This window comes from Cariama cristata, unplaced genomic scaffold, assembly GCF_000690535.1.
Source record: "Cariama cristata isolate BGI_N322 unplaced genomic scaffold, ASM69053v1 scaffold10807, whole genome shotgun sequence".
In the NCBI taxonomy this organism is placed as follows: Eukaryota; Metazoa; Chordata; class Aves; order Cariamiformes; family Cariamidae; genus Cariama; species Cariama cristata.
Window position 1 is genome coordinate 1 of NW_009626082.1, and position 52,769 is coordinate 52,769.

Consider the following 52,769-nt stretch of genomic DNA (forward strand, 5'->3'; position numbering starts at 1 on the left):
AGTCCAACTAGCAATAAGAAGGTGTTACACTGAAATGGTGGTGAAGAAAGCTGAACGTGATACATGTTTTTAATTCTAAATATTTTGAGGAGGAGGAAGGGCATGGATCAGGAGGCTTCCCTGACAAGTGTTAGAAAATATTTAGAAATAATTTGGGTGTTTTCAATGCAAAAAATTTCATCTCTTTGCTTTTAAAAATACATGAAAGAGATCTGGAAAACAGGACTTTTCCGTCCATTACGCTCTCTGCCACTCATATTTCATACCTTTGTACTGATGATTCAGTCCTTCTCCAACCCATTTCTCTATCAAAGCAGTGTTTTCAAAGTGTAACAAGAAGAAACTTCATGATCCTTAAAGCCCACATATCTCAAAGAATACCAAAGTTCACTACATTATTAAGATCAATATATTCCACGTGTAGATAAGAGCTGAACTATTGTTCCTGTAACAATTCAGCATATAACCTGAAAAAGATCACTTTGCTTTATTCCATTTTTTAAATTATGATTCCCTGAATGAAAAAAAGCACTGTAAAATGTATAATTTTCTGGGGTTTTTTATGCTGAAAATGTTTTATATTAGGTGAGATGTGCTCAGTCTTGGCTATAGCAGCGTTTTACTAACATCTGAAATACCTAGGTACAGGATGTGTAATTTCATTAGTAAAAAGTCAACACTTTTCCAATTCAGTATTTCTAATTCTTCTTGAGTTGTTTGCTTGTTTTTTGGTATAATATGGAGATGATATATTTATTAGGTTTTTTTAAGAGCTGTGTTCAAAATTAAATGGGATGTGCTTTAGAGAATATTTTTGTTTGTGAGGAAAAGATATCAAAGACTAGAAAATATTATCACTCATTTAAGGAGCCATCCTCACAGTGCCTAGCTGTGTTTTACAACACAATCAAATATCACACTGTAATTTCTAAAATAATCTTTCTTCAATGAAATTGAAGGAATTAACAAAGGCAGGTATTAGACACTTGATTTACAAATTAAATATGGATGCCCAGAGAAACATAAACTTCCTGTCCAAAAAAAAAAAAATAGCATGATTTACCTTTCCTGGATAACTTTTAATGACCTTCTCTGCCTTTTCTGGAGCAGTTGTGATGAACTTCAGCCTTGTATCTGATGTGATGACTCTTGGGAGGCTTATTAATGCTAGAGAACGTATTTTCTGCTTCATAGAGAGATGATGGATTTCTAAGACATGGAGAAATTTTCAGGACCGCAGAAACACTTCTATGAAGACATTCAGAAAGTCTCATGTACAATGCTCAGTGTATTGAGAGGTGCTATGCCTAAATGTTCAGCCAACACATTTGATCACGCCCATGACATTATTTGGAGCAGCTTGGAAGTTTTCAAAACACACCACATTCATTTTCAGAAAAAATGAACGCCGGAGGTAAATCTGACCATACTTCTTAAACCAGATTATTTAAAATTCAACACGGTGTTCTTATTTTATTAAAACCAGAGATGGCAAAATATACAAATATATTCATTCAGAGAACAGAATAAAGAAATAAGATTTTAAAAAATTACCTCTCTAAATTTCTCAAGCTTTTTTCTTACACAGGAGAGAATGGGATGAGTGAGTATAACTGTTCCCATTCATTAGGCGAGAATGCACTCATTTGCTCAGAGTCACAAAGTGGGAAGAGCTGCTTGTGCTTTACACGCCGCTTGTGCTCAAGCCACCATACGCTTCCTTCCATCAGGGAACTCTCCTTTTCCCTTACTCCTCACTTTACCATCCAGAAACTCTTCTCCCTTCTCCCTTTGACATTGCTTTCAACCTTTTTGTACTGAATAATATTAATAAAAGGTGGACGGAGAAGGAGGAAGAGTTTATATTTACTTACAGCCTAAGTTTAGAAACCAAATTTTTAACACCTAAGTCAAGGGACCCCTCTTCCAAGCTCCCCATAAAGCCAGAGGACAGAGAGAAAGGTGCAGCCCAAAGTCAGTTCAGAGCACGGTGCTAACTGAAGCACTCCAGCTGCTCTTCTCGTAACACTCATCCGCCTCTGAAAGCGAACATGCCTCTCATCACAGGCTAATGCTGGGTGTGGTGTGAATAGGACCTATGTTACATATTTATAAATAATTTCTTTCCTAGCCTGCTTCTTCAAGCATCTAACTTTTTTTTTTTTTCCATTTTCTCGTATGAAATCAGAATATTTTGTCTAATTACTTTTTCTAATAAAGAAGTTTTAACTGGGAAATTTAAAAGACCATTGTAAGCTACAGATTTTCTTCCAGGAAGACCAAGCCAACATATTATAGAATTAGTAAGTAGAATTTGGACCCAGAGCCAACAAGAACTGTACTGTTTGTTGATTTACCTTTTGATTTCTATTTAAATTGAAATTATTCTTACAAAAGGGAGAGAGAGCTACAGTGCATAGGCTAGGTAAACACGTTCAACAGGCCTGAAAAATGAGAAGAGCATAAATAGAACAACTTCTATACATCTGTACTGTAATATAAAACTATAACAACTTCAAAGACCTTCCTCAGTGACATGCAGTACAAGTAGTATCAAGAGGATCTAGCACTGCATAGCTGCTTAACAATCGCAGTCTTGCTAGCGTGTGGTCCTGCTTTTGAATCCTGGTGGTCTTGGCTTATGATCTATTTTGAACTACCTGTGGTTGGAGTAGTATGTTTGTCATTCAAGGGACCTGTGAGATCTACATAAAAAACCCCATGAAAAACGCAGGATTATATTTCATGTATTTACAGGTTTCTAATTTCAGTTAGTGAAGGTAGACCAGAAAATATTCTCTGAAAAACTCTCAGTTGATCTGAAAGTTTCGTGCGAATGTTTTGCAGGCTGTGATTTTGAAACGTAGTAAGTTTTTGAATGCAGATACAGTGGTACCTCTGTCACCCACAAAAAAGGAAACACTTCAGAAACTTTTTTCTTGAAGACTGGTGATCTAAAACTGTACAGAATACAAATCTGAAGTCCCTGTAGGGTAAATGAAAGTGTGGAGCTAATATTTTGCTGATAAAACCAGAAAAATTTGGTCAATACTATTTGACTTGAAAAGCAACCACGAATCAATTTTCACTAACCACTAACAATGACATTAATACTTTGAAATACAAGTACTTTCAATAGGAAAATTATTCCATATAACTATGGAGTTGCAACTATAGCCGCCTCATTTGCACATTGCAATGGATTAGCTGGTGTGTCTCAAGATTGTATTATTACCCTCTGCTGGATAGGATGAAGGTAAGGCCTGCTTGAGCATGCCGTAAGCATTAAACGTGGCTGGTGTGCCTATCAGAGCTTCAATCAGAGACACACAGAGGGAAGCCGGACTTCAAAATTTCTATACCTGTTCTTCTAAATTCTCATTTCAAGGATTAATCACAAAAAAGGCTCGTGGTTTTAAATAACTGGATGTCTGTTCCCTGTTCATAATTTCAGTTTTAAATCACAGGTATAATCCATCCATCAGTGTAGTAATAATCACTTCAGGACTTTTTGCACAGAGAGTTTGCAGATCTGATCCTCACTGGTGTACAGGCCCTCAGTTTTCAGTAGATCCAACTGCTAGTAAACAACTTAATATTTGGGGATGGGGGGATTTTCACATATTTCCAATTAGCTGTTTTGTAGAAAATATTCAGTGGTGTAATAATGACAGATCCATTCCTCCAAGTACTCCATATTTCATAGGCCCTATTGAATATAAAGCCAAGAATCCAGCAGGGCCATGGGGGAAAGAGGCAGACACTTTCCTGTAGACTTTTATCCAGGATCATTGTGAAAGGTCTTGAGCCATGAAGTTCTAGTTACTTCCCTGGAACTTCTTCCCCACAGCTGATGCAGAAGTTTTTTCCTGATATTCATTCTGAATATAATTTTATATATGATTTGCTATAAGAGAAGCCACTCAGACAGGAAGGTCTTTTCAGTGGTGACCTTGAAATAAAATCCCACATTGATTTGCACAATGGGAAGAGTTTTCTGAGTGACAGAACAGAAGGATAGCATGCTTTTCTGAACAAAAATTCCGAATCCCTAAAACTGCTTTCCAACAAGTTCCCAGGCTATACCAAGCTATACAACATATAAATCCAACAATATTTTTTTTCATTATCTCAATTATTAGTCTCAGAATTGCTAAATACTTTACCTGGGTAGTGTTCAAAATGCGGAACAGATAGCTGAAAACAAGACTTGTTTCTTCGTGACTTAATAACATGAGGTAGCCTATTGTCCAGGTGATTCCGAGCACTACCACTATAGAGATAGTGCCAATCATCTTTTTCATAAATGAATCCTTTTTATTCCTAGAAACACACTCAAAAAAGTTATTAAATCTTTCTCTGCACCATTTAATATCTTTTTGAGCTTTAAATGTTCTATTTATTAGGGCTATATTGCAAAGATGTGTTATTCAGGTGAGTTGAGAACATACACCTCCCTACATATGTTTGACATATCATCCAGAGAAGAAATCTGGATAACCAAGTTTATCAGAATAATCTGTGTTTGGAGTATGTAACTTGGATGTATCTTTCTTTAACAAAAAGTGAGGTTTACCAAGGCAAAAAGAAGCATCGAAAATTAGTGTTAGCTATTATAAGATTTTTTAGAATGCTTATAATTTCAATCCAAATGTGCTTAATTTTCAATATAAGAATAAGGTGCCAGTGAAGTTTGGATATCCAACATCTCTCAAGCCTGAGGGGAGTCAGAGATAAGGTACTTTGTTTGCTCCAACCATGGAAAGTGTACATAAAAGGAATGAAGAAATGGTACAAAGTTTTGTTGAACAGATCAGTTCTGTGGGATTAATAAAAATTAAAGCAATCTCCTTTTAAATAATACAATGTACACTGCAGAGTTTGTGACACACAGCCTCTAACAATACATGGAGTGTTGATGTAAAACTGAGCAAGCAAATCTGCTTCAAAGCTGTTAGAGAACTGGCCTGATGTTCAGATGTACTGAGAAATTAATAATTCTCATTTGGCTGGTCTCGGCTCTGCTCTCACATGAATTTAAATCACTGAAGTCAAGTTGAGTGACACTGCAACCAAAAAAAGGGGGGCAAAGGCCTGAAATGTGTTCATTGATATGCACTTGAACAAAATAGGAGGCATTGCAACAATGAAATTAATTTTCTGACTGTTTTAAGCATATATTTCTTTAAAAGAAAAGGTTTTGTCAAAAATCAGACAAGAGGGTCTGAGCTGGTGATAAGAGACTGAGGCATACATTTACTGAAAGATCTGAGGAGTCCTATGCCATCTCACCTAATCAAATTCTCGTTCTTCTTCCATATCACAGAGACACCGATCTTGATGAAGACGATGATATTAAACAGGACTATGAGTGCTGACAAGAGGAATGACCACAACATGGACATTTGCACACTGATATTCTGATTTTGATCCAGTGCTGCAGGCCAGCAACTTTTAAAGAGAGGCCATTTCAAAAGATTTGTTAGACACATTATTCATAATACCAAACCAAAACAAAATAATAGTCCACTTTTCATCCTGCAAGACCTCCTAGGGCTTTCTAGGTCTTGTTAACATATCTCTGAAAAGCAACCATTCCTTGAGAACTGAGGGCTTTTTCAATCATGCTTCTCTTTCTCTGGGGAATGCAAAATGATTTGTCGAACGAACCACATTAAGAGAAATATAATAAGGAGCAATATAGCTAACCAAGTAGATATCTGGCCACCAGATGCAAGTTTATCATTACAGTGTATATTATATTAGAGCTAAAGAGTAATAGGGGAGACCTAATGGACAAAGTTTGAAAGAAAAACAGGGGCAACTTCAGGAGGACAAGGTTATCCTGCAATAATCTTTCGCCCTTTTTTTTCTTTGCCAAATAATCTCAACTTAGAAGTCAACACTCCCAAAATGAGTAACATTAAGATGGCCACCATGTGGAAGGAGGTTTTTGTTTACATTTCCAAAAGAAGTCTACCTTTGCTCTGTATCATCCACTATCACCCAGGTACATTGTAAGCCTAATAGCCTGCTTTGGTATGTGGGCACTCACATGAATACCGATACCAAAACCATAGGCTAAATAGGGAGATAGTTATTTTGGCCAGAAAGATTTTAAATAGATGGGAGGATTAAGTTTAGGTACTGAAATGCAGTTATGCACTTAAATGAAGGTCTGGAATTTCAGTTAGTTTAACAGTGTCTACAGCTTCCATTTAAAGTCACAGGGGATCTTGCAGAAGGATTCAAGGCAGATGTGGATCCAGTACCCTAAATCCTTAGTGAGGAGAAATTGCAATTCCTTATAGTGAGTGTTTAGCTTGAGTGAACAGTTTTTTTCTTTTAAGTACTTAGATATACAAAACAGTATATCAACAATAAAACTAGAATTGTATTAATAGTAAGCCATCACGAAAGGTGTGGGATAACAAATACTGTAATAATGCGTGAGCTTGACAATTCTTCCCGTCGGTAGTTCAAAGCTTTTCCTTCTCTGTAAGTAGCTCCAAGGGTTATTGCAACTACTACAGTGGGGATTCCTAAGTAATAGGAGAGATATTAGCAATTTATTGTTGGGTTGCAGAAGTGAACCTCCCTTCCACACAAATGGCTTCTTGCCTCCTAAAATCCGTGGATTTTAAGAGCTGTGTTTCATCTGCCTTGCACTAAGCTAAGTGGGTTTTCTATAGCTTAGAGAAAAGGCAGGACTGAGGATTGTGAGCACTATTTTTCTGAGGACAGCTCGTCTCCATGACTTGCTGATTTTTTGCTGTTAAAGGGCTTCAGCACAGCTTCCAGAGACGCCAATGGTGGCAGAAACTCCTTCCTGTGCTGTAGCTGACTCCCTCATCACAGCTGTGCAATCCTACCCTCTTGTCAGCAGTGCAAAACTAATTTAAGAAAATTCTGACCAAGCACCATTACATTTCATACCAGCCTGACGCAGAGCGTAACTTTTGCCCTCCGAGAAGCATGGCAGGGTGGGCTTGCTTCCTCCATGCCTTTGCTTCACTTCTGTCTTCCATGTCTCGGGCCCACCTGTTCGCTAGGCAGCACAGCTCATGGGAAGGGGCCTCCCGCACAAGTTCTTATCCGAGAAATAAACATCCTCCTGACAGTCTGTTCCTCCTTCTGCGCTAATAGCGATCTTCCAGACTGCCAAGTATTTGCTGTGCTCTCAAAGTAGATCTGAAAATCAGTGAGTCAGAATTGTGCTATTTTGGACATGTGTAACCAGTCACAGGACACAGAGGAGAACCTAATGCTATGCTATCATGCAAATATACATGGAGCACAGAGACGCGTAGCCAGACAGCTTTTGCTGAATGTTTTCTGGCTTGCACATGCAGTCCAAATTCTAAAAGTTTTAGAGGAATTGCCTCTACCTCCACCCGAATGCAAAACATAATAATGAAACAATCAGGATCTAAAACTGCTTGGTAGATGCCATCAGAAACAACACACCATACAAGCTGAATGCACGATGTGGAAAAGGCAGGTATTCCTGTACACTGTATTAGAAGAATTTCTTGAAGGAGACTGAGATTTTTACTTTACCTAATGGGCATCTGTCTGCATTCTTCAGTCCTCCAAGTAGTTCCCTTTCAGCTTGCAGTGTTGCTGCTAACAGCTGTACTGACTTAAGAATGTGCTCTTTGCCTATTAATAAATAATATGGAATAAATAATGTTAGTCACTCCTTGCTTTTGGATGTATGCAAGGCTCTGGCTGAGGTCAGGAGGAATCTCAGAAGAATTTGAGTCCGTATGTGCAATCACCATATCAGAAAGATTTTTTACTCAGTTGACAGAAAGAGATTATTGAATGCCTTGATTACTGTGAAAATTTCTCCTGCACACGACAGACCTATGTTGCTGTGCCAGTGAACGAGCTCTCCGTTTCAGTGCCATGTCAGGACAATGAAAACAAGCTCAGTTTATACCAGTAGTGTGAGCAGTAACAGGAGATTATTTATTAAATCACATTGCACTAAACCAGAGAGACACTGGTTATAATTGCGCTCTACTGATCTCCTATCTTTACAACTCTCCCTGACTGTACTATGTACTGATACTTTGGTAAGAGTTTCCATATATATGACTTTAAATCTTACCCCATCCAATTACTGATGTAATTACGAGGAAGTGTCCAGGCAGGGGCTTCGTGGCTCTAAGCAGCGGTAAGTACAACTGGGCAGAATTGAGAGCAGTCGACATAAATGTTGCCAACACAAAATAGTGCTGCAGGACAGCCGTGGCTGTACACCAGGAGTCTACGGGAGGATCTACCATGTCAGATGTGAGCAAGGTGTTACTGGCAGTATCGCAAAGCAACTATTGCTAGTAGTAGCTGGTGGTATCGCTGCTGTCATTCCTGGCATTTTGGTTTTCAATTCCAGAGATGAAGATGATGTTAAAAAGGAGCATAGAGAAACAGAGACTCACTAACATCCATGTTAGACGACTTTCAAGTTTTCCTATGGGTAGCAATACATTGAGGAGAATAAAGTAGAGCAAAATAAGAAAAATTGTAAAATATTTCCTCATTTCCATTGACATTAAAAGAAGACTAGAGTGTGCAGTCATTAATACAGAGAGAAAACAAAGCAATAACTTGTTTGCTGAATTCTACACCATCATCACTCTCAGACAACTTACCAAATCCATCAGTTTTTGTTTGATTTCAACTAGAACAGAGAACCCTCGGCACCTTTTAGGACTGGGCCTTTTCTAACAGCAGTTGGGATTAATTTTCTTTTTTCCACTCTGCTCTTTTTAGAATCATTTCCTTCAGTGTTAAGAGGTGAAATAACATAAGACAAGTATTTCTAAACACTCTTCAAAGTACAAAAGAATAATAAACCTCCACTTCCAAACGCTGTTTTATAGATGCATTTCAAAGGCAGGATCTGGAAGCTCCTACAATCTTAAATACATTGACCTTGATGGAATTGCTCCACATCTATGTTAGAGTAAGCAGGATGAGAAACATGCATTCATCTACGATAACTACAATTCTGTTGGCATGACTTTGCTCCTTGTTCAAGGGGGAATCACATGACACCATTGATCACGGACACGTCCATCAAGGAAGTTTGCTGCAATTATATTTGAATTAAGGCATGCACAATAAAACTGTAGCACGAGCAGTATACATAACCTACACTGCTGTATAATCACAGTGCTTTGAAATCATCTGTTCTCTACAGACATTTTATAAACAGAAGGCAATAGAGTATAGAAACTATCCAATAGGCAACAGAAAGCAGAATAACATTTAAACAGGATAGCAAGAAGAGAACCTGAGGAACAACATGTAAGTCTAAGTGATAAGGCAGTGGGCTGAAATGACTAGCCTTAAATGAAGACACCAACATAACAGGCGCATTCATAACTGGCTAGAAGAAAGATAACTGATTAGACATTGTAATACCAGGGTACAGGGCATACAGGAAAATAAAAAGGAGGTCATGCTGGTGGTGGAATACTGTTATGCATTTTTAAAGCCTAGCATTAAGTGAGAGTAATGAACTAAACACCTCAACATGTAGCAGGGACCAGTGTAGCAGTAACACAGCGCTGGGTGTATGTTGTCAGTTGCCTGGCGAGGGTAGTAACAGAGACGTCAGCGAGGCAGTCGGGGACATGAAAGGCAACAGAAATGGCTGACCGTCCTTACCCCATGTGGATGGGACAAATGTCACTCTGGGACATTACCCAGATATTAGACATGGTGATGCGAGCCCATGGTAAAAGGATCAGCCCTTGACTTGGTCCTCAGTAGCACATGCTGCCTGCTTTGTTATCTTAGAGCTGGTGAGGTGCCCTGTCAAAGCGATGGAAAAGCGGCCATGCCCAGCGTTTCCTGTGAAAGGCTTGGCCTTTTACCATACTGAGCTCTTCCATACTGTATCATTTCTTTTCAAAGCTCACATTTTTGAAGGTGGATTTATTGAATAATAATCATATATGTATCTCCTTACATTAAAGATTAACATTAACAGAAAAGTTAAAGTTTCATCTAGGTGAGTGGCATGGCTGAGACATCTCGTGTCTTCACTTTAACCAGTAAGCCACGCTTACTTCCCAGGCTATGCTATGTGATTATCTCAGCTTTTTGAATATTATTTGCTGATCAATAATATTGCAATATGGTCTAAACCAGCTACTCTCTTTGTTTTCCTCAAACTATGTACAGAGCAAAACATTGCAACTTAGCATGAAATACTTGCAGTTTTACATCTTCACTCTTACCTAGTGAATATTTGAAACAAAATGGTAATGACCAGACCAGCCATGGACAATCCAATGCCAATGTAAGAAATATACTCCAAAGGCTTCGCATATTTATATTTGATCTGAAAGGCCTAGAAAACAAATTGTATCAGTTATAAGTTGAGAAGAAATAAATTTCTTTCTAAAATTTGTGTTAAAAATTGCACATAGAAGCAAAAATGTTTTGGTAAAGTTAAGACTGTTGCTAGCCACTGCCAAAATTTTCAGATCACACAAAATTATTCTGGACCTCAAAACTAGAGAAGCTTGTGAAGAACTCCAGAAAGAGACTTAACAATGTCAATGAAATATTTAGCAAAATAGCAGATTAAATTATTCATAGAAAAATGCAAGGTGACACAGACTGGAAAAAGTAGCTTTAACTTTTCGTACTGATGTGCATTCTGAATTTTGGCTTCTGAGGATAAGATCTAAGGTAAGATGTTACGAAGAATTACAAATCAAACCCAGTCTTTGTTTGTATAGTGACAATAAAGCAGCAAGTAAATGTAAATGTATTCAGTGAAACAGAAAATACTGTTGTCTTTGCATAAACGGATGGGAGTCTTCTCTAGAATATAGTCATTTCATGCAATAAAGACATGCATAAGATAAAAGGAAATACAGAAACAAGTAAATATTACAAATACAGAAATGCTCTTCTGTGAAGACAGAGTGAAAAGAAACTCTGGAATCCTGGCACTGCTGAAGTCAGTGACTACAGATCCATGATTTTATCCAGGGAGTGTTTTGTTTAGAGAAGATGAAACAAATACTGAAAGAATAATAAATGTCAGAGACAGACAGTCATTCCTAAACAGTCTTGTTAGTACAAGAGGGCAATATATAAAACTTCATGGCAACAGGCTTAGTATTTACAGAGCAATTTCTTTTTATGAACATATAAGCAAAGGAAGTAGTTAATGCTGAGTACTTTGAGTTATTTACCGGGCACAAGGCAGTGCCACAGCTAGCCCAGATCCCAGGCTACTCTACTGTTCATCTTGGGGCACTTTAGGCTTTAAACATGACACTCATGTAACAACCAGCCGCAGCAATGGAGGTGCAGAGCCGGAGGCTGCCACAGCTGAGCAAGGGGAATGAATCACGCCAGCCCTTCCCTGCTGCTGGGGTGCACAGGCAGGTGGGTGCACCCACAATTTCTGGCAGAGGAAGCCACTATTTGCCAATATGTTTGGCTTTCCAGCAGCCTGGGGACAACTTACACGTCCCAATTTGCCAGCTCTGTCGCAGGTCATAAAAAAGTACCTCGGGACATCTTAAACTCCTGTGCCTTCAAGCTTAGCATGCTTACGCCCTTACATTGGCATGCTGGTCTTACAACTGAAAACGACCAAACAAATGAAAAAAACCTCCAAGCTCTTCCCATTCAAGAAAGGACAAGGCCCTGTCATCAGGACAGCAAAATTAGTAGTGTGGTTACACCTGCATCTGAAGAACTGGTCTCTTCCTTTTGCACAGCCAGCGGTGCTCCAGTCATTGGCAGCATAGTCCCAAAAGACACAGGCATGATCACGCAGCTGCAGTTTGGATGCGTTGTACTATGGATTGGGATTGCAAGGAGAAAAACTGGCTACAGAAACATAAACAGATATGCAACAGCGAACGGCGTGTACTGACAATTATCATCTGAAAGGGGAGCTGACAGGTACTAAGGGATTTACGGGATTTCCCGTAAACCCTATGAACAATATCAATAACAGCATGAGTTGGCATTTTGAACTTACTTTGTGTGCCTTTCTCAGTCAAGATTGCCAATAAAATTACCCATTTCTGTGAATTATTCAGGTAATTACAGTTCAGATGCACATTGACTCGGCATTAAACAACTGCCAAATGAATTCTGCGTAAGCCAAACAACAGCTTTCAGATATTAGTAGCATGAAATTACTGCCAACCGGAGCTGACTCCATACAGTAAGAGGAAGCAAACAACGATAAATGCCATGACCCATCCCCTCCCCTCCTGCAGCACGGCGATGCTCGTGCAGTCATACATCAAACTGCATGCAATCATATGTCAAACTGCATGCAGTCATTTTCCGACAACATACTTTTGTAGGGCACTACAATTAGAACTGCTTTTTACCAAGCAATGAGCAGCTTGAAGTGCAAATAAGTAGTGAAAGCAACTATTCACAGTACTAGGTACTTCAACTAAACACGAGGAAATAAAAGTAGGAGTAAAAAACTCAATTACAAGTTTGTTTCAGTGATTTCCTTAGAAATGACAGTGTTTCCCAGATCACTTAACTGTATGGATCCATGATGATGATTACTGATCTATGATATGCATGTATTTGAGCTTAAAACCTTCGTTAAATATTGTAAGAAGCAGCCACCTACTGTTTTCTGGAGAAACCATGCTAAGCATCATCCTAGAACTGCTAATCTGGAAGAAGAGCCTGGCCCCATCATTCTCCACACCTTGCCGTGAGGTAGCTGTAGACAGTAGCAGGACCTCCCCTTTGTCTTGAGGTCATTGAGCTTCTGAGTCTATAAACTTCTGTACACCTTTCACTATTCCTTAAATAACCAGAACAGGATTTTTTGAAAAGCCATCAGAGGAACTTGAGAAATGTCATCTGGAATAATTGTGCTTCTCAACACAGTGTTCATAATGTGCACCGAGAACATTATCCTCACTTCAGTACATTGTATATAGTGTCAGCTTGGAATAAACATAGAAAAAACAAAGAAAATATTCTGGTGCTGGAGATGCTAATAAGAATTGCTAGAAGCACTGGTTGGGTCCACTGTGAGTCAGTTAGCACTTAATGGACACAGCATAAATGTCTATAGTATCTTAAGAGTCTAAACACAAATAAAGATGAGGCATTAGCTGTATGTTATATGAAGGTATAGCTAGGTAACAATAAGACTTAAAGAGATGGAAAAATCTGCTGATCATCTTGTCAATGTCCTTTGTAGGCTATGGAGACCAACTAAACAGTGTATCAAGTCATCCCTTTTCTAATCCAGTCAATGAATAGCTTCAATAACTGAATTGTTCTCAAATTGTTTATGTTGGGAAGCTATCAAAATCAGGATTAATCAATCATGCAGCTTTGAAGTGTTTATAAAGCTTGGAATGGTAGGAAGGAAACGTGAATGTGTTGCATAGGGAGGAATGAAATTTGCATTTAAAATTACTGGAGATGATATTTGACTTGAAAACATCTGCATGTGCAGCACCTTGAACAAACACGACATCGTAAACACCTATTTTCACTATTCTTACTTCTGACTTTTAGCATGACCTTAGATTCAGAGTAAATATTTGTATTTAAAAGGAATAAAATCCTTTTAAACCTGACCTCTGGATCACGAGCATGAACCCCTTCTCCTCCCATTTCCTAGCCTTCAGCTCCGCAGCCCGAGGTGCCCCAGGCTCAGCAGATGGCAGCACGACATCGCCGCTCCCCAAGTGCTGGTGGCAGCAGAATAACCTTCTGTGGCAGCCTTATGTTGTAGCTTCTTAGCATTAGAAATAGCTACTGCTAATATTATACATTTAGAGAAGATTTGACATTTGAACCATTTAGTGAAGGCTATGTACTGGGAAAACATAACATTGAGCTCAAGGGTTTCCCATCAAAGGATCCAGGCAGGTGAAGCATTGGGTTGAAGGTACAATAGTCAAGCAAAAATGCATGATGAAAGGGACTTCTCTTATTTAAAGGGATTGTAGCTGGTTTCTTTTTTTTTTCTTTTTTTTTCAATTTGGACTAGCGATAAGGAAATGAAATGCAGAAGGAGAAGATGAGATGCAGTCACTGCCTGTAATGTGCCTAGTCATGTTCAGCTCTGCATGTTTTGTAGCTATTGCAGAGCTAAGCCTTAAAGCAAGGCTTAGGGGCTTATGGATTTTATCAGGAAGAGTTTGTCATTCATACAAGAGAGTTTGAATTTGAATTCTTGAGGGACAGCAGTGTTTCATCTGTGCTCAGCTGATCAGAGGACTGAATGGAAAGGCTTCGCTCTTAATCTTTCCTAATGTGTCGGTGTCAGCATCACTTCATTCCCTCATGCCAGTCTTCTCCAAATCCTTTCCACTTTCTGGACAGTTTGGTATCCTGGGTTGGCATCGCCTCCATTCAGAGGTGTTTGCTGTGAACTGGGAACCTGACTGAGGAAATTGCAGGCCAATCAAGAAATATGAAATGGAATGGTGTGTTCAGGCAAAACCAAGCAAAATAAAACAATTACAGTTGGAAATTCAGGCCCTTTGCAAAGCAGGCACATGCCAAGAACTCCACTGAAAAAGGCTTTGGTCGTTCATTTTGCTTTCTGCAAGGTTTTAAATGTAACACACATATATATTTATTTCCTCCCTCAATTTCTTATCATATTATTTTTTCTTGGGGTGATGCAGAATCTCAGGCACTGTTTAAATAGCAATTTAAGATTACTTGTGATGCTAGGGAGTCCAGATTTTCATTACAATTCAGAATTTTGGGGGGCTCTAAAGTAGGAGTTCTCCCTTCTCTGGAGAACGTCCAGCTTGCTATTGAAGTGTTACCTGTAATTTTGTAAAAGCAGAAAGATAAGCATTTAGTACAGAAGCACTCACTCACATGCACGTGACCTCATTGGGAATTAACTCTTCTGTGGGTGTGACACCCTGTCCAGTGTTATTTTCTGCTTGCGTGTAAAATATTTGTCTTTCAGTTTTACAAGTGACCATCTATTATTTAACTAGTTATTGTTCTTTTTAGACCATGCGTTTTATATATACAATCTTGTCAGAGCGGCTGACATTATTCATGCGAAATTCAGATAGGTTTTGTTATGCTAGAGCTGCAGAAACACAAACGGGAGGCACAGGCATAAGCGCTGAGCTATTAGAAAGACTTTTTATCATGTCCTGAGAAACATAGTTTATATGTCATGAAAGAAATGCAAAGGGCACGTGAAGCAGCCATGCAACACTTACTACTCTACAAGGTTGCTGAAAGCTGAGGCAGTTCGTGGAACCACAGTTGATGGAAAGTGTCCTGAATCCTAATGCTAAATAGTAGGATATAAATAGATTATTTTTCTATCAAAAGGCTGTTCAGGAGCAGATATTAACTGACTCTCAGCCCAGTCTCAAACAGGCAGGGATACAACTTGGCATGCATACTTTAAATTCTCTGCATTTGGGGTAGAAAGCTGTGTGGAAAGGCTTGTGCTCCTGCTGGAGCTGTGCTGTTCTGGCTTCCAACACTGACCTGTCATCTGGTCTGATAATCCAGCACCTTTCACAAACCTTACATTTACTTTTGGGAAGTAGAAGTTGAAAGGAAAGAAACACATACCATCCACAGAATTGGGTTCACATTTTTCTTTGGAGTTGCGATATTTACCCACTATAATCTGTTCAAAAGTAAGGCGTTTTGTAGTGCTTTCAGAAATGTTCACCATGCAAGTACTGGCTTCACAGAAATTAACTGCGCAAAAGCTAGGAAAAAAACATATATCCAGATCAAATATTTTTAGTACAAGGATCAATTTTCAAAAATAAAATAGTATTGAGACAATAGAAGCTCATTGAATCTTTCGCCCTAAAGGAAATAAAAGCAGTTGGGTAAATCTTGTCTACACCCAAGCTGTTGAGCTGCTGCAAGTGATATTTATGAAGTCACTGAAGCCCTAAAACCCCATACTTTTTGCCATCTCTCCTATTTTCACTGCCTTGGTCCTAGAAAATTTGTAAAAGGTTATAAAGCTTCACTTCCAGAATCTTGTTACCCAGGCAGAAATCAGATTTGGTAACCTAATGCCACAGAATACAGCAGGGGACAAAAATACACATCTGCTCCAAATGGGGTTTGGACAATTAATGGGGGATGGTCTTTTGGTGACTGAACCATGATGGGTCAGATGCAGCCTCTGGCGCAGGAAACCTGCGCTGCCTGCTGGAATGGGACAGGGTGGCCACCCCAAACCCATGCCTTGTCTAAGCACCTGGTCCTGGCGACGTCTAAAGGCGGGATGATGGGCTCAGTGGACCCGTGGCCTGACCCAGTATGGCAGCCTATTGCATTCTCATGTCATACCTTACCACTATAACTTAACACAAATTTACCTTGCAATGCTGCAAACGCTTGAAAAAAATAACAGCAGCACACAGGCAGAAAATTTTTGCTTGATCTTAGGACTTCCAACATCCTGGTTTTGCTGACTTTTGCTAATTCGGACTACATTTCAGCTGACTGTGTCCCATTAGCAGGGCTGACTGAAAGAAGCATACTTACGGTCAGGGTCCTGAGGGGGGCTCAGGAGACCTGAAGTGTTCTCCATGTTCTGGCACAGCTTCCTTGCCAAGTCACGTAACTTTCTGAGAGTCTTGTTTTCTATAGGGTCTGAGTTTCCCAAGACACAATGATATTTTCCTTCTATAGAAATGGTTATCAGCAAAAAAGGACACGTGACTCTGCAAAGACTAGGCCTGCCTTATAGCACCGTACCTGACCCTTGCTTGCCGGGAGATGATTAGCAGGGTGAGGTGTCTCAACAATGTGAGGTGGCAGGAACCTCTGGAAGGCATCTAGGCCAAACAGAGGCCCCACATCCTCACTGGGAAACATGTTGCGGTGATACGCTGTCTTTCTAACCAAAACATTTCTCTTCATGCACAGTCTCAGCCTCTCAAACTGCAATTTATGACTGCTGCCCCTTGCTTTACCTTCTGGTGCTACCGAGAAGAGTTTGGATTCGATGGTCTTTGCGACTCCCACTCCCCCGTTGGCTGGGGGCTGCTATTAGCTCTGCCCTCAGCCTCCTCTTCAGCCCCATGAACAAGCCCAGCTCCCTCAAATGCTCCCTGCAGGCCACCTGCCCTAGGCCCCTCACCATCCTCACCCCGTCCTGCTGGACCCTCTCCAGCTTCTCCAAGTCTTTTTAGCCTGGGGTTCAGGTGGCAAAACTAAGCATGTATTTCCCAGTGGTGCTTCACCAGTGCCAGGGAAGGGAGGGTAATAGTGACCATCAACCTGTCTCCCTCCACATAGCACAGCTGCTCTGCCTTGTTTGCAATGAACACATGCTGTTGGCTCATGCTGAACTTGGCATACACCATCACTCCCAGGTACTTTCCAGCAGGGCTGCTCCTCAGCCAGCGAATTCCTGGTCTGTACCAATGTCCCTGGCACAGAGATCAGCACTTGTCCTTGTTGGACACTGTCAGGTTTCTGTTGGCATGATCCTTAGGTTTCTCAAGGTTCTTCTGCATTGAAGCTCTGCCATTAACTGTGTCAACAATACCTCTGCTCTGCCCCAAGTGTCGCCTGCAGATTTGCTGAGAGGGCATGCTGTGTCATCTGCAGGTCTTTGACGAAGACATTAAATGATACTGGTCCTAGCATTGACCAGCAGGTTACTCTATTTTTACAATATTCCAATTAAGTTATTGATCACTACCCTTTGAGCTTGGCTGTTAATTTTCAATCCAGCTGAACGTTCATTCACCCGACTCATACATCTTCACCTACCAAACAAGAATGCTGGGGGAGATGGTGTCAAGGCGTCTCTAAAATCAAGGTGTATTTCATCGGTTGCTCTTGTGTTGTCCACATAGCCAATTATTTCATATAGAAGGCAGTCAGGTTGGTCAGACATGATTTGCCCTTTCTGAATCCATGCTGTTCCTGATTATCTTCTTGTCTTTCACGTGCATGGAAATAGACTTCAAGAGTATGTGCTCTCTAATACTTCTAGGGTCTGAGGTAAACCTGGCTGGTTTATGGTTCCTCCAGACCTCCTTGTTGGACCTGTCCTGTCTAGACCCATGGATTTGAGTAATTTCATGGTGATCCTGCCTCCCTTCTGACAAATGAAAACCAGGAATAAGTTGCTACATTCATCATGAATACATATGCATTCATACATGACTACCTATTCCGGCTTTGTTTTTTATTTTCTAGTTATTCAGGCCTTGATCTGAAAGTGTTTTGGGCTGGTTTATATACATATCTATACTACTTGGTTTTGGACTTAAAAAAGAGAGTCCATCTGAAATAAAATTCTTTAGTTCTTTTTTCCTCACTGATGCAAATCTCAAATTATTGCAAATATTCTGACTTAAGTAGAATTGCTTCAGATTTTTTTTTAAAAAAACCCAAACAAATAAACCACAAATAGGAAGAAAACCAGGCCCTTTGTCATCATCTGTGGAGGAAAGTAACCATGACGTAATGCACAGAAGGAATGAAATATGAGCCAAGTGGAAATTTTCCATCACCATTGGAACAAAAGTATTTGGTTTACAAAAGCTGACTACCCTATATGCCCTGCTCTCTCCTGCTGGCAATAAACCAGATCACCTTCTCTATACCCACAACACCCCACTGCACTTCCTTCCAGCTTCCCCAACACCTTTAGCGGTATGTTCCCACGCTCTTCATGGCGCATCATACCTCAGCCCTCCCACCTCTGTGTCCTACATCCATCTTTAGATTCCCAATACGTAAAATATAGGTCTTTATTCTGTTAGCTGGTGGAGAGGAGACAAATGTAACAGGTAGACCCATCCAATCTGTCGTTGTCTGTTGGATGTGCTACCCATCCTATCGTAAGGGAAATGACCTGGGAGACCTGAAGTTTCCATCTACCTAGCAGTCTTCACTAAGAATATTTTCCTGGATAACCTGCAGATCTTTCAATATCCTTCTGACCAAACGTGAGTTCATTTGACAAAGGTGCAGCTGACACGTGACGGTGTATCCATGTGTTACAGTGGCCAGAGTGTGTGTTGTTGGCATGGAAAGTGTGAGCTGGGGATCTTACCAGCTCTGGAGATACTGCGGCTTGGTGAGCCAGCACCCTCCCAGCATCAGCTGGGAGCACCCGTTCTGGTTACAGCAGTGCAGAGATGCTGTGCTGCTGCAGAGGGGACTGACATGGGAGTCAACCAGGCCAGTGCTATGCCAGGTGTAGGAAATTTAACTCATACAAAACCAGTGCCGGTGTCAGCAGGAGTTGAGGACAGGCGTTGTCCTGCAGGGTGCTGAGCTGGATGATATCCCCTAAACACTGGCAAATCCACACACAGCAGTACTGACCACTGAGGTCTGAATCAGATTTTCAACTTACTGCGATCTTCAAACAGAGGAATTCAAACAAAGGCCAAATTGGCTAGAAACGGGCCACAGACAGTTGAAACTTGTAATGTCTTCCCCAGATATATTACTCATTTGAAAGAGCAACAGAAGTGGATGAAGGATATGGCCTCACCTAGCAAGAACAGCCACGTCACTGCTTGCGGATCTGACCCAGCTGAGCGGGTCTCAGGGAGGGGGGAAGATCAGGGGCCTCTCAAAGCAGAGAGGTTCCCAGAAATGACACTGTCTGCCCATGCTGCCTGGCTTGTACTGACCTGTCTCACAAAGAGATCCCACCCACTCCTCTGGGCACACGCAGGCACCATCCCGGTAGGCACCACCATTGAGGCAGAAGCACGGAGGTACCATGGATTCTGCAGTGTCTGTGTAAATAAAGAATATATAGATACTCATTAATACATATGTAAAAACACATATCTATCTAATTTGATGAAGGAAAGAAACAAACATGATTTATTTGAAGCTTCAACTAAAAAATATATATGACCCACAGTCTCGCCCACATACTCAGTCACTGGTCCCTCCTTGCCCCTAAAACCAATGGCATGAATATGAGGTCAAAGCTTTCAAATATGAATTTGCATTCCCACAACGATGTAGGTGGAAGGAGTTTTGTGCAGCCGCTGGATGAGCAGGAGTGATGGTGTGGCCTCCAGGCTGCCAAAAGCTCAAGCTCTTGAACCCATGAAAAGCCCAAATTACTTCTGCAGTATTTCACAGGAGGAAGAAGACAAAACAGGGCTGCAGATTCCCAGTGCTGAGGGACCCGGAATGGTAACAAGGATGTGGATAGTCACACATCCAAGAATGAGACAGAGATATTCTGATTTAAGACATGTATTATAGGATAAAGCAGATAAAAACCCATGTCCCAATCTCAGCCATAGCATCTATCCACACTCCAGGACGGGTCCTGATTTTTATTCTGTGTTTTGGCAGAAATAGTGGATTTTGTTCAAAGTAGTCATTGCACAGGCTGCCACAGCTTCAGAGAGCAAAAAAGCACAGTATAAGCAATAGCAGAGGAACTGCAGATCTTAGAAATTTCTGAATATCCCATGGTATTTGCTGTGTTCAGCAAGCTCTGAAAATGTTGAGATTTTTTAAAAAAGAGACTGTCAAATCTTGAATGGTTAAGAGGTATTCTGCAGCAGAAATTGCAACAGGGAAGGGATTGATGGACCTCGGACTCTGAAAGATGAGCCCAAGACCTGTGGGATCTCTATAGACCAAGGCTTCCTCACGGTCAATCTCACCCAGTCACCAAGTGAAGGATGGAGTTGTAATCCTTTCCCATAAGGTTCATGGTGGAAATTGTGCACTTGCACACTGGGTGCAGTATATGCCTTGAAATAACGCAGAAAACTGGAGCTGAGGACTGCTATTTGATCTGACATTTTAGTGCCTGTGTTTTGAGACACTGACAGATAGAGTAAAGCCAGAAAATTCAAAAGTAAACAGTGCTGGCAAGAACACATGTGCTATTGTGTATTTCTGATGTTCTCACTGAACTAAAAAGATTGCCCAACTTCTTACTCTTTAATGTGATTCATATAACTGGAAGATTATTGCAAACTATAGGGGATGTGCCGCGTGGCAGGGGTAATTCTGTTCTTGGCACGCATCACCCGGCTTTTGCTCATGTTGTTGCTATTTAGCATTTGTGTTTCAGGCTGTCTCAGCTACATTACGGCCAGATGTCTATGATGATAGTGGAATAACATCTATGTATCACTAGGTAATGTCTCCGCTAGCCATCAGCTTTTCGAAACACATTGTCTCTCCGTTGGAAATCTTACAGAAAGTAAAGGAAAACTCCTCCAGCAATTGAGATCTGGGTGGCCCAAGCTAAGCAGCTGCAGAGCACGGCTGTATCTGGGGGAGCTGGGTGCCTGGTTGGGCAGATGTTGCCCCATTGCCCAGCAGCTGCTAGCCACATGCATGTGGCAGATGGGGCCGTGTGGCAGAGGGGTGACACCGGGGCTCAGCCACTTGCTTTGGGCTGGGAGCCTGGGAACCCACAAAATACTGGGGAACCTGCAGCACAGCTCCAAGCCTCTGTCTTGGCAAACGCATGCCTGGAACAGCCAGGCAGAAGGTGTCACAGCAAGGTAATCTGACACAGAGGATCCCAAAACCAGGGAGGGAGTGGTGCTGCCCTGCAAATGCATAGACGGTGGGCTGCAGGGCAGGGGAGCCGCTGGGGCAGGCTTGGGTGGGAGCAGTGGTGGCCGTGCTTCCACAGCCAGCCCAGGGGGTCAGGGTCTGGCTTTGGCACTGTTAGGCACAGGCTGCAGAAGGAATGTAAGGAAAGGGAAAGGTGAAAAGGAAGACAGAGCTGACATTCCTTTGAAAGCACTAAAACAGAAAAGCGTGAAGCTGTGGGGTAGCAAGTGCCATGTTTATCCCTGGAGGTGCAGACACAGCTGCCACGCAGCCCGTGCAGCAAAGAGCAGGCACCGGCAAACAGCACCGGCCTTACCTTTGCCTTCCTCTGAGAACATCGTGATGCTCGTGGGATCTGTTAATGCTAGTCCAAACTGTGGCTCTATTTAGAGCTTCCTGGTAACCTTTCTTAGCCTACTGTTCAAGGTCTCATGTACCATTATAAAGCTTTTGTTTTTTTTGATGGAGGGAAATCTGTGTCTTTCTCAAGTATGAATTCCTGAGCTGACTAATGCAGTCATGTCTATCCCACATGCCGTAAAACTCATCAGGCTCTAGTAATTGTGGCATTGGCTTAAAATCATGGGGTTCTTCTGGTTTTAAGATTAGAAAGCATCCTCTTTTTATTTGTCTTTGGCTTTTAAGTTTTGCAGACATTAATCATCTCAAGAATCACATTGATTTTGCTGTGTGTTTTTTTAAACTAAAACTAAAAGATTCTTGCATAATACTATGTCATCGTGAACTGTTGGGCTTTTTTTAATCAAACATGGTGGGAAATTGTTAATGCTAATACTTGCAGTTAAAGTTTGAATAAAGAAGAAACACTACCACTACACACAACAAGCAATGCATCAGATGGGCATGGAGGTATTCTCCATCCCTGAAGTAGCTGCAGTTTAAATCCAGTTCCTAGCAGCTTGTTTGCCTGCAGTTGTGTAAATCCTAGGCATTAGCAGAGGGATCCCCAAGTTGCACTGAGAGCTAACTCCCATCTCATCTAGGTTTAGCTCCATCAAGGCAAACAAAGCACTGAGCATATACTTATACTAGCAAAGGTAGGTTATTACTGACATATGTTAAATAATTTCTGTTTACTTATGTGCCATTTCTTGGGCCTGGGTATGTTCCCTCTCTACAAACATCTGATAAATCTCTTGAAGTAAGTATAACTTAACGTATCCTCTTATAAACTTTTCCCTAGGCTTATTGGTCTCCAATCATATCTGACTCCTTGCTGGACAAGCACCCAGGAGTATCTGAGTTTTTCTATGAATTTTTAATATAGGTCCATGCATAATTTTGTATCATGTCAATATAGTGAGTGAGTATTTTGCCGAGAGGAAACACTGACCAGTATTCTGCTCCAAGTTTGTGCACAGAAATGTCTTACAAGGGTGCATTGACGTAGGTTTTGGGTATAGAATATGCAAACCAATCCCTCCAATATTCTTTCAACAAATTTTTCTATAATGCAAGTTGTAATGAAAACATGAACAGGTGCTATACAGCATGTTTTGCTTATATGCATGCAAACATATAAACATATATAAATCTAAATATTTCCTCTTTAAAACATGATTTACTAGACTAGCTAAAGGTTTATTTTTGTCTTTTGAAAAATGAATCAGATTTCCACCAGAAGAGTGAGAAAATTTCAAGACATTTCTCAAAGCTCTATCAGAGGAATCATGTATGGTGCAAACATGTTACAAGGAAAATACTCCAGAGATTGTTTGTTGTCCTATTCTGTATTACAGCAGAATGCAAAGTTTGGGTACTTCTTTAAACATCAGTGTAAGAAGAAAAATGCTTCCACCTAAGAAGTATTCAGCATGGATGTAATAATATTTATCAGCAATCATGTTTAAATACTTAAGGCAAGAGAAAAGAACCCAAAGAGATCAAATAGAGCAGAATTATATTTCTTACCTGTTTTAAACCTGAGGACAAACTGCCAAATACACAGTGCCCAAAGGGTCATGGTCACTACACAACAGGTAATTCCAACCAATATTCTGTGCCAGTGGAGTGGAGGCATGTTGTAGTACAGACTGCGTGCTCTGCTATAAAATGGTGTTATACATTCATAACCTTGTGATGGATAAACCTTTGACTACTTGTCTGCTGCTAAAACTTTAACCTTTTCTGTTCCACTTGGGAAAAAAAAAAATTTGGTGGAGAAGTAGTACACCGTTATTTCTATCATTTTCCACCTGATAAAACATTTCACTTACCAAAGCAGTAAATGTCATGTTTTCTGCTTTCTGTAGGAAAATGTCCCAGCTCAGACACCTAGCTACATTTACACTGATAAGGACTAGAGCCTGTTATTTGAGTGCACGGCATGGCTCAGAGCCATGCCAGCGAATCTCTCTTCCTTCCAAGCAAGGCATCCCCATACATATATATGTGTGTATATATATTTGTATATATGTAGCCTCCTGGGAACTGACTCTGGTCTTCAAACTGGACCTGCACATGGTCTGGGGGGTGCTGGCTGGCGTGGGCCAAAACCATGCCAGGCAGGGTGCTAGGATCTGAGGGATTAGTCCTGTGGTGTGGCCTCGTTTCCTTTGCAAGCAGAGCTATAACCGCCGGGCTCTGCAGCGGGGACGCCAGGCAGGACCCAGGGAGGAGGCTGTGGAAGGGTGAGAAGAAGGTCTCTCCTCTGCAGCAACGTTCCTCTTGTGCTAAGAGGAGGTGGAAATGCTGACTGTATTAGGACTGGCCTAGATCAGGCACTTGGCATGCACTTTCAGGAGAGTAAATGGCATTTCCATACTACGTGATTTGGACAGGCAATGCAGAGCCTTGTTGCATCCCCTCTGTGCACCTCCACCGTTAAATATGGTCACTCAGCAGGCACTGGCACAATTGGGAATAAAATCAGTGTCTTCAGATTCCCAGGACATCTGATTCATCCAGAAAGGAGTGGGGAAGAAAAAAATAAAAATAAAATAGGTAAAAGGCACGAGTAAAATGTGAAGCGTAAAGAAAAGTTACACCACCAGAACTGCCAAAATCAGCATCTGCTTCTGCATTTGAGGGTGTCTCCCATTGGCAAATTAAAAGCTAAGAGATGAATATCAGAGTCAAAGTGAAGAGTCAAATAGAGCTATTTAAAGAACTAACTGGAATAAGCACTGTCTTTTTTATCATCAGTGATCAGTGGATGGATCCCCTGTGTGTGAGTAGGAACAGTACCTTGCTTTTACATGATGTTCATCATTCGTGAGGAAAGGAAGTTTGTTTGGCTTTTTTAATTACTGAAGCACTTCCATCTCAATTTTAGAAACAGAGCTCAAAAAACTGCTGTGATATGCCAAGGATGTACAGAAATCCAGTCAAAAAAAGGGCTCAGGTCTCTTGGGATGTGGCCAAATGGTCTAGCCACTGGATACTACTGATACTGCTAGATACTACTGTTTCTTTAACACCTTACAGACTATTAAGATGTTTTTTCCACTTAAAAAGAAAAATGATAAGGTAAGGTAAGCATTTAATCTCCTTGGTGGCAATCTGCAAAATATTCATAAAAATACTCATTCTCATTCAAAAAATCAGTACAGAAAATACCAAACATCTGTGTTTCAGTGATCAAGAATTGAGAAAAGCACCTAAGGACAGAGGAAAGATTGAGGAAATGCTGAAATAATTAAGATTACATTTACAAATGGGTGCTGCAAAATTGTTAATATGCTTCTTCAGACAGCCAAATGTCTTAACAGGTTGCTCACAGAGGTTTTGGTTAAAGACAGGCTGTGCTGTCACACCAGTGACTGTTACTGGGACAAACCTCCAGGCAGGACAAGGCTGTTTGCTGTCCCTCTGGGCACAGCTCGCGCTGGCTGGGGATCTGCCTGCCCATCTGCGGTAGCCATTGGGTTACGAGTGTGTCTCTTGTCCTAGATCTTTCCTCTCTCCATGTTATTCTCATTCTCACGGAAAACAGAGAAGGAAAATGATCCTCAGTGCTGGGATCGGTACAGGGATGTGAGGAGGGCATGGGGGCTGTGGAGTGCAGCTGATAGATGGGAGCGAGTCTGAGGGTGGGAGGAAACAGCTGTCTACCTCGCACAGAGGGGGTGTTTGAGCCTTGTAACTCAATAAAATGTCAAACTGCAAATCCCCCCAAGGGGGTTGCACAGGCACTGGCAGGCTTTCTTCATCAGAGGGGCAGAAATGGGGCTCTGTGGGGCAGGGCAGCAGAGGTGCCCCCTTTGCCTGGCAAGAGCAGCCATAGGTGGAGGCTGGGTGACACAGCTCCGGGGCTGGTCCCACTGTGCATCCCACTGCCCGGCCATCCCGTGGGCTAGGAAGCATTTGCAGAGTTGCCCAGGCAAGCCCTGGTAGCCTGAGAGCTCTGTGGCCCAGCTATCTCACTGCGGTCCAACTGTGAACAACCGCAGTGCTCAGCTGGAGAGAAACATCTCCTCCTTGTCCTACTCACAAAGCATGCTTAGAACACCTTCCACGTGTTAATTACTTTACAGTCTCTTGCCATAAGCAGCTAAATGCTTGCTTTTCTGGGGTTAGAAGGGCCAAGAGTTTAAAACTGTGTCTAAAAGACACAAAGGAAGATGCCCGTCCCTGCACACAACTTGTATAGAGCAAAGCAGAGCCAAGCGTGATTCGGACACACTGGATCTTGCAGATGGCAAAACTGAGTCACAGAATAGTTCAGCAACATTAAGTTAAGCTACATCCAATATAGCACCAAGTCTGAGGTTTACAGTATATTAAAAGCATACCCAGCTTCTGAATCACAGGTCTGGGTCCATTGCTAGTAGAAATGCTGCTATATGACAGCAGGAACTTTGCATACTTGCAGAGCTTTTTAAATGACAAAGAAGGAAAGAAAAAAAATTAATACTCATGGTTACTGACATTGCTCATTCTGTTCAATGGAAATAACATCTCTGCTTCATTCCTTTACATAGCTAACCTTATCATGGATGACTTTGAGCAGCATGTTGTGTTTAGATATATATAAAATACTGTGAGTCCAAAACCTTGGGTTGCAAGCCCAGGTTTGAAATGGAAGACAGTTTGTCAACTTGAAAGTAAGATTGTGAGCAAAAAAGATTGGGAACTTCTAACTTTGCATGAATATTTTATATAAACGTTAAAGAAAAAAAAAAAAAAGGCATAAGGAACCAGATGGCAAAACCAAAACAAATCAATAAATACATCCTAAAGGATAGTACACTTTTATTTATGAAAATATTAAACCATGTTTATATGATAGAATAACCAAACTGAAAGAAAACCTTATTACTCACAAATTTGTATATGCGATGCAGCTGCAGGGAGACAAAACTGTTCCTGAGTGACTAGATATGCTGCTTCTGCCTTCCTCCATTCTTTTGAGCCTTAATTAGAGACAGATGTTTCTTATTTCTTTTTTGTTTTCAAGCCTGAATAAAGTGCGATGCCAGCAGTAAACACCATCTTTGACTTTTTTTTTATGTGTCAACTGCATCTGGCTGAGTTGGAGTCACAAACCAGTAAAATTCCAGCAAAGCACTGCAAGCTTTCACTCCTGCTGTCATTCCCATCGGGAGCAGGAAATCGGCATTACTGCTTCTGGGGCTGCCACACAGGAGCCATAAAAATCCCAGAATGTGTCTGAGAGCCTGGAGGCAGACTGGAAAGCCGTATTCCATGAATATTGCATTCCATGAATATTGAATTGCTACTCAGTAGCTTCCCCTTCCATAGTCTTAGAGTGCTGGGAGTGTTTTCTAGTTGTTAATTGCTACTCAGTTGTGTACATCTGCAGTTTATTTTCCATTTCTTCTTTCTCCTCCTCAGGCTGGTAACCACAGTATGTAGACATAACCATTTCTGCTCCAATTTCATGCCCTTACTGTGACATCGACCTCTTAGGTACCATCCCCTGCAGAATACTTGTGTCATTAAATGGCAGCAGCCTATATATGCGACAGCCTTCTTTCTGAATCAAATTGCAAAGTGTGCTGTAGGATTTATGGTTTTCAACTACTTTTTAAATGTATTTTCATTCTAAGAAGTGTTTCAAATATAGAAATCCATGAACTGCAACAATTACACAGCAAGGTGTTAGAAATTACTGTTCTGAAGAAGTCATCTGAGGACAAGTTATGCCTTATTTGACAAATATTAGGCTTTTTACTCCCACATATTTTGAGCAAGCACATATTTTACCTAGAATAGATTTTAAAGGCAAGTGCCCAGCAGTTTTCCAGTTGTCGTTCTCCCTTTTAACAGATGTGCTGTTGTTGCGCAGTCCTTGGGAGTCAGGCTTGCTTCAACTACTGCACAAGCTAAAGGGCTTTTGGGATAAAAAACTATTCTGTTTTCTTCCACTGACTTCTGTACCAGTAACTCCTACCCTAGCTGCTGTAGTTCAGAGGAACTGAACCATGTGGGAAGTACCAGATACACCAAAGTTTTCTAGTGCCTCAGTTTTAAGGATGAATGAACTTGTAGGATTGAAATTCCTTGCTGCCAAATTTACTCTTAGTTCAAGCTGGGTTTAGATACAAGGAAAAAAAAGGTATTTATTTACAGAATATAGAACAAATATCATAGTTACTAAACTTTATGGAGACATAGATAACATAAATGAAAGCCACATTTAACCCATTTATCCTCATGACAAAACTTCAATGGGTTCCTTCCCTCGTGTCAGACACAGTCCTCACCTTACCCATGTGTGTGCCTCTATCGGTGATGCCAAAGGAGTAGACCTCTACAGCACAACCGTTCCACGTTACAGGCATTCTGGGACTCTAGTCTTCTCCCAGGGATGCAGATGCCCATTAGTGCTTGGAGCACATGAGGCACAATGCTGGAGAGCACCTTCAAACTTCATTTCCCATGAAGAGACTCCAGCTCCCATGCTCTGCCTCCTCTCCATGATGCAAACCTTGGTGATTAAGTTAGGACAAGTGGGTGAGGTCCAAAGAGTTCTCTTGATCCAGACTAAAATGTTAGTGTAGGTGCACCTGGTAGCGTGATGGGGGACCCAGGAACTATGGGAGCAGCCTTGATTTAAGCTGCCAGATCGGAGATGCTCTTTTTGCCCCAGGGCATCTTGTTCCTTGCTTGTCCAGGGGTTGGTTTCAGCCTCCTTTCCTTTGGACTGCCGACTCCTTCACAGCCCACTGACAACATTGAGTGACCTCTCTTGGGCTCAGGCAACGCTGTCCCAAGACCAGGCTCCCCGTACTGTGCACAAGTGCCTCCCTCCATGCCTCACCCCAACACCAATGCAACTAGGAGGTCCCCAGTCATCCCCATGGGTGGGAACACCTTCCCATTGTGAGCCACACACTGAAGCTGGTCTGTCTTACACAGAGCCAATGCCAAAATGTGCATTTTGCAGGATTGCCTGAATGGGATGGGGCGTGTAACCTGTCACTGGCTTTTCCTTGAGGTCGACCATGAGAGTAATCAGCTGTGCTGGCGATGTGGTTGGAGATAGCTGACCACAGCCCCAACCCCACAGGATACAGCAACATTGGTACATTTAATTTTCTAATGCAAACTGTTTGATTCCCCAATTGGTTTATTTAAAGCTACTTTTAGATTTTTGAAGTTTCTGATTGGTAGTTTTCAGAAGTCTTATGCAACTCTTTCAGATTTGGCAGCAACCAGATGAAATGGGAAATTAGGAAGTGCTTACCTGGTCCTGGAGAAATTTAGTTTTCTTATGTACAGGTAAGTGCATCCCATCCGAAGTTCTCCATAGTTGACAAAAGAAACACTCTCTGTCAAACATGTAGCAAAGTGGTATGAAATCCATGGAATGATGAAAGCAAGCCATGGGACCATAATCTTTAATGAATTATCAATTTATCCCCAAAATGCAGTCTGAGAGTGGCCAAAATTATTTGCTACTTTTTGTCAGGTATGGTTCCTAGTTTTAATTTTAGAAATTGGTGAAAAATATGAAGAAGACAAAATCTGTAATTGTCAACATTTCTTCAGTATCTCAGGTTTTTGTTCAGAATGCATTTTCATCTTACAGCAGAAAAAGGGTTTTGTTTTTTTCTTTAAAGGAAAAAGGGAGTGAAGTCAAATAAAATCCTAAATATTTTTATTGTTAAGCTTGCCAAAACAGAAAGATCATGTTCATGCAGTTCTGTTTACTTGGCTTGCTGGCCCCTCCATCATGTATGACACAGGAGACCACATCCAAACCTGAGACCTCTTTTTTCCATAGTGTCTGACTTTTGTGGATCTGTGAAGCTCTCAGAAAGAGTTGTTTTCACCTGTGTTGTAAATGACAATTAAATAGTAGAATCAAGGGAATTTGACAAAGGCAGCACTGACCTTTCGTGAACTCAAGTGCAACTCATACAAATGTCTGAGTGGGCTATGAGAGTAAAATGCCTATCCCACCCCATCCTGCCCCATAAATGGTTATATTTTTTCCCCTGAAAACATGACAGACTTCTTATATGAATAAATCGATTTTATTTAAATAAAATTACAGGCATATCTTGTCTATTATAAACTACCATATAGTTTTTCAAAGGCACTGATATTTAACAATAATTTAAATTTTCTCGAGAGCAGCTACCTTTTTCTGAGTGGTGTTTGTAAACTTGTCAGGCTTCCCTCCACTCATTCAACTCAAGCAAAATCTGTTGCTAATGAAATGCTGAAGGTTGTTACTTTTTTCATTGTAATACGTATGTTACTGTTCCTGGGCATGTCTTTTGAACAATACTTGAGAAGAACGGGTCAGGTCTTCTGCATAGCAAAAACCCACCCCGAAATGGGGTGTTTCTTTCCTTTGCGGCACCAAAAATATATCAGGCACAAAACCCCACTATGACACTCACTCTGCGTGTACTCTAAGTATTAAAAATTAAATCCAAGAGACTACTGTTTCTTTGAGGCTTCAGGATCTGTTTTTCCTTGCATTTCTTCAAGCTTAATAATGTAGTATCACCTTCTTTTACATGGAAAGAGAGTTTCTGTAAGAAGCCTGCCCTACAGTTCTGTGTCACAGACTGCATTAGCCTCCAGGCTGGGCTTCTTTAAAGGCATCTTTGCTAAGCATGGATGCACCAAAAACAGCAGATGTGTTTGATGGGCTTATTCATCCAGCTCTCTGATGGTTTACGGGACGTTCACAGCAGGGAGGCAGAGGGAGATACAGGCGATACGTCTCAGCAGGCTGAGTCCTGCTCAGGTTTTCTCCCAAGAAAACGCCCAGACCTACAGCCACTGCTGGATGTAGGTAAGGCCAGAGCCAGAGGCACCAGGCTGAGGCAGTCACAGGAGGAGCCACGGCAGGCAGCCACTCTTCTGGCCATCGCGTTCGAGTACTGGCACTTTTTGTTTCTGAAAAAGCAGTTTTTTCAAAAGAAGAGTTTGCTAAGCATCCTCCTTGTTCACAGCTCACTCAGGTTATTGAATCACACAAGGTTCACTTTATCAACTGATTTTGGCTTATCGCAACAGATTTTGTAATAATCCCCAGGTTCTTTTTGATATATAACCATCGTCTTCACTGCCCAGCACTGCAGAAGCTTTGTACCCCAACCAGTCTAACAGGAAAAAAATTCTGCCCTTTCAAAAATTCCCAGCACTTCAGAGACAGGAGTGATGTGGTGCAATGAATGTAAGATTATAGCTGAGTGTAATGACACGCTGCATTTGGCCAATATATTCCACAGGCAAGCTCCTCAGCAAAGCCGTGGATCTTCCTTCTGGCTTATGCCAACAGAAAATTTTATTTTAATGGAACCACAATAATGAAACTCAAGTCTTAGATTTGCAGAGCGGAGTAAATATCAATTAATTCAGAGTTTACAGTGAGACCACTGTAAAGCTGAGACATGGAGCTACAAAAATGCCACACCAATACTTAGCTTACAAGAATGTCCTGAGACAGGCTTCATTAAAGTCTGCCAAAATCTCCAAGACCCTTCAGAGAAAGGCACTGAAGAAGGGCAAACAATTATTAAGAAAAGTGGTGATCTTTGCCTAGCAATCTGCAGTTTCCCATTTCACATTTGTAACTATATAAATACATGCCAGTCAACTATTCTTGCTTTCCAAAGTAGATTCATCTGGATAATCTGACATCTGGTTACATGTGTCACGTCACAATATCTGGCAAAGATCTAAGACAATATAAAAATGACCAACTGAAGTCTTCTAGGAAGCTACATGAAAGCTCAGCCAGTTTTTCATGCTTTTCTTCCTGCTCAGGTTATCCCTTTAGTTTAGAGATACAGCACCTTAAAATTTGTACAGTGTTAAATATATTTATCAAGAAAAGCAGTGAAGAAACTTGCATTGTTCCGGCCAATAAGAAGCAAAGTACTTTCTGAAGATGTCACTGATTTTGGAACAGCATTGATAAACCTGGCAGTCTGAAATTCAGCATTAACAGCGTGTACAGCTAAGGAAGGTGCTAAGGAAGGTCCTTGAAAAAAGGGAGATAGAAGGTAGATCTTAAAATTGGAGTGAATGTTTATGTAGCACTGAAGGTAAAATAGCTTTAGAAAAAGCCTTTGATTTTTTTTTTCAGAGTCCTGGGATCCCTTTGAGCTACAAACCTTTTTATTACCTATCTTTTTAAGCAATTGGCTTACTGCAATTTGTAATTTTATGCTACTCATTTTTGTAGTTCACACTGAAAAAATGTAAGGGAAACTCAAAAGCACAGGGACCAGATCCTACAACTCTCATTCATCTACCAGAGTCCAGCTCTATATTCCCTTAGGAGCACCTGGAAACATCTGAATAAAGAAGTAACACACTTCTGCAGCACCAAACCCAATGAACTGGCTCTATTTGAACAGAATTTGTTGTCCTGCACTAGCCTGTTTCTGAAAATAATTAGAGAATAATATTTTTAGAAGGAGTTCTAAAGGGAAGGGTCTGTTTTCCAGAATGACTAGCTTACCACTGATGGATATGTAAAATGGCCCATGGCCACCAACATGCATCCCATGCGCAGTCCTCTGGAAAATGGAGCGTGGGTGCTGCTGTGCCACAAATCTTTTGAAAGACGTATTTAGAGCCAGAGTGATGCTTCGAAAGTCTGCCCCTGAGGGGCAGTGTGCTTATATCCAACATCATTTTCTGATGCCTTTTGCCACGTCAGTTATTTTCCTTTTGTTGTGGTTGGAGCGCATCCCAAGCGACACTGAGGGCTGGGGAGAGCACCCTGCTTTTCACAAGATCAAGACTTCAGTTTCAGTGGAGAAAATAAATACAATTAAAAACAATATTCTGTTTTAATTCACTCACTGCTGTGGGTAACAGGGCATGGAGCTACTCTGAAGGCAACATCTGCCCTCCCACAGCTCAGTGTGCAACACTGTGCAGGCTGCCCAGCGCTTGAGGGGGTGACACAGGGAAAAGGATGCAAATCCATCTCATCCTGCCCACAGATCAGCATTATTCACTCCTGACCCAGTTGCTGGGTCCAGTCATGTGTTGGCTATAAATCCTGCAGAAATCCACTAAATTCCACCCACGGAAAGGAAATAATTTTGAGAAAGAAACTGCCTTTGCAGCCCAGGGCTGCCCTACTGGACATCCCTCAGCCTTTCTGGAAAAGAAGTTGGTCCAGGCGCTGAGGGAAAGCAGAGTCACTTCCACTGCCTTACAAAGTCAAACCATAGCAAAGAGGCAGGACTATCTACGCACCAGAATTAGTAACGGCAGTGGCTTTTGATCATCATACACCTCTTTGGTCCTCCTACCAAGCTTGGTAGTGTCTCTGCGGGAGTGAACACACTACACACTCTTCAAGGAAACACTGAATGGGTTCACAGTGAGTAGTTCTTTCTTTTTAACATAAAGCCACAAGCAGAGACACAAAGGTGTTAACACGAAACAGCTGCAAGACCCTGATCTTTTATCTTGTTCTACTGTTTTCCAGGTCTGCACAGTTATTTATGCAGTTACTTGCAGGGCAACAAATGTACTTATTTGGACACCCTAATTATGGGAATTTAACAGTCTGTTCAGCAGCAGCTGGAAAACATTTTGCTTAGCTTTTAATGAAGCAAACACACAGACTTCATCATGCCACCTCATCCAGTCCAAGTCTGTCTGATATTAGTCTGGTTTTCCTTGGAGCAAGTGATAAGCAAGGTACTAGTGCAACCACCGCAAATCGATACCAAGCTTACCCTCCACAAATAAAGATGTAACTGTGTAGATGTAGACAGTACTTGGGGGATGGTATTTGCGTAGCAAGTTGTAGTAAAGAATGAATAAGATGGCAAACAAATCTAGAAATGAGGTATCAATTAGCCTAATGGTAGAGCAGGTAAACCAGTCAAGCCGTATTCATACTAAATTTCATCTTCTGACTCCTGATCTCGTTCAGATGTTTTCAGTAATCCCATTTCCATGGACTGGGACTGTTTAACCTTTGAACGAACTGCCCTGGAACAAAAAAAAGAGTTGTCAATAGTAACTCAAAGGCTCATCTGGCCATTTTTACATGGTAAAAAACCGTTCAACTCTTGCATCTCATCAGGGAGTTAGGATAATTGATTTATGAAGACTTGTAGTGGGCCACTGTGGAAGACACCATAAAGAGGAGATAGTAATTTCAAGCAGAATCCAGGCAGAATTTAACCACAGGCCTTGGTTGTAGACACCTGTATGTTAGCACGAGTGACTGCTATACAATGCAAGCATGTACCATGACATTAGTTTGTGCTGCCTTTAACAGTACCACCTGAATATACTGCTTCTAAGAGCCTGTTTCTATGGACATATCTAAGAGCGTACACCTTAAGCAAACCCCAGTGTACCATCCAGAAACCTCAGTGTGGTGCAGGCACAAGACTGATAGCTGTGTTCACTTGGAAGAGTACTATACAGGTGTGAAGAAGAGCGAGCCTGGTCAACCTCCCCACGGAGCGTGCCGTGACCAACCTGGGAGACCTCCTCTGATGCCACAGCAGCCGCCGTTTCCAGTGTCAGAAGGGATTTAGATTGTTGTCACGTTCTCTTTAGTTGCCATTCTTTACACAACAAACCAGTTACCCAGCCTTGAGTGTCGGTGCCTTTCGGACCAAGATCCGAAAAGAACCGGCACCTCAATGCAAAGCAAGATGGCAAGAACTACGTATGGCTGAAGCATGATTAAATAGGGCTATTAGGATGTAGGGGTAAAGTGAGGGGTGAGATGCATGTTCAGGAGAGTGCAGGCAAAGGCTTGGTAAGGTCCTGTGGGCAGTAAGTGATCACACAGGGCAGAATCAGGCTCATTTTTACAACCAAGTTAACACTGCAGTTGGAATTTTGTCAGAATTAGCACTAGGCGGTGAGGAAAAGGTCTAACTTTAGAAATTAGGGGATGAAACTGGCTAGTGAGGAGGAAATCAGGTCTGCTCACAGGAAATTGCTAGCAACAAGACCTGTTCTTCAAAGTTAAGTCATGAAGCTTGCTGACTAAGCCAGGTGGAATTAGTAGAGATGAGCACTGGGAGAGAAGATGCCGTAGGAAAAAAAAGTCTCTCCTACTGCTAAATTTGTATGCACTTACAAATGTGGAAGACTATCAAAAAGAGCTCATTTTGTGTGAGAAGCATTATGCTGTCAGAGCTGTACTTTATGAATGTTTTTCCCTTTTCTACTGAAGCATTGAATCATGTTGTCTTCATTGATTAGCAATATCTATTTTTATTTTACCTTGCAAGACAGTTAATTGCTTTGTAGAAACTTTTTGATTTGTCAGTGAAACTTTTCTAAAATAAAGCTCTTGCTAGACTAAATAGACAGATCTCCAAAGTTTTAGTGTTTCAAGTGACTTACCAGCTGACGATTGTGTAATTCACTGCAAGTATAAGAAAAGCAAAGGCGTAGTGCCAGCAGTAGCACATGGTCAGGAACATCATATTAGTATGATCTGTCTGATTCCACTCTGGGCTCCCATTTGGAGGATAAAGCACAAAGCCAATCTGTAATAAAATAAAATATACTTAGCAAATATCACTTGTTGTGTATCCTATGCCATATCATGTTTTATACCACCCATCACAAGGCAGACATTTGATTTTCTTACAGTGTTGGCTATTTCTGTGGTTATTATTAAAAACAATTTTGCAGTCACACTCAGATGTCATGGATCATTTTACACAGTTCTGTGCAGAAATGCCTTTGAAGACGCAGAGCCAGTCCCAGAGACCCCCTGCTCTTGCCCAGAGAATTAAGGACCTTGCCCAACAAGTCCTGCAAGAATCACAATTAGGTACTGTAAGGAAAGGGGATGGTGCTCAGCCATGTATGGTCTGAACTGCAAACATGACACCAATGAGAAAACCTGCCCGGCCATTTGTGCTGACTCGCTTCTTCCCAACAGCATCTGGAAATGTGTTACATGGGTCAGAAGATGAATAATAAATTGATAAGTAAAGGTGAGCCAAAAGTCTATTTCTTCTGGGCCATCCAGGGAAAAGGTCAGGTTTTGAAATTACATAAAAATGGAACTTTCTCACCCAAGGCTGTAAGTTCATGTGAAATACATAGTTGATTTGTTTATTCAGAGCTGGGAAAGATCAAATTCATATTAATGCATAAGCTGGGAAACTAGGAATTCCGTGGCTCCACAGAGGTCTGCATGACAAGCACCGGTCCTCTGTACTGCCTAACACTCTTCAAAGTCATTGCTCAGCAGTTTAGCTGAGAATTTAGGAGCTGGGAAGAGGAGGAGAGGAAGGAGGAGGAGAGGAGTGCATTTTGCATTTCCATGCAGAGAATTCAATGAATGAGGGTGTTGATGATGCAGAAAGAAAGTCCCTTTACCTTTTACAAATTTGTCATGCTGCAGCCAGCGTGTGGTTTCCAGTCACACATACGGTTGAAGTCTGATGCAGGTGTGAAAAAAGCCACACTTAAACCTCTTGTATTTTTAGTTCTTCAGTTTTTTCTTTGAAACAAAACCCACATTGTCTCCAGAGCTAAAGAAATAACTCATTCTAAAATTAGACTAGGCAGACAACAAAGAGTAAATGGTTGCATCCAATTCCTCTTTCGTGAAGCTTCTTAAATCACCAAAGAAAAGTTTACAAACAAGAAAATAAAACACCAAGTGCTGCAGCACCAGGTTCTTGAGTTCACTTATAGAAAAACACTGCCGTTTCAAAGGTCTGTCCTCTTGCCAGAGCAAGTACTTAAATATTTGATTTGGTGCTGAGTGTCCAGTTCTCCTAAGGAACAGCAAAGTTTTTATTCATCGTGTCTGGCCAGCATATAAAAAAGGGAAGCCAGTCTAGACATGCCGGAAAGAAAAATCACTGGAGTGACCTCAGTTCTCCGCTATAAGATGAAACACACATTGGCACTAGTGCTCCTATTTCTTTGTTACAAGATTGCAGCAATTCATTAAATTCTCTCTCTTGTTCTGACAGCAGAGTAAGGGTTGCTGTCAAATATCTATTAACTGGGTAGAATCACAAGTAAGTAAGGGCATGGAAGCTTTGAAGAGTGCTTTCAGCAGTCACATCCCTAAAATATCAAAGTTTTGGCTGTCACTTCTGCTCAGTCTCCAGAGCACTAGAAAACAAGAAATCTTTACATCCTCCAATCCCCTCATGCTGATCAAGAGCTTAAATACCTTTTCAACCTGGCAATGTCAATGAGTGATTTGCCTCACCTGTCCAGTACTCCTCTGAGCATCTGCTCACTGCTCCAGCAGCTGACAGCGGAGACTGTCTTTGTAAAGAACAGCAGATATTGCTGGGCTCTAAAGTCACTGTCGTTTGGCTGGTGAATTTGGAACAGGATGTTACAGCGATCAGAGGGAATGGTCAATGACTGTAGCAAGGGAGAGCTCAAGAAAACCACCTTAGCTTTTTCACTGATTGAAATAAAAGGCACTAGAAGTAAAATGGGTATGAGAAATACTTTTATCTCTTTAAAGGGACATTAGGAGTGCATTGGTTTCTATAAGTCCTTTGGGGTCTGTGTTTAAAACGCATATTATATCACCTGTGAAAAATCTGCAAAGGGGTAAATGACTAATTTTGGTGAAGTAAGAAATTCCTAAGGCAGAAAAGTGACCTACCTGCCAGAACCAGCTGCCTTGTAGTATGCAGAGGCTTGTGCGGAGCATCTCTAGCACAATACTGCCACGGAAGAAAACTTCCAGAAATATGCAAACAGCAGCTCCAAAGATAGCAAATAGCAATAACTGATGAACATGAACATCCAGCATGGCTCTCCCGTGAAGATGGTAGCAAAAGAGAAAACCTGGAATACATTAAGTGATCAGTTTAAGATATTTTCTTGCCTTGTAATCTCCCTGCCTCTGCTTTTAGAAAACAGTGAACGCTTAGCATTTCTCTTTATGCCAATATCGCCTTCTCAGTTGAACTGAGAGTAATTTTTTAAGACTGATGCCTACATACTGCCTACTCCCACACTTGAGCTCAGACCAGGAAAATGCATAGGAAGCTGCAGCTCTGTCACCTTTCATTTAAAACACATTAACAAAAAGTCTCATTCGTCTGTCTCTGTGGTGTAACAAGAGGGATGCTATGAGCTATACTGTGCATACAGAAAACATACATTGAGTGTGTCTCCAGTGCAATTCCAAGATGCAATTGCTGGGCAGGTACATGCATTCACACTGGCTTTAGCTAACAAGATGTGTAACATGTCAGTACATACACTGAAGCACATGCCCAAGCTACTGAGCATTTCCCCAAAACAGGCTTGTGCTACTCTTTTCATAACATTTCTGTTGCTCTCTGAGCCAGTTAGGAAAGCACAGATACACCTCTACAACGTGTGATCGTGCTCTGGGCTGCAGTGCAGACAAAGCCTCAGCAGTTTAAGGAGGGCCAAGACTGATCTTTTTTAAGTGTTTCAGGGAGTTAAACACCCAGCTCCCATAGGCTTAGTCCCTAAGGCTGATTTGAGATTCCCGAACCACAGACTGATATCCCTCTGCAAGTTTCACACGCATCTCTGCAGGGAGATGTGAACTGACCTTCAATAAACACTGCTAAGGAAAGCATCATCCTGTCCATGGCCACTGGCAATGCGTTGGTCCCGTGAGCCACGATGTCAACCAACCCTGAAATGCCATAGAAGAGGTACATGGTGGCGTGTTGCCAGTTCATCAAGTGATCCCAGTGCTTTTCCTCATAATTATACAACTTCAGATGAGGTCCATCAGGAACAAACTGCTCGGCCACCATTCCTGCGCATGAAACGAGAAGTATAATTATTTGTCCTGGTGCTTAAGGTATAGATTGATGACTAGTCTTTATACAAACAATAGAGGCAACAATATATCCCCACGTAGTATAACACCAGTCAGGTTGGGGTTTACACTGGCTGCCTGAGGATTGCTCTGGGTGATTGCTGTGTTTTGCTCCCTTCTGCCCAGTTCAGCTATTCCCACAGAGTTTTTAACATGTCCAAATTCAAGTGAAAATGCACAAAGGCCTCAAAGATATTAATTTTACATAAATTTTCAAGAAAATAGGCTGTGGGTGGAGGAGAGATGAAATAAGTTCTTTTGCTGAGGGAAAGACCACAGAGTGAGCTCAAGCGTATATTAAGCATCAGGAGAAAGCCAGAAGAAACCAGGCTTCAGCTCCACTTCTGGTGGGACTATTTGCGTCTTGCAGTTTCCAGTGGTGAAAATGGAGACGGCTATTCTGTGCTGCTTTTTTTTAAAAAAAACAATTGCTATTGTAGTAGTCCTCTGACTGAACTTTTCAGCTGCTTTTCCCAGCAGTTCAAACATGAGTATAACACAGGCTAAAGTCCCCAAAAGAAAGATTTGCCATTTCAGTCCCCTGCAAGATGCAGGATGGCAGAGTTCAGGCTCTTAATTCAAAGGGGATTTTTCCTATAAAGCCGTAAAAGGAAATCCCTCCACCCTGCAGCGTTATTAAAGGTCCCATGAGAGTGTATACCGAGTTAGTATTTGAATTGCTGCTCCACTGCCTCCCTTACCTTGGCCCCTCGGTGTCTTGCTAACTGGCTGCAGTACTCCAGCAACTGGAAAGCTGCTTTTAGGTACTTATATGATCAATAAAGTTTGGGAAGAGTTTAAAATATATTATGCTTTTAAAATGTTAATTATATTGTTTGTAAAGCGTGGGCCAGCATCCTGCTGTATAAGTAGATATGCAGCAGAGCAAATGCAGTGTTTTTCCACCTTTATTTCAAGTTTTCCTAACACGGAAACAGCAGGTTTTACTCCTTCTGCTACTTTTACGGTTTTTCCTTGCCAGGCTTTCTTGTCCATGTTTTTGACTGGAATTAAAATTACCATACATTAAAATAATAGTTTTTTGTTTCAGGGTGAAAATAAAAACACTAGATGAATGTTTTAGCTTGACCAACTACTCTAGACACTGACTGGGAGATTTGTAGGAAAGATTTCCCCACTCACACCTCAAAATGAACACTCTCATTTAGGTTTTGATAATTTTTTTAAGCATATCAAAGTGTATACGGTACACGCAGTACACACATCACTTCAGTGATGATGTATTTTAACTGATACAACTCCCAGAGGGGCAGGAAAAGCAAGAACAAGATTTTGGCACAGCCTGCACCTTGGTTAGAAACAGGGCAACTCTGAGCATCTAAAGAAGAGTAGATAGATACAATCTAAAAATACTAAAACTTAAGATCCTTTTCAACTTGAGAGCCACATGTGCTGAGCTCCCCAGGTCCCCTGGTATTTAGCTTACTTACTCTCTAAAGGTAAATTGCTAACATACAGCCTGCTGGAATGTAAACAAGAACGACGCACTTCCAGTCAACTGCACCGCTCATCACTAAACTATCCCCGTGGGTTTGTACCCAGGCCAGTCCACTACAGAAGGAAAAACAGCCCCCGTCCCTTGCTCCCATTGCAACAGTCCTGCAGCAATAAGATCTGGAGTTCAGTCTTTCTTTGTGAATATTTACACTTTTGAACAACATTAATGAAACATCTGCATTTATGTATTTTTATCAATAACTCAGTGGAGACTACCAACCTCTGAGATGGTTGGATTCAAAACAGAAAAGCAATGACCCCCCAGTCTGGTGCTCCCAGTCTGCATGTGAGGTGCCCTTGCCTAAATATCTTATCTCTCTCCCCAAAGTAGTGAACAGCACATGAACGCCCAGATGAACCAGCTGTGAAGTAATCAGGAGACCTTAAAGAAGCTCCAGAAGAGTGCTATGGATGGAAACCATGTTACAGTCATAAGTCTGTGATTAATAGCAGTAGCCCCACTAGTTCTTAGATTCATGGTGTTTAAAGGACAAAATACCAAAACACAATGGGATATGTTTTATCAGAGAATAAAATTAAAAAAAAAAAAAAAATGTTAAAAGGCACAGCCTTTCTGTTGTCTGCCCCAAGCCCAGCTTACTTACCGATGGATGGAAACCATGTTACAGTCATAAGTCTGTGATTAATAGCAGTAGCCCCACTAGTTCTTAGATTCATGGTGTTTAAAGGACAAAATACCAAAACACAATGGGATATGTTTTATCAGAGAATAAAATTAAAAAAAAAAAAAAAATGTTAAAAGGCACAGCCTTTCTGTTGTCTGCCCCAAGCCCAGCTTACTTACCGATCAGGGCAAAGACAGCTTTGATGATCCCCTCAACAAACTCCAGGCGCTGAAATCCTGCCCTGGAACCAAGGTAGCAAACGTTCTTGTTTTTTCGACAGGCGTACTTGAGTGGATACTTCACTGACCACCACAAGCCGAAAAGAAGGAAAAAGCTTCCAGGGAGGGCATGCCCTTTGAAATTGCCCATGGTTTTCTGCTAGGTGATACCTGAAGGTGAAACAAATGCAGATCAATTGTGGGAATAGTAGGAGAATTCTGTGGGTTATAATGTTAAAGTATCTTCTTGCATAGATCAAAAGCGTGTCACTGAACAAAGTACTTCCACTTTATTTAAAAATAAATGTGGGTACTTATCTTCCCTGGCTATTCAAAACACCCAGCCAGTCTCCCCAGTTTCATTGCTTTGCAGAACAAGGGTAAAAGACCCAACTGCAAAGCAGCTGACCCGAAATGCAGAGCTGCCAGTTGGCAAGTTAAGAGAGAAAAAGCCATGGTGCACTACGTCATGCTGTTGAAGTTGTACCAGCGAGAGAGAACATGAACATTCACAATGTGGTTCTTTCACCTTTACAGAGGGTTTTATGTTTCTTTACTCCACAAACAGAAATCAAGACAATTCCTGACTGAAGGAAAAAAGATTTGTACACAGATCCAATGGGTAACTATTCACTAATGAATTGTATTTGGTATTTCAATCCAGATGTCTCATTATGATTTACAAACATTAAGTCATTCTCAATATTTGATAGGTGAATTATGCACCCACAACTAGATACATATTATCAAGTACATCAAGTGCACTGAGTGATAAGGTTATTAGTTAGTCAGTGTTATACAGTCATTTAAAAGCAATGCCATTAATAAAACCTGGTAATTCTAGTCATCATCCCAATTTTTAGAAGAGTTAACTTAGCTCCAATATCTCCTTCATTAAAATGACAGTTCTAACATTAAATTGCAATTTTTCTTTAAGCTACTAAAGTTATTAAGTTATTAAATTATGTTATGCATCGTGACTCAGAGATGTACTAAATCTTTGCATAAGCAATGGTCAAGAATAACCACTTTAGAAACACTGGCAATCTGTACTTTCTGTTATTATCATTGCTGACTTAAAAATCAGATCGCCACACTACACTGAAGCCATCTGGTTATGAATAGAACATGGAACCTCTAGTATATTTTTCTTTTCAGTAAGTATTTCCTATGGTCAGCTCTGCATAAGAAGTTTTAAACTGTGGCTTGTGGGCCATGGAGTACTTGCAGATGGTTCACGTAATGCTGTCTAGTCACGTAGTGTGAGCCCTCTCCTATTTCTGGAGGCTAAACTCTACTGAAAGTATTAATTATTTTTTTTTCATTTTTTTTAAGAAGAGAAACTTTTCCACATGCACAGGTCCTGAAGCTGCCATAAGACTGTTACCCAACTGCATGAGGAGAGGTGACCTACATAACCACAAAGGAGAAGGAAAAAAATACAACTGCATATGTCTAGCATGAGGCAGACCGTGATTTTAACAGGGATGCTGAAGAGGGTCTTGCCCCCACTGCCTGTCCTCTCCTCTTCCAGAGCTGATCTCTCCCACTGTAAGGGCTACAGGAGGGAGGGGGTGAGTTTTAAAAGCTTCACCTGAATAAAACTCCCCTTAGCTAATTTCTAGGGAAGTATTACTGAAGTACAAGAAAAAGGAAACGTGATTCTGGTTGCCCAAGCAAGCCCATTTCTGGATGTGCCTCGCAGGTATTGCCAGTGCTGGCATCCGCGTACGGAGGCCTGGAAGGAAAGCATGCCGAGATGGCTGCACCGAGCCCGGGGAAGGCGCCCAGGGAAGGACTGACTGCCAGCCACGGGGCAGCCGAAGGGGGAATGGGGGACGCGTTTACGTATTCTTACGAAACGTACAGGACTCCATTTGGAATTTCTGCTGTGTGGGGAAGGGCTCCTGCATGCCACTTGTCTCCTGTCAAGAAGAAAAGCAAAGGTGCCGTGCCCAGAGCTGTTGTGGGGGGCTTTGCCTTGCCTGGTGGGCAGCCGGCTGCTCAGATCAGAGCAGCGAAAGCCATGAGGAGGAGCGAGTGGTGGCAGACCTGGCAGGTGGCTCTCAGCACGGGCATCTCAGCCACCAGGATGACGATGACCACCGCCATCTCCACTCACAAAATGCTGAATTAAGCTCTAAACCTCCCTGGGGCTGAGCACGTGCTACTGGTGCCAAATCAGCCTCCTTGTGAGCTTAGCATCTCTGATCCTGGCCCAGGGTGTGCTGGGCAGGGCAGGAGGAGGGGGCAGACGAGGGTCCAAGGATCAGAAGAGCCTTTCTCTGCCTCCTCTGCCTCCCCCACCACCCTCAAAGTCCCACTGAGCTGATGCCTGTGTGTTGTATTTGCAGGTGGGAAAAGCACGGCTCACTCTCGAGTCGCCTACAGCACAGTTGGGCTCTCAGTGGTGCAGTTGGGGGGCTCAGCCCTACAGGTTAGACCCAGCCCCTGCAGTCTCACAGAAGAGGTACCGTTTTGGGACATCTTTGGTTCAAAGAGTCTGATCAGTTTGTGCATCGCTGCCGGTACTCACTGCGCCATCGTTTGCCTCAAAAAAGGACAGTACTAACGGGAGCTGAAGTTTTAAACAGTCGCCTAAACTTTGCTTTAAACTTTGAAATACTTCTTTCACTTTGAAAGCCTTAACTTCTGGTTCTTATAAAACTTGCTGGCCTGAAAGGCATTGTTGTCTTTTCAGACACATTGGGTTTTTTCCTTCTTTGAATGAAAGGAAGAGGGGAGGAGTGGGGAGTGGCCTTTCCTCACCATCTGTCTGATCTCACTGAACACCATTCATTAGAAGGACTTTATTCATTAGATATTTTATTTTTCACCTCAGGTACAGAGCACTCCAAATGGAAAGATTTACGCTGTATCCCACATCAAAGCGAGATACTGGATTAAAAACGTAAATTGAACCTATGAAAAGCCTTTCTCTAGGAGAGTACAGCTGCAGTAAGAGTCAAATGAAGAACAGTGTGTTAATGTCATTTGTAGTGCGTGGTAAAAAAACTTCAAAAGTAATTCTCAATCTGTAAATTCACACCTGGGTTATCTAAAGCTCTAATCACTGCAGGATTTTTCTGCCCTAAATCTGGGTAACACATCAAGACACTCTGTTTAAAACTATTTTTTGCCTTTCAAAACAAGGGAAAAGAAGACTGATACAGCAGCTATTAATGCATATCTAATATAAACAAAATAGAACCAGAAAAATTGATTTTTTGCTATAAGCAATACGATCACAATCTAAAGCTAATATTACTAGCTTTAGATGGTGTAAACTTCAGTTTGAGTTCATCCAAAGATGTTGGGGATTATTTGTAGGATTTCTCTAGAAAGACACATGTGATCTGCCCGCCAGCTGTTGTGGCAGACCTTTGGAACATTGAAACTTAACACAGTCGGCTTCAGAAAGGAGTTACATGAATTATACTTTAAATCCTTAGTAAACTTGAAAACATCATGACAGAGCTCCCCTTAAACTGATTAAACTTCCCAATTCATGACTTTTCTTTTATCAGGACTGAGAGTTTATTTCAGCGAGGCTGGAAGTCAACTGGTACGACCCACAGTTCTGATGTGACCGAGAAGTTTTGCCTGCAAGTAAGCCAGGTGACATGGCATGGTTTGGGGGCTCAGTGTGACACTGAGGTCACGGCAAGGATAAGCGGAGCCTCCCCTGCAGGAAGACCACTGTGGGGTCAAGAGGGGGATCTGGGAGGTGTGAGGCAGGGGTGCAATGGGAGGTGAAAGGAGAGGCCAGGACAGCAGGCTGTTGCCTTTCTGTCCTGCGCTTTGGCATCCCCCTGGGCAGCCTGGAACAAAGCAGCTCCTGCCAGCTCTTCTGCATGGCTTGGGAGCCAGCCAGTTTTGGTATCTCAGGTGCTATTTATTGGATAAAGATGGCATCAGCCTGTTACAACAATGGTTAATATATTAATATATTATATAAGGGTTTGTTTTTTACAGAGCATTATCCTGTAAACTAGCAAACAAATCACTGGAGGATTGATGTTGCAAGATGTGCAAATCCCAGACCCTCTTTTATCCTTGGTGATTTCAGGGCCAGAGGTGCTGGCAGAGCCACAGCCACGTTCTCAGCAGAAAACCTTCCTTGCCGTCCACCGCCTTCCCTAAAGTGCATCATCTGCCAGAGATGCAAGCAGAGAAAATCCCGAGGCTGCCCCACAGCTGGGTGCCATGAGGTCTGGGTTTGGCCGTGCGGGGTCTGCCCACGCTCCCTCCACTGCCTCCCAAAGCCACCCAGACACACCAGGCGCTGCATGCATACCCACAGCTGGTGACCCGCTTCCACAACCTCAAACCCGGCCAAATCCTGCTCCTAACCCCACCAGGCAAAGTCAATGGTGCTGGTGCCTACAAGAGGCACGCAGACAGCCGGCGTCACCCGGCCGCAGCCCCCGCCGTGGATGACAGGGTCTGGCTTTCCAGCCAGCGTACGCAGGCACCCTGTCCATTGCGGTTCAAATCGCTCTTGCTACCCGCTGTGTGCACCCCCAGGATCCCTGCAGGCCCACTCAGCTTTTCATGTCTGCACCCCGAGGCCTCACCACGCAGGGCCCTTCCACCAGCAACAATGGGGCCAGAGCAGCCAGGGCACCAGCAAATTTTTAGGCTCTGGCAAAGCAAATTTTGGCCTCTAGCTGGGGGAAGCTCCCTCCCCACCGACCTGCCCGGCTGCCACCCCACAGAGCGTGCCCAGGAACCAGACAAGGTGCACGTTGCAGCCCAAATTCAGGCTTTCCACAGCAAGTACTCCCTGAAACCCCGCTCTCAGGAGGGTTTGGGGCACACCAGGAGGGGAGGTTGCTGTCAGGGTTCAAGGACACCCATGGGCCTTAATTGCCCCAACCAGCATCACCCAGGACACCCACCCTGGCACCCCTGCCCAGGGGCCCGTGGTCACAGGGGAACTGGAGAAAAAGATAATTAGGCATAATTATGGCAATAAACTCAATTGTTGAGGAAGTTTATAAATTTTAAGTACCAGGCAACATTTCTGAAGCTGATTGGAATAAGGAACAAGAATAATTTACAGCTGCCTGTGAATGTGAGATGCTTTTTTTTTTCCCACGTGTGAGAACTCCAAGTATGGTTTTTCTTGCAATAATCACAGAAAGCTCTGAATGATTCAGGCTTTTCCAGCAATTAGAAAGCTGCATAGTATTGCAAAAGTGTTTTACACTCAAACTTTGCCGACCACATATAGGTTGTTGACAGTTGCCCACAAATTCCCTACGTAGCATTAATGCTTTGTGTACCTTCAGGCTGCATCTTACTCCTTGGGGTCAGAAGGGAATACGGGGATCTGCTGGCAAAGGAGAGGATGTGCAAAGGCAGTTTGCAAGTGAACATTCAAGAGAAGGTGTGCATTTTTCTGGGTATTAAAACCTGTCTTTTTTAGCCTGAAATTTATCTCACTTACACCAGCAGAGGTATGAAAGGCAGGCAAGAAACAGACTTACATGACTGATTTAAACATCTTCTGACTTTTTTGGGAGGCATGTTTCATGACATTTACCAGTTTGCTTCCTGATCTCTTGAGGCTGCTCACGTGGGGACTAAGGCAAGACTTGCAAGTAGTACGGAGAAAGTAGCTATACCACCTGGTTGCTCAGATGCCTTCTGAATTGTTTCTTGAAGAACTAGATTAGTTTCCCTTTTTTCCCCTTCTCCCTTCACAAAAAGCCAGGGGCTTAGGCAGCGTCACCTGTACTGGATGTGGACACAAGCAGCAGCTGAGGTGGCGCGAGCCCTGGAGCTGGCACCTTCCCTTCCCGCCACATTCTCCTGCCACAGCAGCGGGCCTTGCAATTTCCTGTGTTTATCAAGCCCTGGGGGATGTTGAAAAGGACTGTCAACCAGAAATATGGTTTTTTTCCAGAAATTACACAAGTTATGAGGCCACAAACTGACTCTGCTACAAGGCATTCATTTCTGCTACAGAACCATAGATAACAAAAGTTAAACCCAAAGATTATATGTTAGCAACTTTACTGCAATGGTAAAACTGAAGTGTTATTTTTCTTCCATACGCTAGATTAGGAAACAATGATGTGGAGTTTATAATATTTGATACAAAATGCTTATTTATCCATAACAGCCACAGGAATCAATCATGCTGTCAGTGAGAATAATGCACCCAGATAAGAGGAGGAACTAACACATTTGTAGACACTCTCTAATCAGTGCACAAGCTGTGATCATACAGCTTTTACTGAAAACTGGAATCCAGCAAAGTTGAATGCATCTCAGACAAACAAAATTACAGACAAGTCTACTTCAGTACCAAAGTTTCCAGCTTGCAGTTAAAGATGTATTCACGAGGCAAGTGCCTTTCATCCTGCAGCCGTTAAATTGTAAACATCACAGAGAGTCACACTGATCTGAAAAACAATGTCTGCTGTAATTACTTTGTTCACTAAATGCAGTACTGATTTCATGTCATGACTAAAAGCGTTTCAGCAACTACAGCCCCATGTTTCCAGATGAGGTCACTGCTCTGGTGTTAAGGAAATACTCAGCTGGCACCTATAGCTCCTTCAGAATTAAACGGGAACTAAGTACCATGTATGCTAATGAAAGCAGGACTCAAGACTTCTTGAAATGTTAAAAGATGACAATACAGCCTTGATATTTTTGGCTTAAGGGTGTGGGAGATAAAGATTTTCAGGTCAAAAAAAAAAGAAATGTCATGAATAAGTGTCTCTGCAGCCTGTAAGAGAAGAATTCAACCCCTGATAAAATCTTCAGGCGTACAAGACAGGGCGTGAAAACCAAAAATCCCAAAGAGGTACTGACCAGAAATCCATATACTGGCCTTAGAAAGGAGGGACTCCAAGACACAATCTCTCAGTGCTGAGTTTGGCCCCACAACCTGAACTACTCTATTGTTTTCAGTGCCGTGCTTCTGTCAACAACTCCTCCTTCCCAGATACTTCTCCTTCTCAGTCCTTTGAGTGCTCCTCACTGTGTTTTTTCATCTCCCGTGACCCTCAGTTTTCTGGCTTTCTTTCCCCTTTCTCTGAGCATCTGCTGGCTCTGTTTCTGCTCCCATAGCCGAGCAGGCTATCTCCAGGGGTTTTCCAGGGACAACAAACACTCCATAATAATCTCACCGTTGGCTCTTGATATCAGAGCAGCTGCTAGTCTGTGGATATGAAATACTTGGTCGTCAGGACTGCCAATTTTCAGCCTTTCATTGAGATCACCACAAGTTCAAAAAACATACACACACAAAAAATTAAATCTTGTAATTGCATGAGATACCCAAGAGTCATTTTTTCTTATGAAAGATTCATAGTTTCTTCATTGGCCATAAGACCTGGTATTTCCCAGCACTTTCTGAAATAAAGGGTAAAATAGCACAGGTATGCGAGTAAACTATTGCAGGTATGAGAGTGCTAACTCCTGCGGGAGTACGTTTGGGTTCAGCCACCGTAGCCAATTCCCTGCCCGCAGGAGCCGGGCGGTAGCCACTGCCTCCTGCGGGGTGACCTGCCGGCTGTCCCTCTGCAGAGCAGCGCTTCCCCTCCCTGCAGAGGTGCTGCCGATGGACGGCTCATCCCAACCCAGCGGAATCGAGCAAATTTTTGATTGTGTGCGGCAGCGGCTGAGCGCTGGCCGGACTGACGGCATGGTGGAAGGACGTGCTGCGATAGCCCACGGCTGTGCCGCGGGAGCTCTTCACTGACATCCGAGACTGGCTCCCCTTTGCAGTCAACCCGGCGCTGGGCTCAGCCAGAGCTCTCAGTGCTTCCTGATTTTAACCTGAATTGTGCCAGCTAGTGAAATTCCTGTATGCTCTCTCTTTTTAAAGTCAATTCTGTTTATCGTCTTTAAAACAGTCGGAGTCACTTCAATGAATAACCTCTGCAGGACTCTGTTCCTGAATGTCCATGGTCAAGCAGAGGTCATGCTGCCAGTAAGAAGCTTGGTGCTTGGATATCCTACAAAAAAACAGTTTTGTAGAGTGTAATCCCTGGCTCCTCCTTGTAGTTCCAGGTGTGCTCACTGGCTATGTTCTCTGCTTCCTGATAGACAGGCTAGGAAAACATCAAGAGAGCAAAAGTCTGATATATCCAAAAGCTTGATATATCAACTGATGTAGAGATCAAAGCCCTGCTCTGGAGAGGAAATGAAATAAAATGTGGTTTGGTTCCTGGTGGCATCCCTTTTATGGACCTCTTCCTACAGCCCCTTAACAATACAGTCAGGGCTTCAGTGGAACAATCTTGTAAGACAGCAAAGCTGACAGACCACTAGACTATGACACATATTTGTAATAAATACCAGTGACCACCTGGGCTGTGAAAGATCCTTAATTTGACAGTTACAGAGCTCTTTACAGACTGTTAGAAGCTGTTGCGATTGTTACTTTTGTTTCCAAACACTTCTTGAAGACAAGAAGACACAACCCAAAAAAAGGAGAAGTGGCGTCTACTGAGAAAACTCAATGTTTCAGTAATCTAAAATGGTATTTTTCACCTGAAAGGAAGCCAGGAATGAAAGAGAAACGTGAGGAATTCTGTTCTTGGAGAAGGACAGATCTTCAGGTATGAAGGACAGGGCTTGCTGACCTCGATATGATTTATACTTCTTTGGTTGCAAGGGTTGCTCCCTTACCGTAACTACCAGTGACTGTGCAGAAAAGGCATTAAGATTTCTCTTCATTATGTACAGCACCAGATATTGGGGTGACTGAAGCCTTTGAATGAAAAACTGGAATATTACAAAGACGACCCTGTTTTAAAGAATTGCCGAACACTAACAAAATATCGTAAGAAGTGTCGTGCTGTGCTGTGCACACTAGTAAGCTTTCATCTTAAGGATAGTCTCAAGTTGACAAAAACGGGGAAGGAGCTCATCTCAACAAATGCAAGGGCATTAATAAGTCCTTGATGGTGTTCGTAGGAAAGGCTTGGTTTTCTTACCAAAAAAGTACAAACAGGCTCAGTTAGCCAATGCGATGCTCACAACAGCTCACACCTGGGCAACAAGCCGGTGACACTTGTAAGAGCTGAACTCCTCCTGTCCCCTGCTAGGAAGAAGACTGGAAACCAGGGGCTTGTGTGTCCGGAATATTGGCTTCCAGTGGGACATTGTGCTGCATTTTGCTGTCTCCTCCTGCTGAGATCCAGCCACATGCTCTTGAATCTCTGCTTTCTGAAGTTACTCAATTAAGTGATTCGTAACCATCAGCCGCCCTGTCTGTCTGTGGAGTACAGGTAAGTAGTGTGAGCCCTCAGGGCTCTTAGATGGCAAAAAGCAATTCAAAATAAATGTTTAAATCTCATGGATTTGGATGGTGTAATCAATTATATGAGCACTTGGGGCTTGCAACATTGTGTTGTGGTAAGAAGGAAAAAAAAAAAGATAAAAAGCTTTCTTGTCAGTAATTTCCATAAAGCCACGCAACAGAGCAGGTGGGATTTGCACCTCGGGCTTTGCCTTGGCTGATTTGCCTTTGTACCTGGAGGTTTTCTCTGCAGTCTTGTCTGTCGAGCTCGGGGTGCTTGATGTGTTGCCTGTCACAAGGGTGACCAAATGCACTACCTCTACCAACCATTGCTTGGGGGAAACACAGGCTCAACAGCAGAAAGCTGTGTGGATCAGAAAAGAAACACTAATGAATAAATGAGAGCATTGTCAAGGCAGTCTATAACATTGATAACAGCTGAGTGAAATGGCTGTCTGAGTTAGCCCATCTAGAAAAATCAAAATGCATCAGAGAAACAGGTATTGTTCCTCTTTACGGGACCACCTCATACTCAGTAAATGGGAATCAGCAAGTGCTAATGCAGCATTAGCAGAAACGGAAGAGTCCATAATGCAAGGCTACGGTAGCAGTGGCTTCCGTTCCTGCTGCCCCTCAGATAACAGAATTAATGGAGGGAGCAAGAGTGATACCATGGAGCAGGAGCTTTGTGATTCAATCAGCCCAGCGGCCACAGCAAGGGGCTGTATCCTCTTCCAAAACCACTGGCGTTACAGGTGCTACACTCTGTATCTTAGAAATGTCTCAAGGGCAAGGTCACATGGAGCAACAGTTTTAGGAATTTTGCTCAGATGGTATTAAAATGTTACAGCAGAGCCTGATTTAGGAATAAATTGATTAGAAGGGACTTCAGTCCCCTTTTTATCTTCTGGAGCAAAAAGCAGTGCCAGAACTCAAGGTCTGGCTCATGCTGCACGATAAGACAGGAGTGCCACACTAGAGTGAGACTCTACTAAAAACGAAGATATTTCAAAAACAATGCTTAATTATTTATAATCCCTGGGTTTAGCACCTTGCCTTGCTCATAGCTAGGAAGAGATGATGAAAATGGCTACTTCTGCCAACCGCAAGTGAGCATAAGTCTGTTTGGTCACATCCAGGAAACAGAGTGGAAGCCAGCTGACAAGAGTTTTGCTACTGAGAAGTCTTGACTCATGTACATCTTCAGGCTGGAAACACGGGGCCCATTTTTGTGCTGCTGCACTGGCCATTTGCAGTACTGAGTAAAATGATATATCCAGGCAGATTTGGTGTGCAAGAAAAAAGTAAACAGAGCAGTTTGCCTAAACACAGGCATAATTATTCAACTCACTCTTCAAGGTTCATTTGACTTTTCTTCCCCAGCATTTATTTCTACCCACACTCTCCACAACTGACAGAAATTTGTTTGGTTTACCCAGCTCCATTTGTAAAGAGAAAAATCACAGGAGAAGCCCACATAGGCAACCCTGAAAAGCGGCAAAAGACATCTGAGCAAACTTCGGAAAGGTAACTCCACGGTCAATGATGAATTTGCATCTCAAATGGATATTGAATACATTCCTTTTACAGATTACAAAGTACTTATGGTACAACATACGCCATAATTTAAAGAGGTCTACAGAAACAGTAATATAAGGTCATGCAAACAAAGTTATACATAATAGGGAAATCACAAGTCCTAGGTATGTAAATGCATAGCAATCATCAAATATTCAGTCTAAAAATGAAGAAGCATCTATATTTTGGTTTTAAGCACTTCAATTCCTAAGCTCTGAAATTTCAGAAAGCCACTTATCAGAAAGATAATGAAATGTTTGATACAATGTCAAGTATGAAGTGTTATGAGGAGAGCAGAATATGATTTATTGCTGAAAATTTGAAAGAAACTGGAACACATGCAGGGGCTGAAAGTGTTTTTCCGAGGCTTATTCTGTTTTGAAATAGAATAGAAAGGCTGAGATAATCTAATTTTAGGGTTTCTCTCATACAGTAAGTAGTCGTGGCTACGTTTAAATTCTCTTGGTTTTCGCTTGGAAATTCAAGAGCGGATGTACATCTCCATTATGAGACATGCAAGAAGGAGGGAAGGGAAAAAAAACACGCCAGAAACTTAAGAACTAAACCGGACGTTTTATTCACATCCCTAACACTTAATCCCCGCTTTGTTTAACGATCCAGAACCACTGCGGCAAAACCTCTTGCACACGGGGTGAAATACTCCGGACGCCCCAAGGGCACCGCCGCACGTTAACACCGGCGACTCCTTCGCCAATCCTTCTGATTTAAGAGTCCCGTCCGCGCTTTTTACC

The 52,769-nt window shown here is 42.1% G+C and overlaps 2 protein-coding genes across 2 annotated transcripts; both read right to left on the reverse strand.

Annotated features, from left to right (window-relative positions):
* Positions 1-2,767: 2,767 nt before the first annotated feature.
* Positions 2,768-23,608, reverse strand: GPR128 (G protein-coupled receptor 128). The gene is given in 12 exon segments (XM_009703875.1): positions 2,768-2,986; positions 4,167-4,323; positions 5,293-5,451; positions 6,461-6,542; positions 8,117-8,466; positions 8,713-8,727; positions 10,257-10,370; positions 11,691-11,871; positions 14,712-14,819; positions 15,598-15,729; positions 19,656-19,763; positions 23,500-23,608. Coding segments are annotated over 12 exon segments (1,734 nt in total).
* Positions 23,609-33,567: 9,959 nt separating this feature from the next.
* TMEM45A (transmembrane protein 45A) lies at positions 33,568-41,345 on the reverse strand. Its single transcript, XM_009703874.1, has 5 exons — positions 41,136-41,345; positions 38,537-38,749; positions 37,610-37,794; positions 35,359-35,504; positions 33,568-33,978 (listed from the first exon to the last, which is right to left on the reverse strand). The coding sequence occupies exons 1-5, from the start codon at positions 41,323-41,325 to the stop codon at positions 33,885-33,887; spliced, it is 828 nt and encodes a 275-aa protein (XP_009702176.1). The 5' UTR covers positions 41,326-41,345; the 3' UTR covers positions 33,568-33,884.
* Positions 41,346-52,769: the final 11,424 nt, after the last annotated feature.

Coding starts and splice junctions, on each gene's coding strand:
- TMEM45A (XM_009703874.1), bottom strand. CDS start 41,325: ATGGGCAATTTCAAAGGGCATGCCCTCCCTGGAAGCTTTTTCCTTCTT. Junction 38,750..41,135: donor AGCTGTCTTTGCCCTGATCG/GTAAGTAAGCTG, acceptor TTTCATGCGCAG/GAATGGTGGCCGAGCAGTTT. Junction 37,795..38,536: donor CTTAGCAGTGTTTATTGAAG/GTCAGTTCACAT, acceptor AATGTATTCCAG/GTTTTCTCTTTTGCTACCAT.